This window comes from Quercus robur, chromosome 9 (assembly GCF_932294415.1).
Source record: "Quercus robur chromosome 9, dhQueRobu3.1, whole genome shotgun sequence".
In the NCBI taxonomy this organism is placed as follows: Eukaryota; Viridiplantae; Streptophyta; class Magnoliopsida; order Fagales; family Fagaceae; genus Quercus; species Quercus robur.
This window is the reverse complement of record NC_065542.1, coordinates 6,584,760-6,656,848: the sequence shown is the minus strand read 5'-3', so window position 1 is coordinate 6,656,848 and position 72,089 is coordinate 6,584,760. Positions and strand designations below refer to the sequence as shown.

The following is a 72,089-nucleotide window of genomic DNA, read 5'->3' as shown; positions in this document are numbered from 1 at the left end:
TCTCAAAAAGATGAGTGTGTGTGTTGTAGAAAACCTATCTAGGGTTTTTTCTCTCTAAATGGCCTCACTTACATTTGTGGGTAATGAGGGTATATACAGTATGGGTGAAGGGTAAGGAATTCACATATAAAAATCCTCCAAGCAAAATGTTTCGCGACTGTCTCGCGAGAAGGCCTTATTCGCGAGACACTCGCGAAAATGACAGCCTGGCACGACTCTTCAGCTTCCAGTCATGTGCTCCTCACATGCTCTTTCACGGCTTAGCTTCTCACGAGCTTCTCGCGGAATCCACTGATTCTTCATTTAAGCTTGAGTCTTCACCAACTTAATACTAAATCCAATACAATAAAATCCTACAAAATACAAGGAACAAAATTAGAGCAATTACAACACTTTTTGTCATGGAATAAAGCCAACATAAAACATAGTTGTAAATCACAACTTTACAATCTCCCCCTTTGGCTATTCCGTGACAAAACACCCTATAACAGACTCCAGACTTAAACGTGAGTTTGAGAACAACGGCAAAACTCACTCACACCTAAATCTAGAAGCTGTGTAGTACTTGGAACATATATACTTGTAACCTGAAACACTTGCACAAAACACATTAGACCCTCAAGGTAAATCAAGTGATAAAAGGACAAGTATAATGTAACAAGTAAAATGCGATTAAGTAAACATGTTGTGAAACATATGAACAACTTGATCAAACACACGACAGTCATATGGAAATGACCACAATGATCATATAGCAAAGCAAATGATCATCCGAACATGCAATCAATAAAGCACAATAGCATAAGGATAAATGCATGTCCAACACTCGACCAATGCAAAATACATGAAGTATATGCATCCAGGAACAAGATCCTACTAGAGCACAAGAGTAATATAAACCAAAACAAAACAAGGAAAATGTCTTCTCCCCCTTCTCCCCTATAGCTTTCTCCCCCTACAAATGTGCACGAGGTAGAATTACTCCCCCTAAGAGTGTGCACATGAGTCAGATAGAAATGACGACACAAACCTGTATACTCTTCAATATACTCTCCCCCTTTTTGTCACGAATAGATAAAACAATCAAGAGGAATGAGGGAAAGAAAAGAAGATATGAGCAAGAGCATGATGCATGAGAGGTGCAAGATGAATGAGAAAATGAAACTCAAACATAAGACAAAAACATAAAAAAAAAAATGCTACAAAGCATAAAGAACATAATATGCTAAGGATAATGGAACATGATGTAAATCTAGGCATGACAAAGGCACAAGAACTTGTTAAGTGCTAAAAGGTCTAAAAAGACTTGACTAGCATGAGAGAAGTGCAAAACATGTCAAGTGTTAGAGAGTGTGCAGTAAAGGTGCATTTAGTGTGCATGTGAGATGCATGACCAATGCATGAATAAGCACTCATGGGACAAAGTGCATAAAACACACCACCAATTATCAAAACATGATAAACATGAATAAGTATGGTGATCCCTAAAGTTTGGTACTCATCGGAGTCCAAAACAACAACAAAATGCCATTTGGGCATTTTATCAAACACATAGAGTGCACACACTACACATGTATGTTAAACAATGCATAAACATATGAAAATCTTGTCTAAATACATGTTATTTTTGCCACAAAGGGCCAACATCCAAAGCAAATCATCCTTTAAAACAAAGCCCAATAAAAAAGATTGACAAAAATTAAGTTTTTCAACTCCCATTTGAGAAAATCTCAACTATGAACATAAAACCCCAAAAAGCATAATTTAAGGATCAAAATTAAAGCAATTACAACACTTTTTATCATGGAATAAAGCTAACATAAAACATAGTTGTAAATCACAACTTTACATACTACAGACACAAAAGGTTTTATAAGCTGTTATTGTGATAAATTTTTACTGTTTTTTATTTGGACCTACCATTAATATTATTTTTTACTTACTAATAACTATTTATCATATCAACAATTTGTAAAATTGCTTGTGACTCAAGCATTTTCTGTGTGTATATATATATATATATATATATATGAAATAGAGTTCTGCTGTCTTAAAGCACCCTCGTTCTTCTCTTGTCACAAGCCCTCTTCAATTTCTGCAATTGTTGACCTTAATTACAGATCATTACATGAAGGCAATCATATTTTTTTTCCCATACAAATACTGCCAGTAGGCACAGGTTTGAAGGCGCGCATGAGTAAAAACTTTCTAGCTTGGATTACACACTCTCCAAATTTTATGGTTTATCCCTTGTGATCTGGTGGTGCAGAATATCCTAATCACATGACATGATGACAATCATGCCAGTATCTATCACGTAGCAGTTTAAACTTGATGAAAAGTTCGATACCTTTTTTTGGGTAAAATATATTTGCAGTAATGCATAAGATATAATACATGCGTATTTGCTATATTTTCATTCAGTCAATTGCATTTTTAGCTTCTCACACAGTCACGCTCAGCTCAGAACGTGCACATTGCCTATCTTCATTCAGTCATCGCACTGGGTATCTCACACTCTAGCATTCAAGTCACAACAGTCATTTGTAAGCCAGTTTTGAGGACTTTAAAAGGGTCTGACCTTAATTAACAAATACCAAAAAACTAATAAAAATTTGAATTTAAAGTTGAAATTAACTACTTGTACTCCTTATAAAAACTAGGGCAGTGCTTATTACACCGTGTGTGCAAATACACACTGCCCAAATACACTAAAAATGTGACTTAAAGTTATGTTTTTAGTGTATTATTGCACTTTTATGGTGCAATAAATTTTTCCCTAAACACTAATCTACTACAATATAAAATTCAAACTTTACCAACTCTTGGTAAATTGGGCTCACAAGCTAGAGACAATAAACTTGGATTTCTTATCAGTAACTTGCTGGTCCTTCAACAAACAATCCAACTGCTTTACGAATCTTTCCATGGCTTGGACTGGCAGGGAAATTGGCACCATTATTCCATTCTCTCCTTTACTATTCTTACCAGGTATTTGAAAGCATGACACTCCGGGGATGGCCCCCACCTCACCCTTGGCTGGCCCACCATAAATCGATTTACCCCACCCATAGTCCACCTCTCCAAATCTGGCACGTGCCACACTCGACACAACGTATGACCCCACCCCATAGAAGTGGGGCCGACCCTTAATCACCATAAGATCAGAAACCGATTGCATGTACTCCTCTGTTACGTTGTCCTTCGCCTTCTTCACCAATTCCACAGCGTAACCCAATGGATTCTCACAAAGCTTCCCTGCAGTTGTGAGTGCCACAGAGAACGCAAAAACGTTGCCATAATAACCAGAGGGTAAAGGAGGGTTGAATTTATCACGTGCGTTGACAATACACAACACACGAACCACTTCATGGGGTTTTGTATGGAGAGCTATGGTTCGACAACGCCAGATGCATGCGGTGAGCAACTCGAAGGTGGAGCATTGTTTCAAGTGATGTGGCATGAATCTCCTGAGTGTGGACACCTCAGTAGGGCCAAAGAAAATGGCACGGTGGGCCATGTTGTCAATAACTGGGATTGAAACAATGGTGTCCGCAACCATTTCGTCGTACTCTCGGTGTGTGCATGTCACATGAGGTGGATCCCTTGCTTGAAGGAGATGTCTCTGCCACACGGGTAAGATAGAGGGAGCACTTGCACCACGTGCCATCTCGCCCACTGCCATCATGAATTGCACCACTCCAGGGGCATCACTCATCGTGTGGTTGAGGCGAAGGGCGAAGATGAAACCATCACACTTGAGACGTGTCACCTGTCAATCATCACCGGGCAACATGATAATTGGTTTATGTAATTAATAAAGAATGATGCTAGAGATATATTATAATTGTACTACATAACCTTTAAATGCTTGTGCCACCAATTATAAAAAATGTAACTTTATCTTTCATTTGTCATGTTGTTTGGTATCCATCAATCATATCTATTACTTGTGAAGGTTAACATTTTCCATCTATATATATATATATATGGACCTGAATGAGTAATAACGGGCAATGAATGATGCACCTAGAGCCAGGAACATCGGCATTGGGAATGGATGGTGAAGTTTGTGACCAAACTGTTCAAGAGTAATATCAGCATTGACCTCAATAAACATGACACCCTCACCAATACATTCTTTTCTACTACAAGCTTCCGGCCAAGCCCTTCCCTAATCCTATCAGCAAATGGATACTAAAAAACTGGTGTTTGTGCAAGTGTCTAATGACTCTCACAGGGTGATCAATATCAGAAAGTTGTTTGAATTCATGAGGTGTGGGCTTAGCTGGGACAACTAGTTTTGGTTTGCACCTTCTTATTGTGAACACTAGAGAGGTGGCTGGTGGTGCCATGCCGAGAAGAAGGGGGTTTGATGAGAGTATTAAAAATAATGAGGAAGCTTTCTGTGGTTGTTGTAGTGTGTGTTATGATGTTTTTTGAAGTAGAATTTATAATTTACCTAACCTGGATGAATAATTTGGCGTGTTTACAATGCCAACCACGTTTGTTCGTTTGTTTTTTCTTCTTTTGGTTCAGCTTCTACTTTCTCACAAATTTACTACTATAATTTATCATTAACGAATCAGTTAAAAGTATCACAATTGCTTTTTGGCGTGTGGAGGAATGTGACAAACAGCATTGTCTTACATGAGGACAGTGAATACAAAAGCAAAACTTTGTCTTGATGGAATGCAAAGTCAGACCTAGCAGCAAAAAAAAAAACTAGTAATTTTCATGATAAAAATAAAAATTGTTCATACCATAACGGACCCTTGTTAAAAGTCTCATTTTTGCTACTAAACATAATACTCTATATCTCTCTTTGTCTTGCACCAATATTTCACCTCTGCTTGAAACCAATGAAGCTTCATAATTCCAAGTTTCGTGTGATATGGCTTACATACCTTCTTGCTATTCTTCTCTTTCCTATTAGCCTACTACACTTGCAAACGACCAATATTTCTTCTTCTTTTCCTTCAAGAGTTCAAATATTTGAAGGATGTGGAGCTCATTTTATCAAACAATTTTCTTTTTCTTTTTTTTTTTTTTTTTTTTTCATAAGGGAGACATTTAGGTTCAAATTCCTCCTCCCATTGTACCTATTGAATTTTACGGGGTTGGGTTCAAGTTATATATGGTGTAACTTTAAGTAATATTACACTACTTAATATTTTTTAGTCGGATACAAATTTTGACAAATCCAACATTGGATTACATTATTTTTGTATATTCTGCATGCTTGCAAATTCAAGATAATTAAAGATCAATAACCATGTCATCCATCAATTATTTAAATTTAAGTTTTTGTAGTTTAAAATAATACATAAAATATGAGTTTATGGATCAAGCGGTAAATAACATCCGATTGATATGAAAATTGACATACATGTTATGAACATATAAAACATGTAATTCAACGGTAATGTTTTCAAAATATGAATTCAAAAATAATTTATTGATTAATGTAACATTGTTTAGAGTTAAACTAGTTGAAACTTAAACCCATATATATAATGGTCTTAATAAAAATTAGGAATAGGGGAAAAAAAATATAGGAAGACTAAGGTCAAGTTCTTGTATAGTCATATTAATATATTATTAGTTTCATTACTGGGGCTGATTCTTAGGCTGCATTTGTTTCGATGGTAAAGGAAATCAGGAAAATGTTTTACACCCTTAAGGGTGTTTGGGTGCGCATGAAAATTCGGTCAAACTGAAAATGAATTTCAGTTGACTGTAAAATACACAGCCTCACGCATGAAAACCAATTACACTTGTATTTTACCTTCAAATGATTTCCGGACTCAAACACCCGTAGAGAGAGAGAGAGAGAGAGAGAGAGAAGAGAAGAGAAGAGAGTACAGAGAAAGAAGACATGGGTCCCGACCAAGCAAGAAGACCCATCCTCACCGGACTCACACCCAAAGAAAGAAGACCCATCCCTCAAGCCAAGCAAGGAGAGGGTACTCTGCCGACCCATCCCTCATCCTCACCGACCCATCCCACTCCGCCAACCCATTCCTCATCGTCACCAACCCAATGAACGACCCACCCCTGAGCCAATCGAACCGCCATGAGTAACCCATCCTTAAGCCGATTTGTCCACCGTGTGAGCAACCCACTCCTAGATCAGACCACCCAATGAGTGACCCACTCCTAGATCGAGCCGCCACCTTTAGGTCAACCCATCGTGTCCATGTCGCCACTGCCGTCGCCACCACCAAGTCACCCACGAATCAATCTCTCTCTCTCTCTCACTTAAGTCCCTCTCTCACGATTGGTCTTTGGATTTTGATTTTTTTTGTTTTGATTTTTGTTTCTTTGATTGTTTATATATTTTGATTCTCTATAATAATATTTGTTTGGATCCTAAGAAAATGTGAGATACTTGATAAAAATAGGTTTTCTAGAGCATTTTCAGGAACACAACCAAATACTAGAAAATATTTTCTAAAACATTTTTTGGAATGCAACCAAACACTTGAAAATATTTTCCTCTCTCGAAAATATTTTCCCCTGTATTCATTTTACACTCGGAATTCAATTTACATTGAACCAAATGCAGCCTTAGGCTAGGCCAATTAGGCATCACCTAAGGCCCCCTATGAGAGAATGGCCCCAAAATTTTAGTTTGTTAATTACTAATTTTTGTAAACATTTCTCTCCCCGAAGTATCTTGTCAATTTTAGTCATCTAATCACCTATTTGGCCATACAACAAACAATCTCTCTCTCTCTGGGAAATTAGATTTTAACCCTCTTCGCCTTACATAGAACTAGACATGGCAAAATGGGTCAGAATTTTCTGACCTGACCCGATTAACCAGTTTAAAAATGACCCATTTTGACCCGTGACCCGATTGACCTAATCTAAACCCAACTCGCCCTTTTGCCATGTCTACCAACGTTGAGTAGATTGAGATTAAGGTGTTATTCTTATAAAATATTTACTTATTCTTCTTTACTTAATATGTTATGTACATCATTATAGTTTGTCATTCTTTACTTGCCACATTCATTTTCTCTTCCTACTTTAAACAGATCGAAGATTATACCAAAATTATCTTCTAGAAAACTGGAACAAGAGTTGCACAAAATTTGGGTATCAAGTGTTTAGTAGTAATTGGTAAGTGGTAACAGTATCACCAGTGAGAATTTAATCACAGTTAAGGAACTCATAAACAATTTATAGATTGCATCTATTTCAAAAAAAAAAAAAAAAAAAATTGTTTGAAAAATATGGGTCAACTTGACCTAACCCGACCAGTGACCCGACTCGACCCGATTGACCCGTTTAAAAATGATCCATTTTGACCCGCGACCTGATTGACCTAACCTGAAACCGACCTGACCCACCTCGCCCCGCCCCGCCCCGCCCCGCCCGTTTTGCCACGTCTACAAAATAAATTTAATATTTTTTATAATTTAACAGCTAAATCATGATATTTAATTCTCTATGTAAAATCAATCTTGGTTTTATTAGGATTAATTTCTTGAATTACGTTCTAGAGTCTTTTTTGTACGTTAAGAGCATTGTAGCTCAGTTAACATTTTTTTAATGTTTCTAACAAAAATAGATAATGTTCAAATCTCATCTCTCTGTTTGGATAAAAAAGAGTTATATGTTTAAGTCTTTATTTGGATATATGTATTGTGTAATTTTATTATTTAATGAAGTCATATTATTGATTTTAATAAACTAGATTCTATTGTTCTATACTTTTAAGTTGAAGAGCCGTATTATCAATTCAAAAATAAATATTAGTAAAACTCAAATACATAAACTTAATTAGTAATCTTTCTTCTTGAACAGTAAAAAATAAATAGATTTTTATTTTTTAAAAACACTACTTAAATTATATGTTGTTTTGATCCTAAACAAACAAAATTATTCATCCAGGTAAGGTAAATTACGACCCTATGTACAATGATATATATATATATATATATATATATATATATATGACCAGAATGAACAGTATATGTACCTGAATAAGCAATAATGGGCAATTAAGGATCCCTCCAGAGCCAGGAACATCAAAGAGGAGTTCCTCCCAACACGGAAATGGGGGTTGAAGTAAATCACCAAACTGTTCAAGTGTAACATCAGCATCAGCCTCAATAAAGATGATACCCTTTCCAGTACATTCTACTATAAGCTTTCGGCCAGGTCCTTCCTTAAGCCTACCAGCAAATGGGTAGTAAAACACTAGTGTTTTTGCAAGTGCCTCTCTAATGACTCTCACAGGGTCTCTACCTTTCATTGAGGGATCATATTTATAGAATTGTATGAGTGGGATTTGAAATCGAAGACTCTCTTGGTCATCAATATCAGAAAGTTGTTTGAATTCATGGGGTGTGGGCTGTCGGGGACGTTTTTTTTTGTGTGCAACAAGGGCCGAGATTGCAGAGATGAGCCCAAAACTCCCCTTGGGTTCGTCAAATTCGTTAGTTATTTGGAGAGCCAAGCCCAAAATTCACAATGTGGGGTATACAAAGGCTAATGGTGCTTTATGGAAAAAGAAACCAACACAAAAATGAAAACATAAGAAAACGCAGAAACTGTATATTCATGAGTCAGAAATTTCAGCCCGCAGTCACACAGAGGAAGAAATTGAAGGAGGTCCCGAGCAAGAGAAGGAGAGTTCCTCTATCTCAATATTTTCACCCCCAACCCTTCAAAATCGTCCATACACTAGGTAGCTGACTGGGCTTTTTGTGTCAAAGTTTTTGGGTTTTTTGTGTGAAAAACCTCTCTCCTTCTTGTGGGCTGGTGATGGATATTTATACCAAGCTTTAGGGGATGCTTGTGACCAGTTCTTAGGTGGGAGGAAGGCCTTGGACCTTTCAGATGCTATCTTTATGACTTGGTGTGTTATGTTTTATGCTTAGGGAAAGGTTTGGTTGCTTTTTGCATGATTTTGGAAAACAAAGTTGTTTCATCTTTATAGCTGCTGCCTCTGGTCTTTGTAGGCCTTGGGAGACTACATTTAGGTGGCTGAGTGGGCTAGGCTGCTCAGTCTTTTTCTTAGAGTCAGCTGCCTTGGTGTGGGAAAATGGAGCTGGGCTGAAAATCAGGGGCACAGTCACACAGAGCATGGAGTCAAATTTGGGGTGGAAATTTCTGACATTGGACCTCCTTGATGGGCCCTAGATGCCCCCAGTGTCCCTAGCCCATTTCGTGGCACACACAGGCTGGGCCTATGTAAAATATCCAATGGGAACTAACCCACACCCACCAAAACCATTCCTATTCAATTCTCCAACTATTCGCATGGGCTTGGGCCACGCAACAGAGCAGAATACACTGATAAAATACATTAGTTGGACCCGCTAAGCAATTGGGCTTAGTAATTCCGTCGAACCATAAAATTTGTCGCGAAAATGACCATTAACATGGGCTTAGCAGGAGCAACCAGTTCTGGTTTACACTTTCGTACTCTGAACACTAGAGAGAGGTTGGTGTTGGTGCCATGTCAAATAGAGAGGTTGTTCTGTGTGTATTGATTGATATTTCAAAGTAGAATTTATAGCAAGAGATGAAAAGAATTGCGATTTTCTTTCTCATAGTCCTACCAAATTGTTGACCGTGCATAATGTGTCAGTTTGGTAATGTTATTTGTTTTTATTTTTTAAAAATATGTGGAGTAAAAAAATTATGTAAAAATATGTATTTAAATATATATACCAAACTAGTTTTTAAAGGCAGTTTAGTATAAGATTTTGAGTAACAATTTTTATTTTTTAAACAATATTTATATTTTTATATATTTTTCATTCACATATATTTTTAAAATATACAAGTAACATTAGCGTTACCAAACGGAACGTAATGCACGGTCAACAATGTGATTGACTTTCCAAAATATCTGCCTTCACTTTCATTTCTTTTTATTTTGGGCTATTGGTCTGTGTGCCACTGACAACTCACGTGAAATTACTGTATTATAAAAGTAAAAAGTTTTGAATTTCAAACTCCAACTACTCCTTTTTTTTTGATAAACTTCAAATTTCAAGTACACCGCTTTACTTTTAGAATCTTATGCGTGCCTTTGTTGACAAAAAGATTTTGTGTATTATTATTATTATTATTACTATTATTATTGATAAGGGTATTTTTAGACCTACAAAGCTGATGACATGGTAAGACTGACGAATACATTTCGGTGGGCAGATGGATCCAGAGGAAGCGAATCTCAGTTAGGCGAACCTCAATATGGACGGACCCAACAGAGGGGACGGACCCCCGACGAACGAACCCAATAGAGGGGGACGCATGGTATTGGAAGTGTTCATCAAGAATCCTGATATGGAAAAGCCTTGCACCCTACGCCTAACCATAATTGAGGGTTGTAGAGTACAAAATTTAGGCTGACGGATCCATTTGAATGGACCTAACGGTACGATACTAGTAGACGGATATTCTCTCTACATGGACGGATCCGAGTTACAAGGAAAAGAGGTGGACGGGCCTCAAGGCCATGTGGCACCTACATGGCTTAAGTGGTCTCCAAGAAATCCTAAAAGGAAATAACTTGGGCTCCACGGCTAACCCTAACCAAGGAGAGACCTACAAGGAAAGGATTTCCGTAAGATACGCGCGTTAATGAAGATCTTCTCTACATGGAAATGTCTTGCCCATCACGTTTGGGACTATTCAAGAGGATTCCTATAAGGAAAAGACTTCTACACCAAGGAAGAGAGGCCAACCTTCTACTACTATAAAAGCCCCAATACCCTCACAAATCAAGGTACGCATAATTTACTCCTCTCTAGCACTCTAGAGTTATGAGAATAGTTCTAACTTGACCTTCGGAGGGTATTTGGCCGGCACCACACCGGTGTTCTCTGTTAGGTCTTCTCTCTTTTCTTTGCAGATATCATTACAAGCATGCAAGGATCGTGTAGCTCACTGGTGATATTTACGGCATCATCAATTATTATTGTTATCAAATAGATCATATTCTTAGCTTTATTAATTGGATTTTACTAATATGTGTCTTTAGGGTGCATATTAATTTTTATTTTTGGAAAAAATTTTCTTGAGAATTAAAAAAGTAATGACAACTTTTTCAATTCCTAAGAAAATATTTCCAAAAATAGAAAACTTAATATATGTCCTACGGACACACATTAACCGGACCCGTATTAATGCATGATATCTGAGCAATAGAAAGGACTATTAGAGCATTCCCATCGACCATTGCAAAATGAAAAATGTAGAGGAAAAATACCATTAAGGCACAAAAAGGCGCTGGTAATCAGATTTGTAAAATGTTAGAATTGTAAATTTTTTTACAATTGTGCTACAGTGTCATCTTACATTAGGATGGTACTGTAACACAATTGTAAAAAATATAATATATTTTAATTGATAAAGTGGAAGAGAGAAGGAGGAGAAGAGAGAGAGAGAGTTGTATGGGAATATATTATATTATTTTAGTGTGTAATATATATTATTTTAATGAGTGAAATAGGAAAATAAAAATTGAGATGTTAGGTGTTTAAAATGGTATGATATAATTGATAAAGTAACTTTTTAAGATGATAAAATAGGATATGATACAATTTTCCATTGTGAATGCTCTTATGTGTGCTTATAACTTAAAAGGACTTTCATATTAATTTTGACTAATATGTATGTATAAATAAATATAAAATAGTGATAATTCAGAAATAGTACACCAATATTAATTAGTATCGAAATATTTCGTTTTTCAGACTAAACTTAAACGGCTTCCAATACAAAATTGACTGCCTTGGTAAAAACCCAATTAATCCAAATCCAATTTTCCATACCGTTAACAACGGTCATTTGCAATTCGCAATTTGCGACATGCATGTCAAAGTTTGTTTGCTCCATGGACCATGATCCATCTCAAATCCAAATTCCAATGTCCTATCCTTTTCACTTTGTGACTTTTCCAAGTTCAGATTTTGATTATTGACCCTTCCTTAACGTATCTTCATTTTCTCTTTCGTTCTCCAGAAAACAAAAGTCTCTCTCATTGAAGTGAGGGTTAAATGTAAATCTGACCATTTTCATTACCGAGTTTTTTGAGAATCCATTACTGAGTTTAATTGTGTTATGAGAGATTGTGTACAATTTGAAATGATGATGGAAATAACTACCGCGCACTACAAATATAAGTGTTTGTGAGGCGTGAGGAACAATAATCAAAGTTCAAGTCTCTAAAAATGAACTTCACACATATATAAATTAAGCTAGAGTAGTATTCTATTTAAGATAAAATTTAAAAAAAAAATTGATGGAAATTAATGTAGTTCTAGTAAATCTCATCAGAGATTGGTTCAATTTTCCCATACATATTAAATTAGAATCTTTGTGTTTTAGTCGCGTAAACATTTAAAAACCTATATTTTTCTTATACATACAGATTCTAATGTATATGTTAGTTTAAATTAATTAAAATAATATTTCCTAACCTTTTATAAAAAAAAAAAAATAATAAATCAACCCTACACAAAATAAATTTTAATTAAATTAAATCTTCTTTATTTTAAAAATAAATTCTAATTATCAAATATAATAATTTCATTGGACATTCTCATGAATTGAATATATTAAATTATAGTAATAATATAAACTAAAAATGGAGAGGACCATGTTTCAGGTTTGATAAGAGAAACAACATCTAGATCATTGTTTCACCATATATGTATTAGACTAAGGGCCTGTTTGGATTGAGAGAGGAGGGAGGGGGAGTGGAGGGGAATAGAGTAGAGTTGACTAAAAAAAGCTAATTTTAGGCCAATTCTACTCTAATCCTATTTCCCTCTCAATTCAAACAAACCATAAATAAGGTTTTTTGATAGTGTATTGTATACCATAACTCCCAACCACTACAAGTGACGCATTTTATATAAGAGAGCCCCCTGCTGGTCCTAATGTAACATTTCATAGATTTGTTTCTGCTGCCATTTATCTTGGATATTTTATATTGGTTTAACAATAAATTTAGTCCTCAACCTTTGTTACATGTTTCAAAATGATCTTCATCATTTGAAATGTTTCATTTTAGTCTTTATAATTTTAAACATATTTTTTGTCACACTGATTCGGCAGGATTAATAGATTTCTTGTACCTTCGATCCACAAATTATGCTTGCCAACGAGAATTTGGACATTACCACCTTACATGGACACCTAATTTATTTTGGCAAAGACTAAAAGACAAGTTATTTCGTATCTTTTGCCAACAATATGGAATTTCAAATTTTCATGCAATAGAAAAAGGTTATCACATTTTTCATAGCGATGATATGTTTTATTGTAATTGGTATATGATAATAATAGTGTTAATGATAGATTCAAATAAAGACCCAACAATTTTTCAAAAAAGACCATATAAGAAGTTGGGAAAAAAAATCATGAAAAATGTGATGTTCCTAAAGGGCTGTTTGGATTTGTAGTTTTCCATCACCCATAACTCTGTTTCCATCACTTATAACTTAAAATTGGTGGGTTTCATGGCTGAGTAGTTTGTTTAGATGTGTTTTCAATTTTTGTTTCCATCACTCAATTCTCTGATTTTTGAGTGATAAGTTATGGAAACTGAAAACACATTTTAGGTGTTTTCAAGTTATCAAAATTGAGTTTCCATGGTATTTTTGGTAATTAAACACACATACATGGGAACCACGGTCAGAGCAACATCATACCAAGCGCTACTTTTGATGGCTCTCTTCAACGGCTCTCTTCACTTTGGTAAAGCAAATCACTCTCCATCTTCATACCAGTACCACCACAAGTCCTTAGAAAATCTACCCTGCCCTCACCTCCTCATGCACTATTTCACCGATTGGAGCTCAGCCAACCTGCACCACTGGGTCACGATCACGCAATTGGGGATGCGCCATTGCACTGATCTTCCCTTGACCTATTTCTCAGTTTGAATAACCAATCTAAAAGGTATTTTATACATTTGAAGGAAGTTCAGCCCAGCCATGTCTAGCAAGCCATCTGACCTGATACAACCCGTGGTGGCCGTAGCTTAGATCGGTGAAGGACGATGGCGAGATAACCTGAAAACCTAAGAGCATTTCTTCAAAGTTTCAAAAACCCTAAGCTAGATCCACCACTCTCTTTTCCTTGAACAAACATGAATGGGTGTTGGGTTTACTTGTTTAGATTTTATTTATATTTTTCTTTTAGTTGTCCTGCTTCTGTATTTATAACACTGTGGTGTTGTGTGTTAAGTTTTCTTTTTTCTCTTGTTTGGGATTTTTGAAACTTCGGTGGGAGGGTTTGGAAAATTTATCACGAAATCTGTTAGGTTTTAAAGACTTAGGATTTTATGTAGTTAGAACTCTAATGTATATTGTTGGCAAACCATGATCAAAACAATATGTTTAGTCATGTTTAGACTTGCTCAAAGTTGGTTTATTTATGTAAAATTGGAATAAGCTGATGCAAGAATCATTTATGCTTCTCGGCCTGGTTCGATCGATCGAAGCTTAGGCTCAATCAATCGAAAATCGGGTCAGATGCGTTTTCTGTAAAATTCCAACTCAGCCCTAGTTTTGTTTTAAAACGTTTAGGGTTTTCTAATTTGCCTTAGGTATAAAAAGCAAACCCTAACCACATTTTAGTGTTGCTCATATTGCTGTTTGTGTAAATCTCTTGTGAGATTTGTAAGGAGCTTTCCTTTACACTAGTTTAGGATTATCAAGAAGGAGACTTTTTCAAGAGCTTGATGATCATTCAGTTGCTGCCATAAGAACGTAAAGAAATACAAGCGGGTGTGCTTGTACTTGCTGGAGAATCCAAGAAAGAAGGAGTCCGTGGTTTCGGAGCTTGCACGTGGTCGTGTCAGTAAGTTTCTACTGGTAGGTAGCAATAGGATGTTAGTGGTCTAAGTCCTGTTGAGTAACTTCGATTCTTTCATAATGGATTCAGGTTTACCTTGAGGATATCTAGGTTAAATCCTCCCCAGGTTTTTACCGGTTTAGTTTCCTAGGTGATCATATCATTGAGTTATTTATCTTTCCGCTGCTTTGCATGATATGATTGTTTGATTGTGATAACCTAGATTTGGAATTTGGACTAAATAACAACTTGGCTAATTACCTAGGTTAATCCAATTGTGTTTTTAAGGGGTCTAAAAACTATCAAGTGGTATCAGAGCAGGTTGCTCTCTTGTTGTTGATCTTTTGATCACTGAGCTGCTCCTTGACCCCTGTTGTCATGGAATATGGACATTCTCTTGTTATTCCTCCTCACTTTGATGAGAATAACCATCCGTATTGGAAAGTAAGGATGAAAGCATTCCTGAAATCAATTGATGAGATAGTTTGGAACTCCGTTGAATACGGATAGGAGAAGCCCACTACTTCTGTTAATGAGTGGCAAACTTCTCAAAAAGAAGCAGCCGCGTTCAATAGCAAAACTATAAATGCTATCTTTAACACTGTTTCTATGGAGGAATTTAAGAGAATATCTAATGTTGAGGTTGCTCATACTGCTTGGAATATCCTCCAGACTGTGCATGAAGGCACAAAGGCTGTCAAAATCAACAAATTGCAGCAGTTAACTTCTAAATTTGAAAGCATTAGGATGTTTGATGATGAATCTTTTGATGAATTATATGCTAAACTTAATGATATTGTTAATTCTGCTTATAACTTGGGTAAAATCTATGATCAACCTAAAATTGTTAGGAAGATTCTTAGATCTTTGACTGAAAATTTTAGACTCAAGGTGACTGCCATCACTGAAAGCAAGGATGTGGACACCATCCCTGTTGATGAACTTGTAGGATCTCTTCAATCCTATGAGTTGAACCTACCTAAGACTAGCAAATCCAAATCAATAACTCTTAAGTCAGTTGATGATGTTGATGTTGGTGAATTTAATGATGAGCTCTCTACTACAGAGATTACTTACCTTGCCAAGAACTTTAGGAATTTCCTTAGAAACAACAACAAGGGCAAGAGATAACAACACTGCTGAACCTAGAAACTTTAGAAAGAATGATCCCACTAAGGTTAATAGCATTGATAAACCTATAGATAAAATAGGTCAATCTTCAAATAATTCTATGGGTCCCTAGTGTTTTATTCTTTATTTTACATTTTATGGGTTCAAGTTTGGTTTTGGGAGAGTAACAGGGCTGAAGGGGTGAAGGGGAAATAAGAAGTGAAGAAAATGGTGGGGAATGAGGGTGAGGCGGGTAGGCTAATAGAAGTCTCTGACCAAGTGCTCAGGTATGGGTCCCACAAAAAGTACAAATATTTGAGTGATGAGAAGTTGAAAACAGTGTGCCAAACGTGCAGGGTTTAGGAAATTGGGGTATTTTAAGTGATAAGTGACGAAAATTGAGTGAGGAATGATGAGTGATGGTTTTTTTAAAACCAAACAGCCCTTAATATTTCTCAATTTACTTGTTTGTATGTTTAAATCAATGCTTAAGAAATAGAGAATTCATTAAAATCATCAAATTAAAAAAGAACATGCAGTCTACCCTCCTTTATTAGGGAAACTAGGGTTTAAATTCCTACTCCTATATTATTGTATTATCAAAAAAGATTTACAATATTATGCATTAATAATGGAGAAAATGCACTTCTAAATGGCGTGATAGTCATTGCACAAATATAAGTGTTTGTGAGGTGTGAGGGGCAATTGTTGGTTAAGATAGCTTAACCCCAGTTAATTAAATCAATTACCTAAGTTAATTAATTAGATTCAATTGCATGCAAATCGTGGAGGCACCAACAAATCACTAAAAATACTAAATGCAGTGGAAAATAAATTTGACATAGTGATATGTTGACAAATAAGAAAAACCTCACAATGTAAAAACCTCACCGGGTGATTTTAAGGTTACCACTCCTAAGAATCCACTAATCAATAATCAAGAGGTTACAAATATAAGGAATCTTACCAACTACCCTTAGCCTATCCCGAAATACCAACCTACAATTGAACTTTTGCTCCAATATTCAATTGAACTTGATCTTGTAGTAGTCTTCTTTCTCTTGATGCACAAACTTCCAATTTGTGACTAACCCTTTGCACGGATCCCAAGTACGTAACTAACTCAAGCAACTTGAATAGATGTTGTTGACTGCAAAGTTCTTCACTTCATCAACAATAAAGATTTGGAAGCACTCGATCACAAAACCCTATGGCATACAAATTAAATGCAATAGCTTCACAGAAAAAATATAAGTCTCTTGGTCTCTATATCCATGTTTGACGGCTTTTAAAATAAGCCTTATATATGTCTAGGGTTGTGAGAAAAAAAACTCCAAACAAATACACAAGACTGGGCTGAATTTCAGATCTGGAAATTCTGAAATCGTATTTCTCGATAGATCGAACTGCTGTTAAGCTATCTATCGAGCTTTACATTAAGTTTCGATAGCAAGCATCGATTTGATTTGTCGAGACTTAATGAACACATTTTCTTCACTTATTTCTTGAGCCAATCTTCATGTCTTTAATACTTAATTTGAACACCATGTTTCTTGAAGTACTAAACTCATCTTAGATCTATCCAGTTACAAGTAAAGTGCATTTTGTCAAAAGATTAGCCAATTACACAAAATATGACCCTAATAGCAATGATCAATCATCAAAGTTCAAGTCTCTAAGAATGAGTTTCCCATATACGTAGGTTAAACTAGAGTAGTATTCTACCTAAGATAAAATTTAAAAAATGATGGAATCAATGTAGTTTTAGTAAGTCTCATGAGAGATTGGTTCAATTTTCCCATATACTATAATATTAAATTAGCATCTTTGAGTTAGTCGTGTAAACATTTGAAAACCTATATTTTCTTGTACATAAAGATTCTAATGTATATTTTAAAATTTGGTGTTTAAAATTACAAACAACGTAAATATATGTTAGTTTAAATTAATTAAAATAATATTCCTAACCTTTTATAATAAAAAAAATTAAAATTAATAAATCAACCCTACACAAAATAAATTTTAATTAAATTAACTCTTCTTTATTTTAAAAATAAATTCTAATTATCAAATATAATAATTTCATTGGACATTCTCATGAATTGAATATAATAAATTAAGGTAATAATATAAACTAAAAATGGAGAGGACCATGTTTCAGGTTTGATAAGGGAAACAACATCTAGATTATCGTTTCACCATATATGTATTAGACTAAGGGCCTGTTTGGATTGAGAAAGGAGGGAGGGAGAGTGGAGGGAAATAGAGTAAAGTTGGCTGAAAATAGACTAAATTCTACTCTATTCTACCTTACCCCTCTTTTTTTCCCTTAATCCAAATGGACCATAAATAAGGTGTTTTGGTAGGGTATTGTATACCTGAACTCCCAACCACTACAAGTGACACATTTTATATAATAGAGCCACCTGCTGGTCCTAATGTAACATTTCATAGATTTGTTTCTATTGCCATTTATCTTGAATATTTTATATTATAAATTATTTGTTTAACAATAAATTTAGTCCTTAACCTTTATTACATGTTTCAAAATGATTTTCATCATTTGGAATGTTTTTTAGTCTTTTTATTTTTAAACATGTCATTTTATCACACTGATTTGGCAGGATTAACAGATTGCCTATCTTCATTCAGTCATTGCACTGGGTATCTCACACCCTAGCATTCTAGTCACAACAGTCACTTGTAAACCAGTTTTGAAGACTTTAAAAGGGTCTAACCTTTATTAACAAATACCAAAAAACTAATAAAAATTGGAATTTAAAGTTGAAATTAACTACTCTGTACTCCCTATAAAAACTAGGGCACACAGTGTGTGCAAATACACACTACCCAAATACGCTAAAAACGTGACTTAAAGTTATGTTTTTAGGGTATTTTTGCACTTTTATACACATTGTGTGCAATAGATTTTTCCTTAAACACTAATCTACTACAATACAAAATTCAAACTTTACCAACTCTTGGTAAATTGGGCTCACAATCTAGAGACAATTAACTTGGGTTTCTTATCAGTAACTTGCTGGTCCTTCAACAAGCAATCCAACTGCTTTACAAATCTTTCCATGGCTTGGACTGGCAGGGAAATTGGCACCATTATCCCATTCTCTCCTTTACTATTCTTACTCGGTATTTGAAAGCATGACACTCCGGGGATGGCCCCCACCTCACCCTTGGCTGGCCCACCATAAATCGATTTACCCCACCCATAGTCCACCTCTCCAAATCTGGCACGTGCCACACTCGACACAACGTATGACCCCACCCCATAGAAGTGGGGCCGACCCTTAATCACCATAAGATCAGAAACCGATTGCATGTACTCCTCTGTTACGTTGTCCTTCGCCTTCTTCACCAATTCCACAGCGTAACCCAATGGATTCTCACAAAGCTTCCCTGCAGTTGTGAGTGCCACAGAGAACGCAAAAACGTTGCCATAATAACCAGAGGGTAAAGGAGGGTTGAATTTATCACGTGCGTTGACAATACACAACACACGAACCACTTCATGGGGTTTTGTATGGAGAGCTATGGTTCGACAACGCCAGATGCATGCGGTGAGCAACTCGAAGGTGGAGCATTGTTTCAAGTGATGTGGCATGAATCTCCTGAGTGTGGACACCTCAGTAGGGCCAAAGAAAATGGCACGGTGGGCCATGTTGTCAATAACTGGGATTGAAACAATGGTGTCCGCAACCATTTCGTCGTACTCTCGGTGTGTGCATGTCACATGAGGTGGATCCCTTGCTTGAAGGAGATGTCTCTGCCACACGGGTAAGATAGAGGGAGCACTTGCACCACGTGCCATCTCGCCCACTGCCATCATGAATTGCACCACTCCAGGGGCATCACTCATCGTGTGGTTGAGGCGAAGGGCGAAGATGAAACCATCACACTTGAGACGTGTCACCTGCCAATCATCACCGGGCAACATGATAATTGGTTTATGTAATTAATAAAGAATGATGCTAGAGATATATTATAATTGTACTACGTAACCTTTAAACGCATGTGCCACCAATTATAAAAGGGTAACTTTTTATATATCTTTCATTTGTCATGTTGTTTGACATCCATCAATCATATCTATTACTTGTAAAGGTTAACATTTTCCATCTTCAAGAGAACAACGTACCAAACTACCAATAATTTTCCATCTATACGTATATATATGGACCTGAATGAGTAATAACGGGCAATGAATGATGCCCCTAGAGCCAGGAACATCGGCATTGGGAATGGAGGGTGAAGTGCATGACCAAACTGTTCGAGTGTAATATCAGCATTGGCCTCAATAAACATGACAGCCTCACCAATTTCTTTTCTACTACAAGCTTCCGGCCAAGCCCTTCCCTAAGCCTACCAGCAAATGGGTAGTAAAAAACTAGTGTTTGTGCAAGTGTCTAATGACTATCACAGGGTGATTAATATTAGAAAGTTGTTTGAATTCATGAGGTGTGGGCTTAGCTGGGACAACTAGTTTTGGTTTGCACCTTCTTATTGTGAACACTAGAGAGGTGGCTGGTGGTGCCATGCCGAGAAGAAAGGGGTTTAATGAGAGTATTAAAAATAATGAGGAAGTTTATGACGTTTTTCGAAGTAGAATTTATAATTTACCTAACCTGGATGAATAATTTCGCGTGTTTAGGATCAAAACAACATACGATGCCAACGACGTTTGTTTGTTTGTTTTTTTTGTTCAGCTTCTACTTTCTCACAAATTTAGTACTATAATGTATCATTAACGAATCAGTTAAAGTATAATAATTGCTTTTTGGTGTATGGAGGAATGTGACAAACGGCATTGTTTTACATGAGGACAGTGAATACAAAAGCAAAACTTTGTCTTGATGGAATGCAAAGTCAGACCTAGCAGCAAAAAAAAACTTATAATAAAAAAAAAAATTGTTCATACCCTAACGGACCCCTGTTTAAAGTCTCATTTTTGCTACTAAACATAATACTCTATATCTCTCTTTGCCTTGCACCAATATTTCACCTCTGCAGGGACGGACCTACAGTAGGGCAGGGGGGCCATTGCTCCTCCCCCCCCCCCAACAAAAAAAAAAAAAAAGTTAGTATATTCACCGTTGGATTATATTATTTTCGTATATTCTCCATACTTACAAATTAAAGATAATAAAAGATCAATAATCATGTCATGGTCAATCAATTGTTTAAATTCAAGTTTTTGTAATTTAAAATAATACATAAAATATGAGTTTATGGATCGAATGGTAAATAACATCCGATTGACATGAAAATTGACATGCATATTATGAACATATAAAACATGTAGTCCAATGGTGATTTTTTCAAAATATAAATTCAATAACAATTTATTTATTAGTGTAACATTGTTTAGAGTTAAACTAGATGTAATTTAAACTCATATATATATATATATATATATAATAAGGTCTTAATAAAAATTAGGAATAGGTAAAAAAATAGGAAGACTAAGGTCAAGTTCTTGTATAGTCATATTATTAGTTTCATTACCGAGGCTGATTCTTAGGCTACGGCAATTGGGCATCACCTAAGGCCCCCTACGAGAGAATGGCTCCAAAATTTTAGTTCGGCTGTACAACAAAATAAATTTAATCTTTTTTATAATTCACAGTTGAATCATGATATTTAATTCTCTAGGTAAAATATGTAAAATTAATCTTAATTTTGTTAGTATTAATTTATTGAATTACATGTTAAAGTCCTTTTTGTATGATAAGAGCATTGTAGCTCAATTAACAAAAAAGAGATATGTTTAAGTCTTTGTTTAGATATATTGACTGTATTGTGTAATTTTATTATTTATTGAAGTCATTATTGATTTTAACAAACTAGATTCTATTGTTCTACGCTTTAAGTTGAAGAGTCGTACTATCAATTTAAAAATAGATTTTAATAAAATTCAAATACATAAACTTAATTAGTAATCTTTCTTCTCAAACAGTAAGAAGAATAAATTTTAAATGTTAAATATATATAATATTTTTATTTTTAAAAAACACTACTTAAACTTTAAATTATATGTTGTTTTGATCCTAAACACGCAAAATTAATCATCCAGGTAAGGTAAATTATGACCCTACAATGATATATATGACTAGAATGAGCAGTATATGTACCTGAATAAGCAATAATGGGCAATTAAGGATCCCTCCAGAGCCAGGAACATCAAAGAGGAGCTCCTCCCAACATGGAAATGGGGGTTGAAGTGAATCACCAAACTGTTCAAGTGTAACATCAGCATCAGCCTCAATAAAGATGATACCCTCACCAGTGCATTCTACTACAAGCTTTCGGCCAGTTCCTTCCCTAAGTCTACCAGCATATGGGTAGTAAAACACAAGTGTTTTTGCAAGTGCCTCTCTAATGACTCTCACAGGGTCTCTACCTTTCATTAAGGGATCATATTTATAGAATTGTATGAGTGGGATTTGAAACCGAAGACCCTCTTGATCATCAATATCAGAAAGTTGTTTGAATTCGTGGGGTGTGGGCTTAGCAGGAGCAACCAGTTCTGGTTTACACCTTCGTACTTTGAACACTAGAGAGGTTGGTGTTGGTGCCATGCCAACTAAGAAAGTTGTGGGGCTTAGACTTAGAGGTTGTACTGTGTATTGATTGATATTTCAAAGTAGAATTTATAGCAAGAGATGAAGAGAATTGCGATTTTCTTGCTCGTAGTGCTACCAATTACGTGCTCTTGAAATACCTATTATCTACTTTTTCAAAGAATAATGCACGGTCAACAGTTTTTTTTTTTTTTTTTTTTTTTTTTTTTTTTTTTTTTTTTTTATGGGACACGGTCAACGATTTAGTCAGGACTTTGTCAAACTATTTGGTAAAGACCCAACTAATCCAAATCCACACCGTTAACAACGGTTGTTTGCAATTGGCAATTTGCTACATTCAAGTCAAATTTTGTTCGCTCAATGATCCATCTCTGATTAATCCAAATTTCAATGTCGTCTCTTTTGACTATGTGACTTTTCCAAGTTCAGATGTTAGATTATTCCTTGACATATCTTCATTTTCTCTTTCGTTTTCCAAAAAATAAAAGTCTCTCATTTTCTCCAATTACAATGGGATTTTCAATTTTGAAGTGAGGGTTAAACATAAATCTGACCATTTTCATTACCGAGTTTTTTGAGAATCCCATTACTGAGTTTAATGGTGTTATGAGTAGTGGAGTCAATACCGTACTGTACCGGCCGGTATGGCTGCAATTTTTCATACCGGCAACTTGGCCGGTACAGAACTACAGCTATTTCGTACTGCTTTTTGTACCATAGTTTACCGGCAAAACTGGGAAAAAAATCGGATACCAATTGGTGATAGAAAAACAAGAAAAATGGAAATTAAGTGATTAACGGTAAAAGAAAATACCATGTAACCCATAATACCGTTGTCGCTAGCATTGTTCCAAAAGTGACCAGCCATTCTTCTTCTTCTTCACGTCCATCCCTCCATCCATCTGCCTCTCTAAGAGCATCTCTAACAGGAGAGCTAAACACAAAATGATTTCTACTTTAGAGAGTAAACCCACAAAATAGGCTACTGTTCATTCTTCAATGGACTCTTTATATCTTGAATTTCTTTTGGCTCATGAACAGTAGCTCATCAAGTTTGATGGGCTACTGTTCATTCTTCAAATATTTTTTTTTTCTATTACAATAATAAGGTATTGAATAAAAAAATGTTGGAAGATGTGTAGTTGTTAAAAAAAGAATAAATAATAAATGTAAAAAAAATATTAAAATGAAATAGAAAATCTGTTGGAAAGTGTATTTGAAAAAGTAGATAGTTAAAAGGTAAAAATCATTATTCATTCTTCAAACAGTACAAAAATTTACCTCATCTATTGGAGATGCTATGAGGGCTTTAGTTGTTTGTTTTGTTGTGACTTTTAATAGTAAAAAACTAGAAGTCAAGGAGGTTTGCTTTTTGTAACTTGTGGTAGTGTGCCCTCTTGACACACCCACATGAATTGTTATAAAATTTTGAGAATTTAAATTTGATTTTTTTTTCCTGATGCAAAGAAGCTTCAAACGGCATTTTAACTTTTAATAAGTGAAAAAAGTTTTTGTACTTATCTGTCAAACTTTACTGACTATGATATTATTATTTTCATTATTATTATTATTATTATTATTAAAGAAGTAGGAACATAAATTCCCTATTATTATTAATATTACCCGGTTGAAATTTTAACTAGAGATTAACATATTAAATGAGATAAAGATTTATAAATTTAAACTTTTTAATAAATTATATGAATTTTGGTTATGTATATATATATATGTGTTAAGTTTTAAAAGTTTAAAACAATTGGCAAATCATGAATACAAACTTGTTTAAATATAGATCTTAGAGTCTATAGATATTATTAGTTAATGCTCAAGGTAATTCAAGTCAAGATTCAGGAACATACAAGTTGTAGAAAGAAGAATTCAGAATCTGCCTAGTTCGATCAATCAAGAGACAGGCCTGATCGATTGAGAGTCGTATCTGCAGAATTTTAATTAAGCCCAAACAACAGTTCAAGCTAAAAAAGGATTAGGGTTTCAGAACTATTTCTTCTAATATATAAAGGAAACCCTAAGCCTGTTTTTAATAAGGCTTTTAAGAGAGAGAAGAGTGTACCTCCTTTCTATCTAAGGTTTTGTACTTAAAAAACTCTCTTATATCTTCTACCGATGTTATTCCTTGAAGAATCTTAAAATTCGGTGTTGTAGAAGTTGCTACCTTATCTAGTCATCAAAGATGCTGATGATCTAAACTTTCAAGGGTGGTCTTTAAGTCACAAAAATAAGAGTTTGTGTTGATAAACCTTTGAATGAGATCTCAAAGTCACAAGTGTGGGTGCTTGTGTTGCAAAGGCTAAGAAAAGAAGTAGTCCGTGGACTCAGAGCTATCATGGGTTCGTGGTAATAAGTTCTACGTGTAATAACAATAGGATGTTAGTGGTCTAAGTATTATTGTAAACTTCAATTCTTTCTTGTAGATTTGCTTTTTACCTTGAGAATAGTTAGGTTAAATCCTCCCCAAGTTTTTTACTGGTTTGGTTTTCCTAGGTGATCATATCATTGTGTTCTTTATATTTTTCGCTATTTTACATGATATGACTTTATTGTTTTAACCTAGATTTGAATAATAAACTTAAGTATTTACTTGGTTAATTAATTAGGTTAAACAATCTAGTTTACAGGAATATAAAACCTAATAAGTGGTATCAGAGTGGATTAACCGTTTGGGTTATTGTACCTAGAGTTGATCCTTGATCCATGTTATCATGGATAATTTTAAATGTCTTACTATTTTTTATTGTGATGCTTTGAATAAAAAGGACACTATTGTTTCAATTGATCTTTTTGAAGCTTGTGAAAGGAATTTGCAAGATTTCAGTCTTTCTTAGAAGATTGGTCTAATCCCTCAAATACACTGCTTCTCATGGATTTTCACCTACAAAGCCGAAGACTCGTACTATATGGGTGAGAAAAGATTCTCTAAGGTGAGTGTTGTTGACTTGTCCCTGATTTAATTCTTTCAATTATTTGTGGACATGTTTATTTCTAATTTTTGGTTGTTTTATTTTCTTAGGTTATTTTGATTATTCAAAAATCAAAAAACATTGAAAATTTTCAAAAAAACAAAAGTATTTTATTTTGTGTCTTGTTTTATTTATTTTGAGGATTATATGAGTTATAATATCTCTCTCTTGATTTAGAACATGCTTAATATTGTGGAGAAACTTGAATAGTATGTGTTATATAAGTGCTAAGCTAATTTTGATTTTGTGTGAGTATGTACTAGTTTGTACATGTACTCAAGGGTTAATAAAGAAATTGATATTCTTTGTTTGTGTACCCTCTATAGCTTAGTTAAGAATTGTCATGTATTACATTTGCATTTTTAATCATTTAGCATAATGTGTGCCTTTAGTTTTGGTCATATATTTTTTTTTTTTTTTGAAATCAAAAAGATTTTTATTTCTTTTGTATTACACATCATAAATGTGTAGTTGAGGTTGGCTTATAAAATTTACATTTCATGCCTGTGTATCTTATTTAGCTTTGATAAGCTTATTTTTCTGCACTTTGCTAGTTTTAGCTATGTAGTGCATGTTTGTGTGAGTGTTTATAGTTTTTTATCACATGTTCTTGATTTTATAGTCACATGCTTTTGATTTTAAAGAATAAAAAATCGTAAGAGAAAGACATAAATAACCATCTCACCACTGTTTACTAGCAAATCATGAACACTTTAGTGCATATCATAAGATTTTGTACTCGAGAAAGTGTAACACATGCATAAAAAGAAAATAAGATGTAACCTTAAATTTATATATATATATATATATATTTATATATATATGCATTCGATAAGGCAAATATATATATATATATGCATGATTGTAAGTTTGTTTTCTAAGAGATGTTGGAGTTATATGATGTAATTCTTTAGGTGATAGTCACTCTCAAATTTATGTGATGAATAATGTAGAAATTGTGCTTGATTACTATCTACAAATAACCCCACATGTATCTCATGCTTTTACTAGTTGCACACACTTCACAAGTTATTCTTTACTAAGCATTGTAAATGAAATTGTGTGTGAATCTAGTTTGGCCATTCAAGATTATATATTTTATGATTTTGATATAAAATATGTTCAAGGGTTGAAAATTTTGGGGTAAGAGTTTGAAAATCTTTGTTTTGAAGTTCTAGGTTGAAAACTCATGTTTTTGAAAAACATTTAAACTCATTCTCATGCATTTCATTCATGAAATTCCTTGGTTTGAGTAGTTTCTGCATAATCTTTTGCAATTTTTCAAAAATTCAAATTTCTAGAATTTCGATCAATCGAATGTGATTTTTGACCGATCGAAAATCCCTTGATTTTTAATCATTGCTCTCGGCCTGGCTTGATTGCTATTCGATTAGTATCTGATTAATCGAATCTATTTTTTTAAGTTTTGGATCGATCGAATATGTTTTTTGATCAATCGAAAATTTCCACGTTTTTGAAGCTTGCTTTTGCTTGACTCGATTGGTATTCGATCGTTGCTCGACCGATCGAAACTGAAAAATTTTCAATTTCTAAGTTTTTGACCAAATTGTTTTTCATGCATCAATTATGTTTAGGATTCACATGCATTGCATTGTTTTCTGTATCCATCTTACAGTTTTGCAGTTATATCTCTCATTGTTTTCACACATAACATGCAAATACTTTGCTAAATTAGGTACTCAACTTGATTTAAAAATTGATTGATTAATTTTTGAGTTATGTACTTTTTAGTATATGCTATTTTTATGTGTGAACTATAGAAAATATTTTTCTTAAAAGATATGATGTACAATCAATGTGCAAATATTTTCTCTCAAACACATTGCATGCATATATTTATGAGTCACATAGTATCAAGTTTGCATTTATTGAAAGAGACAATATTTTTTTTTAAGTGTATCCTCAACTTATGTTTCTTTTAGTTTTTCCCCCTTTCTAAATTTTCCCCTAAACTATTTTTCCCAAAACATGTTTTTTTTTTCTTATTTTTATAGGGAGAGAAATTTTTTTTTTTTAACCTTTGTTGTTCTTAGAAGGAGTTGTTACTCTTCATAGGGGGAGTTGCCTCTATTCTTTGTAGAGCTGGATTCATTTGTTTCCTTGATTCTCTATTTTTCCTTGGCTTTTGTTGCATATGTTTTCTGTTTACTCTTTGTTTGAGTTGTCTTCATCAATACGTGATAGAAAGGGAGAGAAATAGATGAAATGTGGGAATCCTGTTTAAAAAGGTTTTTAAAATGTTTTGTTTAGGGGGAAATAAAATTTTTTTTGAAAGGAGGAGAATATACAAACTTTTTGATGTATCTAACTTAGGAGGAGAGTTAGAATTTACTTTTTTTTTTTTTTTTTTTTTTTTTTTTTTTTTTTTTTATATTGTGTTTCATATTATTGTTTATATGTCTTTCTTTTCACACATGTAGTGATGTGTTCTTTTGAGTGTTTTAGGAAAGACAGGTACTATCTAATCAAGACCTTTTACCTCTTCTTGCAACTTCTAGGTTAGGAGTCTTAGATTGGGATTTGTGATGTATTTGAGCATTTTATTATATTGGGTTGTTCTTGTATTTGAGCATTTCATTTTGTATTTAAGTTTTGTCACGAATTGTCAAATGGGGAGATTGTTAGGTTCTAAAAGTTTAGAATAATTGGCAAATCGTAAACACAAATTTGTTTAAATATAGATCCTAGAGTCTATAGGTATTATTAGACAGTACTCATCCTACTGCTGTGCATATATGAGTAATTAATACTATATACACAAAATGTTTTATAAACTGTTGTTGTGATAAATTTTTACTATTTTTCATTTGGACCAACCACTAATATTATTTTTTTACTTACTAATAACTATTTAGCACATCAACAATTTGTAAAATTGTTTGTAAGTCTAGCATTTTCTGTGTGTGTATATATATATATAATAGTGTTCTGCTGTATTAAAGCAACCTCATATTGTTCTCTTGTCACAAGCCCTCGTCAATTTCTGCAATTGTTGACCTTAGTTACAGATCATTACATGAAGGCAATCATATTTTTTTTCCCATACAAATACTGCCAGTAGGCACAGGTTTGGAGGCGCGCATGAGTAAAACCTTTCTAGCTTGGATTACACCCTCCAAATTTTATGGTTTATCCCTTGTGATCTGGTGGTGCAGAATATCCTAATCACATGACATGATGACAATCATGCCAGTATCTATCACGAAGCAGTTTAAACTTGATGAAAAGTTCGATACCTTTTTTTTGGGTAAAATATATTTGCAGTAATGCATAAGATATAACACATGCGTATTAACTATATTTTCATTCAGTCAATTGCATTTTTAGCTTCTCACACAGTCACCCTCAGCTCAAAACGTCCATATTGCCTATCTTCATTCAGTCATTGCACTGGGTATCTCACACCCTAGCATTCTAGTCACAACAGTCACTTGTAAACCAGTTTTGAAGACTTTAAAAGGGTCCAACCTTTATTAACAAATACCAAAAAACTAATAAAAATTGGAATTTAAAGTTGAAATTAACTACTCTGTACTCCCTATAAAAACTAGGGCAGTGCTTATTACACAGTGTGTGCAAATACACACTACCCAAATACGCTAAAAACGTGACTTAAAGTTATGTTTTTAGGGTATTTTTGCACTTTTATACACATTGTGTGCAATAGATTTTTCCTTAAACACTAATCTACTACAATATAAAATTCAAACTTTACCAACTCTTGGTAAATTGGGCTCACAAGCTAGAGACAATAAACTTGGATTTCTTATCAGTAACTTGCTGGTCCTTCAACAAACAATCCAACTGCTTTACGAATCTTTCCATGGCTTGGACTGGCAGGGAAATTGGCACCATTATTCCATTCTCTCCTTTACTATTCTTACCAGGTATTTGAAAGCATGACACTCCGGGGATGGCCCCCACCTCACCCTTGGCTGGCCCACCATAAATCGATTTACCCCACCCATAGTCCACCTCTCCAAATCTGGCACGTGCCACACTCGACACAACGTATGACCCCACCCCATAGAAGTGGGGCCGACCCTTAATCACCATAAGATCAGAAACCGATTGCATGTACTCCTCTGTTACGTTGTCCTTCGCCTTCTTCACCAATTCCACAGCGTAACCCAATGGATTCTCACAAAGCTTCCCTGCAGTTGTGAGTGCCACAGAGAACGCAAAAACGTTGCCATAATAACCAGAGGGTAAAGGAGGGTTGAATTTATCACGTGCGTTGACAATACACAACACACGAACCACTTCATGGGGTTTTGTATGGAGAGCTATGGTTCGACAACGCCAGATGCATGCGGTGAGCAACTCGAAGGTGGAGCATTGTTTCAAGTGATGTGGCATGAATCTCCTGAGTGTGGACACCTCAGTAGGGCCAAAGAAAATGGCACGGTGGGCCATGTTGTCAATAACTGGGATTGAAACAATGGTGTCCGCAACCATTTCGTCGTACTCTCGGTGTGTGCATGTCACATGAGGTGGATCCCTTGCTTGAAGGAGATGTCTCTGCCACACGGGTAAGATAGAGGGAGCACTTGCACCACGTGCCATCTCGCCCACTGCCATCATGAATTGCACCACTCCAGGGGCATCACTCATCGTGTGGTTGAGGCGAAGGGCGAAGATGAAACCATCACACTTGAGACGTGTCACCTGCCAATCATCACCGGGCAACATGATAATTGGTTTATGTAATTAATAAAGAATGATGCTAGAGATATATTATAATTGTACTACGTAACCTTTAAACGCATGTGCCACCAATTATAAAAGGGTAACTTTTTATATATCTTTCATTTGTCATGTTGTTTGACATCCATCAATCATATCTATTACTTGTAAAGGTTAACATTTTCCATCTTCAAGAGAACAACGTACCAAACTACCAATAATTTTCCATCTATATATATATATATATATGGACCTGAATGAGTAATAACGGGCAGTGAATGATGCCCCTAGAGCCAGGAAGGTCGGCATTGGGAATGGAGGCTGAGGTGCATGACCAAACTGTTCAAGAGTAAGATCAGCATTGGCCTCAATAAACATGACAGCCTCACAAATACATTCCTTTCTACTACAAGCTTCCGGCCAAGCCCTTCCCTAAGCCTAGCAGCAAATGGGTAGGAAAAAACTAGTGTTTGTGCAAGTGTCTAATGGCTCTCACAGGGTGATTAATATTAGAAAGTTGTTTGAATTCATAAGGTGTGGGCTTAGCTGGGACAACAAGTTTTGGTTTGCACCTTCTTATTGTGAACACTAGAGAGGTGGCTGGTGGTGCCATGCCGAGAAGAAAGGGGTTTAATGAGAGTATTGAAAATAATGAGGAAGTTTATGATTTTTTTTTGAAGTAGAATTTATAATTTACCTAACCTGGATGAATAATTTCGCGTGTCTAGGATCAAAACAACATACGATGCCAACGACGTTTGTTTGTTTGTTTGTTTGTGTGGTTCAGCTTCTACTTTCTCACAAATTTACTACTATAATTTATCATTAACGAATCAGTTAAAGTATAATAATTGCTTTTTGGTGTGTGGAGGAATGTGACAAACGCATTGTTTTACATGAGGACAGTGAATACAAAAGCAAAACTTTGTCTTTGATGGAATGCAAAGTCAGACCTAGCAGCAAAAAAAAAAACTTATAATTTTCATTAAAAAAAAAAATTGTTCATACCATAACAGACCCCTGTTTAAAAAGTCTCATATTTTTGTTCTTTTGTCTTTGCTATATTGCTCTAAATGCTCTGCCAGCCGGTTAGCCTTCTGCCCACTGCGTTTTTTTATGGCCTGTGTTGACTGTTATTTGTGAGTTGTGGCTTTTTAATTTTATTTTATGGATTGGTGTGTTGTGTCATGTGTGGATAGTGGACCGTATACTAGTTTGTGTTTGTAACTTTATATTGACTATTGTGTAATTGTTTGTGACTTTTTGTGATTGTGGGGACAAGTTTCAAACTTTCAGCGTTTGTTACTTTTTTTTTTTTTTTTTTTGGTTTTATCTATAAAGAAATAAAGTGGGACCAGGACAGTAGGATGTGAGTAGTGAAGTGTGATAGTGAATTTGTGAAAGTAGTCTTTGGTCGTTATTGTTTTGTCATTTATGAATGCTGTTAACTGTGAAGACTAATCTTTGGCAAATGGCAAGTCATAAGTGACTTTGTTGTGAGACCAATTGACCAAGTTTTTGGTCCGATTGTTTTGGTTTTATCAAAAATTTTGAAAGTGATGTGGCTAATATTAGTAATATATATATATATATATATATGAGTGTGTGAACTTTGTCTTTGTCTTTGTCATTTTGTGCAAGGTGACCTCTGCTTGAAACCAATGAAGCTTCATAATTCCAAGTTTCGTGTGATATGGCTTACATACCTTCTTGCTATTCTTCTCTTTCCTATTAGCCTACTACGCTTGCAAACGACCAATATTTCTTCTTCTTTTCGTACAATAGTTCAAATATTTGAAGGATGTGGAGCTCATTTTATCAAACAAAGTTTTGTTTTTTTGTTTTTTTTTTTTCATAAGGGAGACATTTAAGTTCAAATTCCTTCTCCCATTGTAACTATCGAATTTTATGGGGTTAGGTTCCGGTTATATATAGTGTAACTTTAAGTAATGTTACACTACTTAATATTTTTTAGTCGGATGCGAATTTTAACAAATCCACCGTTGGATTACATTATTTTCGTATATTCTCCATACTTACAAATTCAAGATAATCAAAGATCAATAACCATGTCATGATCAATCAATTGTTTAAATTCAAGTTTTTATAATTTAAAATAATATACAAAAAAATGAGTTTATGGATCGAATGGTAAATAACATCCGATTGACATGAAAATTGACATGCATGTTATAAACATATAAAACATATAGTCCAACGGTGATTTTTTCAAAATATAAATTCAATAACAATTTATTTATTAGTGTAACATTGTTTAGAGTTAAACTAGATATAATTTAAACTCATATATATAATATGATCTTAATAAAAATTAGGAATAGGTAAAAAAATAGGAAGAATAAGGTCAAGTTCTTGTATAGTCATATTATTAATTAGTTTCATTACCGGGGTTGATTCTTAGGTTACGGTAATTAGGCATCACCTAAGGACCCCTATGAGAGAATGACCCCAAAATTTTAGTTCGGCTGTACAACAAACAATCTATCTATCTCTCTCTCTCTCTCTCTCTCTCTCTCAAAATTGGAAATTAGATTTTGGCCCTCTTCACCTTACATAGAACTCCTTTATAAAAATAAAATAAATTTAATCTTTTTTATAATTCAACGGTTGAATCATGATATTTAATTCTCTATGTAAAATATGTAAAATTAATCTTAGTTTTGTTAGTATTAATTTATTGAATTACATGCTAAAGTCCTTTTTGTATGTTAAGAGCATTGTAACTCTGTTAACAAAAAAGAGTTATATGTTTAAGTCTTTGTTTGGATATATTGACTGTATTGTGTAATTTATTATTTATTGAAGTTATTATTGATTTTAATAAACTAGATTCTATTGTTCTACGCTTTAAGTTGAAGAGACGTATTATCAATTTAAAAATAGATGTTAGTAAAACTCAAATACATAAACTTAATTAGTAATCTTTCTTCTCAAGAAGAATAAATTTTAAATGTTAAATATATATATATATATATATATATATAATATTTTTATTTTTAAAAAACACTACTTAAACTTTAAATTATACGTTGTTTTGATCCTAAACACGCAAAATTAATCATCCAAGTAAGGTAAATTATGACCATACAATGATATATATGACTAGAATGAGCAGTATATGTACCTGAATAAGCAATAATGGGCAATTAAGGATCCCTCCAGAGCCAGGAACATCAAAGAGGAGCTCCTCCCAACATGGAAATGGGGGTTGAAGTGAATCACCAAACTGTTCAAGTGTAACATCAGCATCAGCCTCAATAAAGATGATACCCTCACCAGTGCATTCTACTACAAGCTTTTGGCCAGTTCCTTCCCTAAGCCTACCAGCAAATGGGTAGTAAAACACAAGTGTTTTTGCAAGTGCCTCTCTAATGACTCTCACAGGGTCTCTACCTTTCATTATGGGATCATATTTATAGAATTGTATGAGTGGTATTTGAAATCGAAGACCCTCTTGATCATCAATATCAGAAAGTTGTTTGAATTCGTGGGGTGTGGGCTTAGCAGGAGCAACTAGTTCTGGTTTACACCTTCGTACTTTGAATACTAGAGAGGTTGGTGTTGGTGTTGGTGTTTGTGTTGGTGCCATGCCAACTAAGAAAGTTGGGGATCTTAGAATTAGATGTTGTACTGTGTGAATTGATTGATATTTCAAAGTAGAATTTATAGCAAGAGATGAAGAAAATTGCGATTTTCTTGCTCGTAGTGCTACCAATTACGTGCTCTGGAAGTACCTAGCTATTATATACTTTTTCGAAGAATACAAACTAAGAAAGTTTGAATTTTTTTTTTTTGATGGGACACGGTCAACAATTTAGTCCGGACTTTGTCAAACTATTTAGCAAAGACCCAACTAATCCAAATCCAATTTTGCACACCGTTAACAACTGTTGTTTGCAATTGGCAATTTGCTACATTCAATTCAAAGTTTGTTCGCTCCGTGATCCATCTCTGATTAATCCAAATTTCAATGTCGTCTCTTTTTGACTATGTGACTTATCCAAGTTCAGATGTTGATTATTCCTTAACATATCTTCATTTTCTCTTTCGTTTTCCAAAAAATAAAAATCCCTCTCATTTTCTCTGTTAAAGATATATATTAAACATATATGAGCCAATGTAATAGGCCCAAACCTAGTTCTACTTGTACTAGTAGTTTAGGGTTTAGTCGTCTATATATACTCATGTTAGAGTTCATTATAACACAGGAAGTTATTGTACTACACTCTTATACAATAAAGATGTACCCCTTAAGAGCTTCTTCTATGGATGTAGGCCGGCAAGGCTGAACCACGTAACCCTCGTGTTCTCAGTGTCCACGTAACCCTCATGTTCTCAGTGTCCCTGTGTTCTCGATGTTCCTATTCTACGCTTCCCCTTCTGCATCCACTCTAGCATACACAACATGGTATAACACATCGCGTTGCTAATAATAATAAGAAATTTAACATGGTATCAGAGCCAAACTTCGTTCTTGGCATCAAACAAACATCTCTACACAGCAAAGAAAATTCTCACGTGCATACCACCATCTGAAGTCACACATGTTTATTTGCAGGATCTAGACTCCACGGCATCTCGCAGCCACCATGGCTCTATGCTGTGTCAAAATCACCAACCAAGCAAACTGTGACCTAACTTTTCAGATCTATGCACATCAAGCCTTCGCCTGTCGAAACCGACCACACAGACGTGCTCCTCGGCCTCCCGTGAGGAAAACCCAGAAATCCGATCAACTGAAAACTAGTCACGAGCCTCCACGCGCCGCAGTTAGCTCCGGAATATCACCCACACGCCACATCGGAATCCTCACTCGCAGATCATCTTTAGTGATACGCGCTGCCATGTTGGCCTCCACGTCCATCGATCTATAGAACCCGAGATTTAGGATTCCATCCGAGCTCACATGCGCCACCACGCGCCTCCCTAGTTTCGAGACTCTCCTCCAATCGCCGGAGACTACTCGCATGCGCCACACGCGTCGAAAACTGCTGCTAATGTCATTTGACGTCACCGAATGACGTCATCACTCCACGTCAGCAGCCATGCAAGCACCTCCACATTAGCCCTAGTCCACGTCAGCGACACGTCATAGGATGACGTTAGCGGCTCTGCTGCCCAACCAGTGACCCGACCAGAAAACTCGGAACCGACCCGGACCAATATCCATTGACATTGACCCTGGACCAGTTGACTTTGACTTTTTGCGTTGACCTTTGACCAAAAGTCAAAATTTCCAACAGGGTCTATCTTGCTCAATTTTTCATGTAGATTCCAATTTCAACCTCTGTTTCTTCATTTGAAGCTCTAAAATTGGTCAATTGGCACATTCTTCATTGTGGTTTCTTCAAAGGCATTCTTCACGGTATCTCTAAGTGATCTTCTCATGCTTATCCAACCTCAAGCTTTCATCGAGTTTCCGCCTTGAGTTTGAGGGAGGGTGTTAGAGATATATATTAGACATATATTAGCCCAATGTAATAGGTTCAAGCCTAGTCTTACTTGTACTAGTAGTCTAGGGTTTAGTCGCTTATATATACTCATGTTAGAGTTCATTGTAACACAGGAGGTTATTGTACTACACTCTTATACAATAAAGATGTTGCCCTTAAGGGATTCCTACGTGGATGTAAGCCGACAAGGCTGAACCACGTAACCCTCGTGTTCTCGGTGTCCATGTAACCCTCGTGTTCTCAGTGTCCTCATGTTCTCGATGTTCCTATTCTATGCTTCCCCTTCCGCATCCACTCTAGCATACACAATATGGTATAACACATCACATTACTAATAATAATAAGAAATTTAACATTCTCCAATTACAATGGGATTTTCAATTTCGAAGTGAGGGTTAAACGTAAATCTGACCAATTTCATTACCAAGTTTTTTGAGAATCCATTACTGAGTTTAATGGTGTTATGAGCAGTGGAATCAATACCGTACTGGCAACTTGGTCGGTACAGAAACACAGCTATTTCGTACCGCTTTTTGTATCGGAGTTTACTGGGTTGTACCGGCAAAATTGGGGAAAAAATCGAATACCAACCGATGAAAGAAAAACAAGAAAACTAGAAATTAAGTGATTAATAGTAAAAGAAAATACCATGTAACCCATAATACCGTTGTCGCCAGCATTGTTCCAAAAGTGACCAGCCATTCTTCTTCTTCTTATTCACGTCCATCCCTCCATCCATTTGCCTCTCTAAGTTTTTATTTCTAAGAGCATTTGCAGCAGTGGAGCTAAATAGCTATAATGCTATTTTAGCTCCAACAAAATACCAAAAACAACCATGCAACAGTGGAGGCATTCTTATAAATTTTAGCTGAATTGCTACAGTGCACATCTATCTATAGATGTGCACTGTAGCAGACATCTAAAAAAAAAAAAAAAAAATTATTCACCCCGGATTAAAATAACACCACTTGATTCATTTATTTTATTCTCATCTCACTGTGCTCTCTGTCACTCTCAAGCTCCCATCCTCACTGCCTCTCCATCTCTTCTTTCTTCCTCCACAGACCCACAGACCCTGCTTTCTTCCTCAGAGACCCATCGTAGATCTACACGAGCCCAGCCGCCACAGACCCGTCGCCATCGACCCACATTCGGCCGACGATCTGATCCATTTCGACCTCTCTTCTCTATTTTTGGCATTTTGGATTTGTGTTTCAGGTTGTGCTTGTGTTTTGGCTTTGTGTTTCGGGTTGTGCTTGTGTTTCGGCTTTGTATTTCGAGCTTGCTTGTGTTTCGGATTTGTGTTTCGGGCTGGGTTTTTGTTTCGAGCATAGCTTTCGGTTTTTATTTCAGGCTAGGTTTGTGTTTCGGGCTGTGATTTTTCTGCTTTTTTTTTTCTTCTTCATTGGTTTTGATGGGCACGGCGGGGTTGTGGTTGTGCAATGATTTTTATGGAGGTTTGCTTTTTGTAGAGGAGGTTTGCTTTCTGTAACTTGTGGCAGTGTGCCCTCCTGACACACCCACGTGAATTGTTATAAAATTTTGAGAATTTAAATTTTATTTTTTTATTTTTTTTGATGATGCAAAGAAGCTTCAAACGGCATTTTAACTTTTAATAAGTGAAAAAAGTTTTTGTACTTATTTGTCAAACTTTACTGATTGTGATATTATTATTATTATTATTAAAGAAGTAGGAACATAAATTCCTTATTATTATTAATAATATTATCCATTTGAAATTTTAAGAGCATTCGCATCCAGAATGCTAAATGCTATATGTAAAGTTTATTTAGCATTTTTTTTTTTTTTTAAATCTCCCACATTCGGAATTGCAAATGCTCAGAATTGTAAGTTTTTTTACAATCTTGCTACAGTGCTATTCTACATGTAGAATGGCACTATAGACTATTGGATATGTTTTTTTTTTTTTAATTTGATTTATTCTTTCTCTCTCTTTTCAGACTTTTCAACTCTCTCTCTTTCCTCACATTTCTTCTCCCTCTCTCTCTCTGTGAATTGCTCTCAACTCTCACTCTCTCTTTATGCCAGTGGTTTGGCCTCCACGCTGGTGGAGCAACGGTTTTTTTTTTTTTTTTTTGGCTGTGACTGGTACTTAAAGGAAGAGGTGAGTATGGCTGAAGTGGGTTATGGATCACGGTTGTCTTAAGTCCGGTGTTACTGGGTTTTGTTGGTTGTTGGAGATCGCCAGTGTTTGGGTCCGATGTTGCTGGGTTTTTGGGTTGCTCAGATTGGTGATGGGTTTGGTGGAGATCGGCGTGGGTCACGGCGAGGTCATGGTGAGGCCATGCGTGGTGGAGATGGGGGTGGATTTTGATGGGTTTTCCTATGGATTTCTGATGGGGATTTTGGATTTCGCATGGTTGGACTTTGGTTCTTCTGGGTTCTACGTTTTTTTTTTTTTTTTTTTTAATATGGGTTTTTGTTTCGGTGGGATTTTGGTGGGCAGTGGTGGCATGGTGGGCATGGTGGAGGCGGGGTGGTGGTGACTGGGTAGTGGAGGTGCAGTGATAGAGTTTAAGGGAAGGTGGAGGAAAAAATTAGGAAAAACCAAAAAAGGAAAAAATATATTTTATTGTGTAGATATATTATTTTAATGAGGGAATAAGAAAATAAAAGTTGGGATACTAGGAGTATTATAAAATGGTATAGTATAGTTGATAAAGTAGTTTTTTGGGATGGTAAAATAGGATGGGATAGAATTCCCAGATGCGAATGCTCTAACTAGAGATTAACATATTAAATGAGATCAAGATTTATAAATTTAAACTTTTTAATAAATTATAAGAATTTGGTTATGAATATATATATATATATGTTAGGTTCTAAAAATTTAAAACAATTGGCAAATCGTGAATATAAACTTGTCTAGATATAGATCCTAGAGTCTATAGATATTATTAGATAATGCTCAAGGTGATTCAAGTCAAGATTTAGAAACATACAAGCTATAAAAAAAAGAATTCAGAATTTGCCTAGTTCGACCGATCAAGAGAAAGTCTCGATCAATCGAGAGTCGTATCTGCAGAATTTTAATTAAGCTTGAATAGCAATTCAAGATTAGGGTTTCAAATCTACTACTTCTAGTATATAAAGGAAACCCTAAACACGTTTTTAATAAGGGTTTTCAGAGAGAGAAGAATGTGCCTCTTTTATATCTAGGGTTTTGTATCCAAAAAGCTCTCTTATATCTTCTACCGATGTTATTCCTTGAAAAATCTTAAGATCCAGTATTGTAGAAGTTGTTGCCTTCTCTAGTTATCAAATGTGCTGATGATCTAAAACTTTAAGGGTGGTCTTAGAGTCACAAACAAGAGAGTTTGTGTTGATAAATCTTTAAGTGGGATCTCAAAGTCACAAGTGTGAGTGCATGTGTTTCAAAGGCCAAGGAAAGAAGTAGTCCGTAGACTCGGAGTTATCATGGGGTCATCGTAGTAAGTTCTGATAGTTCTTTGGATATCAGTAGGTTGACGAGTCTCGAACGATGATGATCTTTGGGCTATTTCCTGTAAAACAAGAACACTGGATCAGAGGAGACCGGTGGGGACCGGCCAAAAGTCCTCCGATGATGAAATTAGTTACTTTTTTCTCTCTATAAGGAAGGAGTATTTTCTTTAAATAAAATTGACTGAATGCCTTACCCTTCATCGGAGAATTCTTATATAGTGTGCGGAGAACGGTTATCTGTTTAATAACCGTTCCCAATGTCGAGGAGTCCGGAGAATTGGGGGTAACTTCCATGACCGCTATGGAAGTTACCTAGGTGGGACGGGTCGTTCCATGATGAACTTGTCCATCTTTTATTGGAGATGGACGAGATCATCTTGGACGGCTTGCCCTTTTCCCGAATGATGTGGGTAAGATTCCCATGGGATCTCGTCCGTCTGAAGACGGACGAGGTTAGCTAGGAAACTTGGAATGATCACTTCGCCTGTGGCTTGTCATAGCTTGTCTTTCCTTGGACAAGACATATGGACGAGTTATGGAGTTTGATGTTTTTTGTGACATCATCAATTGCCCCCTCGTCCATGTGGGTCGTCCAATGACTTGGGTGAACTGCTGACACGTCCTTGGACGTATATAATTGGTTAATAAATCAATGCACCACGTGTTGTTTTTTTATTGGTGATTGATCCCGTCGATTAGCTTTCCGAGGTAGATGACACATGTCATTTTTGTATTGGTAGAGTCGTTTCAAATGCCCAGGTCAACATCCTATAAATAGTGGAATGCCTCCCTTAACCCTTCTCATTACAGAGATTTTCTTCCTTGACATCTGTTGTCTAAAGCCTCGTCTAGGAGTTCCTCCGCATTTAGAGCCTTCTTCCGTCTAGAGCCAGGCATTCTTCCTCTCTCCGTCTTTAGGTTTTTAAGTTTCTTGTCAATGTCTGCTGCTTCTTCGTCCACTGATAGCCTCAATAGTGCTATAGACGAGTATTATGAGGACAGTAGTGATAGATCTAGTTCTAGCAGTGCTAGTGGCAGTAGTGGAGGAAGTACGGATGAGAATTACTCTTCTGGGGCTCCTGGGTTCCCTATTGAAGTCGTCCAGGAACAACTCAGAAGAGCTTCTGGCTCTCAAGCTAGCGCTCTGTCCAGAGCACCTCCTTCCAATCCTACGGATGAGGAAGAGACCGTCTTTAGTTGTGTAGTAGGCGTTCATTCTAAGACGGATGAACAAAGATTAAATAGTCTTAAATCTTGGTATCAAATTCCGAACGAGTTTAACCCTACGCTACCCATCCGTGGAGAGTGGTGCTGTGACCCACGTTTTGGAATAGGCGTCTATGAGTCTTACTTCCTGGGTGGTCTTAGATTTCCTTTAAATGCCTTTGCTAGGGAACTGCTAGGTAGGTTAGGCTTAGGTGTTTGTCAATTTAATCCTAACGCGTGGAGATTAGTTATCTCCATGCAAATTTTGTGGAAGGAGGTTTTTGGTGGGGATCGTCCTCTTACTGTGGACGAGTTCCTTTATTGTTATCAACCTTCTGGAATTAGTCAATTTGAGGGTTTTTACCAGTTCACTGCTAGGGGGAATGATTGTAGGTTGATCAAGTCCCTAGCTTCGTCTGATAGAAAGTGGAAGACGGAATTTATCTTTATTTCAGGCTTCTGGGCAGGGAACCCTGTGGACGTTGGCAGGGATCCCTTTCCTCCTTACACCGGGGACTTAGGGAACCTTCATCCAGAAGGTACGTCCCTTCCCCTTGTTTATTTTTATCCTTCTATTTGATCCGTTTACAATTTCTAACCTTTATTTACTCATTGTGTTGTAGCTGCTAAACGTCCGTCTTTGAGCAAATTCCATCATGACCGCGTCCACGAGGCTTGTCTTCATACAGACAGGAGCTTTCGTTCTCTTGTCACTCTTAGACGTTTAGCCAAGTGGGGTTTCGGTCTAGAGCCGTCAGACGAAGCTATTGCACACGAGGTTACTGTGCGTAAAAGTAAGTTTTCAGCTAAGGTTTTTTTTTTTTTTTTTTTTTAAGTATACATTCCTGATCTGTTTGTTATCTTGTTTTAGGAATGTCCACAATGAAAGAAAATAAAGGGAAAGAAGTCTTAGGTGAGGGGAAACATCCTGAGGCTCAGGCCCAGGATCGTCCTAAGGTTCAGGTACATCCAACGGCTAGGGACAAAAGGAAGTTCTTGCCAAAGAACATTGATTTGGAAGGGTTCCCCAGTCATCGAGACAAAAGAGTTAAGCAGGGCTCGTCCAAGGTGGTTAAGTCCAAACCTTCAGAGTCTCAGCCTTCCATTCAGGTAGTTGATGTAGACTCGTCCACTTCGGTTGAGTCCACTCTGTCCAAGACTCCTCCGCCCAAAACTCCTTTGTCCAAGCCAACTGGGCCTGGCTCGTCCCAGCCTTCTACGAACATCATTGAAAATGAGGATCTGGCTTGGGAGCTCTTTCAGTTGGCAGTCTTGGACGAGGACATAAACATGTGTTATAACATGGGCTTGAAGGAGTTTGAGCATTTTGGCGTCCATGACCTCTTTAAGGTATGTTAACATTTCTCGTCCTTGTTCAGTTAACAACCTTTCTTCATTTAACCATCCTATGTTGTTTTATCTATTCGTAGGCCATGTCAAAGTTTATAGCGGCGTCCAGATAGGCAATAGAACTGGACAAGACGAGGATCTTGTTGGAGACAAGGATTCAACAAGTGAATACTGACTGCAAGAAATGGGCTGGGGCTACTGCAAAAGCTAAGGAGGAGGTCAATGAGCATAACAAGCTGATCGAGGAGCTAAGGACTGATGCATTGGAGAAGGATACCCGCATTGATCATTTGCAAAAGATGAACGACGAGTTGAATGCTCGTCTCTCCCAGGCAAAAGAGGACGCTGTGGCTGAATTCAAGTCGTCCAAAGTGTATACGGACACTCTGGATCACAATTATGCAGCTGGTTTTGAAGATTTCATAATGGATGCTATTGAGAACTTCCCTGAAGTTGACTTTAGTTCAATCAAACTTAACCTTGCTGCTACCCCAAGCTCTCTTCTTTAAACCGGCTCTGATGACGTCAATGTGGAAGACGACACCAGCACTCAGCCTCCCCAGGACGAGCTCGATGTCAATGCTCCCCGTGCTTAAGGACGAGACCTTTACACTTAAAGCAGCCTTTGTTTTCTTTTTTGTTTGGTTTCTATTTGGTCCTCTGTTTTAGGACCTGCTTTATGTAACAAGAATACACTAGCCTTGTCCATGGTTTTAGGACGGGGTTTTTAAACAATCATTTCAGTTTTTTGAACTAATCAAGGGTTTTTGGACGTAGGACGTCCACCCTTTGAATGAATGAAGTTTTATTTTCTTTGCATGGACGAGTGATCTCATTTTCTTTGCATGGACGAATGCTGCTATGCTATTTTAAGTCAACCCCAGCTTTAGCTCGTCCATGGCGAGAATACATATTCTTCATATTATGTTAGTCTAACTCGTCTTTGCAGGTAGTATTTTTATCCAGCTTGATTCGTCTTAAGACTTACAAGCTGATTTTACATACCATCCTACTTATTTTGCCGAATTTTTTTCTCGTCCAGAGTTTGGATTGTTTCAGTTGGCTTTGCCTCGTCCATGAGTTGGACGAGTATATTTATGGTTTTTTCCTTGCTTTATTCAAGAAAATTTAGACGTTACATCTCTGCGTCCAGAGATTTTATTCGTCTTGGATCTTTCAATCCTCTTGAGAATTGGCTTGGACGAAAATATCATGGAGATGTAAAATTCACACAACATTTTGTACATAACATAGATATTGTTTACAGATAAGGCACATGCACACTGATGCCTTTTTATTTAATAAGTACATACTTCATAACTTCGTTCATAACCATGACACAACCATAATAAGTAATAAGGTAGTAGTTTCAAACTTCAAACACAAATGGCATCAAACATAAGTAGTATCAAACACAAACAACATCAAGCATAAGTAGAACGTAAATAGACAAACAAGATCCAGTCTCGTCACTAGGTTCACTTTTACTGATAGTACTTCCTCAAGTGCTCCATATTCCAAGGATGTTCCAACTTTCTCCCGTCTAGGGCCTCCAGGTAGTAGGATTCTTGCCTTTTACAGTTGATAACTCTATAGGGTCCTTCCCAATTTGGGCCCAACTTCCCATGTACTGGGTTTTTGGTTGACAAAGAGACCTTTCTCAGGACGAGATCTCCTATGTCGAAACGCCTTGGCTTCACCATCACATCATACTGCCTAGCCATGAGGTTCTTGTACTTGCTGCCCTGTGTTCTGCGTTTGCTCTTACCTCGTCTATTAGATCGAGGTTTAGACGGAGTTGCTCCTCATTATCCTTGTCTTGATACATCATCACCCTGTGATTAGCCATATGTACTTCTGCAGGTATGACTGCGTCGCTTCCATAGGCTAGCTTGAAAGGAGTTTGCCCTGTAGGGGTTCTCATTGTGGTCTTGTATGCCCATAAAACTCCTGGTAATTCATCTGGCCATACTCCCTTTACCCCCTCAAGCCGAGTCTTGATGATTTTCAACAAGGATCGGTTTGCAACTTCAGCTTGGCCGTTGGCTTGGGAATGTGCAGGCGAGGAATAATGGTTCTGAATTCCAAAGTGTAAGCAAAAGTCCCTGAAGAGTGCATTGTCAAATTGTCATCCGTTGTTAGACACTAATACCTTTGGCACTCCAAATCTGCATACAACGTTCTTCCACACGAAATTTTTCACATTCTGTTGCGTGATATTTGCCAATGGTTCAGCTTCCACCCATTTGATGAAATAATCGATGCCCACCACTAGAAATTTTATTTACCTTGTGCCTAGAGGGAAGGGACCTAGGATATCTAGTCCCCATTGTGCAAATGGCCACGGTGCCACCATCGGGGTGAGGTATTCCGACGGTTGTCTGGGGACGTTACTAAACCTTTGGCACTGGTCGCAGATCTTAACGTATGCTTTAGCATCAGCTTGCATGTTTGGCTAGTAATACCCTGCACAGACGACCTTGTGGACAAGTGATCTGGCTCCTGAGTGATTGCCACATGCCCCTTCATGAACTTCTCTTAGTACATAGTTTGCTTTGTCCGGAGCTAAGCACCTAAGGTAAGGTTGAGAAAAGCCTCTCTTGTATAGCACTTCATTCATAAGGACATATCTAGCCGATCTCATTCTCAACTTCCTGGCTTCGTCCTTCTCGTCTGGTAGTCGTCCATCTTTCAAGTATGATATAATCGGGGTCATCCAATTTCCTCTGCTATCCACCTGTTGTACTTCTAGGACATTTATACTTGGCATATACTGAACTTCATCTGTTTCGTCCATTGATTCATTTGCTGCGGCTTCTTTTGCTATAGTATCAGTTTCCACGTTTTTCTCCCTTGGGATTTGAACGAAGTTAGCTTTTTCAAATCTTTTCACAAGGCGCATCACCCTACTAAGGTATTTCTTCATCCGTTCTTCCTTTGCTTCATACATCCCATTTACTTGCCCCATGATCAGTTGAGAATCCCCCAGGACACGTATGGACTTGGCTTCCACAGACTTAGCCAATTCTAGCCCTTTGAGAAGGGCTTCATATTCGACTTCATTGTTAGTCGCTTGGTACTGTAGACGGACTTTATGCTTCAGTTTATCTCCTTCTGGGGATTGTAGGACCACGCCAATTCCTCCTGCATGCCGTGTAGACGAACCATCCACGTGGACGACCCATCTTTTACTATCTTCTGTCTCATTATGACTTGAGGTAAACTTCGCAATGAAATCTGCTAGTGCTTGAGCTTTTCTGGCATGCCTTGGTTGATACCTAATGTCAAACTCACTGAGCTCTACAGCCCACTGGATTAACCGTCCGGCAGCTTCCAGTCTATTCATTGCCTTCTTGGGCGGGTGATCTGTCATAACATTAATGACATGTGCTTGGAAATAATGCCTTAGCTTCCTAGAAACGGTGATCAGTGCGAAGGCTAATTTCTCCATTTGTGGATACTGTCCTTTTGCTCCCCTCAATGCCTTGCTTGTATAGTGCACAGGTCTTTGCACTTTTCCTTCTTCTCTTATCAATGCTCCGCTAGGTATAAATATAACTCCTCTCCCTCCACTGATAGACTCAGCAGCGGTGCCATGGTAAGGTATGCCTTCAAATCTTTGAAAGCTCTCTGACATTCGTCGGTCCATTCAAATGCTTTTTTGAGAACCTTAAAAAATGGCAAATATTTGTCAGTGGCTTTAGAGACAAACTTATTAAGTGCGACAACTCGTCCAGTAAGGGATTGGATTTCCTTGGTATTTTGTGGTGGCTTCATGTCCAATATTGCTTGAATTTTATCTGGATTTACTTCAATTCCCCGGTGGGAGATCATAAAGCCAAGGAATTTCCCTGATGATACTCCAAAAGTACATTTGCTAGGATTCAGCTTCATGTGATACTGTCTCAGTGTGTCAAATGTCTCCTGCAGGTCGTCTAGATGCCTTCCTTCGTCCTGACTCTTCACCAGCATGTCATCTACATAGACTTCCACATTCCGCCCAATCTGTGGACAGAACATATGGTTGACCAACCTCTGATATGTTGCCCCTGTGTTCTTCAAACCAAATGGCATCACCTTATAACAGAATAAGCCTTGACTGGTGACAAAGGATGTCTTTTCTTGGTCAACCTCGTCCATCCTTATCTGATTGTACTCCGAAAAGGCATCCATGAAGCTAAGCAACTTGTGGCTCGCAGTTGAGTCTACCAACTGGTCAATGCGTGGTAGGATAACTATCCTTGGGGCAAGCCTTATTCAGATTAGTGAAATCTATGCACACTCTCCACTTGCCATTTGCCTTTTTGACCATTACTACATTGGCCAACCAATTCGGGTAGTACACTTCACGAATAAACTTCGCCACCATCAACTTTTGAACCTCGTCTTTGATTGCACCATCTCTTTCAGGGGCAAACACCCTCTTCTTTTGCCGCACAGGCTTGGAGGAAGGACATACATTCAAACGGTGGGTAATGACACCAAGGTCTATACCCGGCATATCCTCGTGACTCCACGCAAACACATCAGTGTTTTTCTTCAGAAACTGGACGAGGCCCTTTTTAATCCTCTCCTCTAAATCTGCTCCAACCCTAGTACACCTCTCAAGGTTATCTTCATCCAAGGAAATATTTTCCAATGCTTCAGTAGGCTCTGCTACATCCTTCTTTTCTTCAATATTCATGGCTTGAACTTGTTCATCCATGGCCAACATGGCCAAGTAACATTCTCTTGCTGCTAGTTGGTCCCCTTGTACCTACCCTACTCCGTGTTCTGTTGGAAACTTGATTGATAAGTGGTAAGTAGAGGTAACAGCTTTCCAACTATTCAAAGTTGGTCTTCCTATTATAGCGTTGTAGGAGGATGGACAATCTACCACAAGGAAGTTCACATCCTTGGCGATTTGTCGTGGGTATGCCCCCACTACCACAGATAAGGAAATAGTACCCATTGGTTGCACCTTCATCCTACCAAAACCTACTAGGGGGGAGTTTACTGGACGGAGCTGGTCTTATCCTAATCTCATCTGCTGAAAAGCTGGATAATACAAAATGTCTGCCGAGCTTCCGTTGTCCACAAGCACTCTTCTAGTTGTGTAGTCCGCAATTCATAAGGAGATGACGAGAGCATCATCATAAGGGTGATGAATTCTCTCAGGGACTTCGTTTGTGAATGTGATGGCTTGCTCGTTCGTGGACCTTGCTCTCGGTGATCGTCCAGAAAGTTAGACGTTTTGTACTACCTTCAGGTATGCTTTTTTGGACTTGAACGACTGGCCAGTTGAACTTCCCCCTATAATGACTCTTATTTCTATGAGTGGTGGTTGTGATGATTCTTCCATCTTCCTTTTCTGTTTCTCGTCCCTGTGGTCTCGTCCAAGGAAACCCCTCAATTTCCCTTGCCTTATAAGATTTTCAATTTGTTGTTTTAAATCGAAACACTCGTCTGTATCATGATCATGATCCTTATGGAAGCGACAATACCCGTTCCTATTGCGCTTGTTGGGATCCCCATTCATTTTCTCTGGCCATTTCAAGGAAGGATCATCCTTGATTTGCATAAAGACTTGCTCAAGTGGGGCATTCAAAAGGGTATATTACTGGTTCCGTGCTGATGGGTCTGGCTTCTTACTATCTCGGTCTCTCCTTTCTTCCGTCCGTCCCTTCTTTGGACGAGTACCTTACTCGGGATGGCGACTGGATTTGCGTCCATTCTTTCAGACCTCTTCCTCTTCTTAGCAATGATCGCGTCTTCTGCATTCATAAAATTTTGAGCCGAATGGACGACTTCGGCCATGGACTGGGGCTCCTTTTCATAGAGTTTATGTATAAACAGATCCGAATTCACCCCATTATGGAAGGCCGCCAATAGGGGCTTATTATCTGCTTCGTCCACACTCAAGGCTTCTCTGTTGAAACGGGTGATGAATGACCGAAGGCTCTCGTTCTCCCCCTGCTCTATTGTCAACAAACTGGACGAGGAATGCTTGTGCCTTTGCCCCCTAATGAAATTGTTAACAGACAACTTGCTCAATTCTTCAAAAGAACTTACTGAATATGGGGGTATTTTGCTGAACCAAACTCACGCCGGACCCTTAAGGGTGGTAGGGAAGGCTTTGCACATTATCTCGTCAGGCACCCCTTGAAGATGCATGGTGGTCTTGAAAGTGGCTATGTGATCAAATGGGTCACGTGTTCCATCGTACGAATCCAGAGAAGGCAACTTGAACTTTGATGGTAGAGGGTGACCGTTGATGAAAGCCGTAAAGGGGGAATCAGTTTTGTGAACCAAATCTTCTATCGGATTCGCCCTCCTCATATTCTCTTTCATTTCCTCCATAACTCTCTTCATTTGGTCCATTTCTTCCTTCAAATATGGTACCATTCGTGAAGTGGTGCCTCTGAACTGACTTCCAATTTCGGTACTCTCTCTACCTCCATGACTCTGTGTCTGTCCTCCTTCTTCACGTTCTTCACGTGTCTACCTCCTTATATTAATCTCCATTCTTAACTCTTGGTTTTGGCGAGTCAACTCCGCCATAGCGTCTGCCATAGATTGTGCATGTTGGACAGATGATGTCTGCATGACCGGTGCAGATTGGCGATCGCGATGAGGGTTGTTGCTTCCCTGATGGCCTGGGCCAGTAACCCTCGATCTAGTCTGAACCATCAACCCTTTGTCATGGAGAAGTAAACTGTAAAACAATCTCTTCCCACAGACAGCGCCAACTGATAGTTCCTTGGATATCAGTAGGTTGACAAGTCTCGAACGATGATGATCTTTGGGCTATTTCCTGTAAAACAAGAATGCTGGATCAGAGGAGACCGGTGGGGACCAGCCAAAAGTCCTCCGATGATGAAATTAGTTACTTTTTTCTCTTTGTAAGGAAGGAGTATTTTCTTTAAATAAAATTGACTAAATGTCTTACCCTTCATCGGAGAATTCTTATATAGTGTGTGGAGAACGGTTATCTGTTTAATAACTGTTCCCAATGTCAAGGAGTCCAGAGAATTGGGGGTAACTTCCATAACCGCTATGGAAGTTACCTAGGTGGGACGGGCCGTTCCATGATGAACTCGTCCATCTTTTATTGGAGACGGACAAGATCATCTTGGACGGCTTGCCCTTTGCCCGAATGATGATGGGTAAGATTCCCATGGGATCTCGTCCATCCGAAGACGGACGAGGTTAGCTAGGACGCTTGGAACGATCACTTCGCCTGTGGCTTGTCATAGCTTGTCTTTCCTTGGACGAGACATATGGACGAGTTATGAAGTTGGATGTTTTTTGTGACACCATCAAGTTCTACGTGTAGTAGCAATAAGATGTTAGTGGTCTAAGTCTTATTGTAAACTTCAATTCTTTCTAGTGGATTTGCTTTTTACCTTAAGGATAGTTAGGTTAAATCCTCCTTAGGTTTTTTACCAGTCTGGTTTTCCTTGGTGATTATATCATTATGTTCTTTATATTTTCCGCTGCTTTACATTATATGACTTTATTGTTTTAACCTAAATCTGAATAATAAACCTAAGTATTCACTTGGTTAATTAATTAGGTTAAACAATCTAGTTTACAGGGATCTAAAACCTAACAAGTGGTATCATAACAAGTTAGCCCTTGATTTAGGTTATTATACCTATAGTTGATCTTTGATCCCTGTGATCATGGATAATTTTAAGTGTCTTACTATTTTTTATTGTGATAATTTGAATAAAAACGACACTATTGTTTCAATTGATCTTTTTGAGGCTTGTGAAAGGAATTTGCATTATTTCAATCTTTCTCAGAAGATTGGTGTAATCCCTTAAATACACTCTGCTTCTTATAGATTTTCACCTACAAAGCCGAAGACTCGTGCCATATGGGTGAGAAAAAATTCTCTAAGGTGAGTGTTGCTGACTTGTCCCTGATTTAATTCTTTCAATTATTTGTGGACATGTTTACTTTTAGTCGCGCTATATGGGTGAGAAAAAATTCTCTAAGGTGAGTGTTGCTGACTTGTCCTTGATTTAATTCTTTCAATTATTTGTGGACATGTTTACTTATAGTTTTTGGCTGTTTTATTTTCTTAGGTTGTTTTGATGATTCAAAAATCCAAAAACATTGAAAATTTTCAAAAAGACAAAAATATTTTATTTTGTGTCTTGTTTTACTTGTTTTGAGGATTACATGAGTTATAATATCTCTCTCTTGATTTAGAACATGCTTGACATTGTGGAGAAACTTGAATAGTATGTGTTATATAAGTGCTAAGCTAATTCTAATTTTGTGTGAGTATGTACTAGTTTGTACATGTACTCAAGGGTTAATAAAGAAATTGATATTTCTTGTTTGTGTACCCTCTATAGCTTAGTTAAGCATTATCATGCATTGCATTTGCATTTTTATCATTTAGCATAATGTGTGCTTTTAGTTTTTTTCACGTCCCAAACCTAATACCCAAATTTGTGACCATGACGGCATGTTAATATCAAGCCTAAACTTGGTAGTAACAAGAACCAACTAAACTTTTACAAAACTTTTCCTCTTTCTTTTCATTCTTGTTTCTTTACTTCTTGATATAACTTTTCACTTGATATTTAAAGCAACTACATTGTACTTCAAAGAATAACATAATCCACTAGTTGCTCACTAAATTTCACATAATACATCTTTTAATACTTTAAGGTACACAACTTTCATTAGATCCTAAAATGCACAATACTACAAAGCTAAACATCAAATACTAATTTGGGATCTATACATTTAAACTAAAACCAACTCTTTCCAAAACTCGACTAAGGCTCCCTGTGCACCAAACTAAAATCTGTTGACTAAAAAATTGGAAGGGGTGAGTTACACAGCTCAGTAAAAGTACGATACATAAGAATTTAATAAGAATGCATGTAAATCAAATCATTTCATTTTATAAATGTTCAGATAGGAGAACATCTTTTTATGCATAGTATTTTATACTATTTATAATAATAATTTATACGCTCTTCGTAGGAAAATAATTGTTCTCCCTTTTCTTATCAAAATAATATTAACAAAACCTTTATGATATTTTTTTTTATTTCTTACGAAGTCACCAAATATAATATTGATTGTTTAGAATCATACACACACACACACACACACACACACATATACATACATACATATATATATATATATATATATATATATTCTCGTTACAAAATAATAATTTTAACTTAAATCAGATAATTGGTAACTTTGTCTTAAACTAAAAACATCTTGACTAATAAGAAAACATTTCTTTATAAACTCCTTCTTGTAAAATATTATAACTTTCATAGTTATAAAACTTAACGTTTCATAAAGAACGGATATCTGATAACTTTTTAACATAAATTTGTACTTTCATCAGAAACTTTATCTTTATAGAATACTAAAATATTTTCATTAGATTCTTTATCTTTAAGGCTGTGTTTGTTTTGGCTTCAAATCACTTCCGGAAATGCTTTTCCATAAATGCGGGTGTTTGGTTGTGCCTGGAAAATAAATTTTCTATAAAATATTTTCAGTTGACCGTGTGTTTTAATGGCTTTGACTCGGAAATTGGTTTCAGTCAAAATTTTCACTTCAAACCATTTCTAAACTCATATGCAGAGAGAGAGAGAGAGAGAGAGAGCCTAGATCACGCCTTCGACTTCATCGACGAACCCAGAGCCCAAATCATGCCACGAACCATTTCCACTCCTCACACAACAAGGTCTGAGCTCTCTCACAGCAACGCACTCCTCAGACCAAGCTCCAGTCCGATGACCCACACTCCACTGGTCTTGTCGATCGCAGCACCGTGCCAATTGTACCAAATTGCACCGGTCTCGTCAATCGCAGCACCACGCTGATCGCACCAGTCTCGTCGATCGCAACACCGCGCTGATCGCACAGCGCCGATCAAGCAAAGATCGACTCCAACGCCGCTCAATCTCGCCTTCGCCGTGCAATCTCGCCTTCACCTCTGCCGCGCAATCTCGCCTCTAAATCGAACCCAGTCGCCTCTCTCTCTTCCTTCTTCTCTCAATTTGACCGGATTTGATGAATTTTTTTTCTGGGTTTTGTTTCTTTTGTGGGTCTGTTTGGTTGGTGGGAATATGTGAGTGTGGAATTGGGTTGAATTGGATTACTCTTACTTTCCCATTTGATGCAGTGGACTGGTTAATCAAATTTTCTCTTCTCTTGTTTTTTCTATTTTGGTTGCAAAGCTTGATTTTTCATAAAACGGAAAGCATTTTCCATAAAATGTTTGAACGAACCAAACACCAGAATTGATTTTCCGTAAAACGAATTCCGAGGCAGCCAAACAACCTGAATACATTTTCCTTTCTCGAAAATAGCATTTCTGGAAAATATTTATTTTCCGAAAAATATTTTACATGAACCAAACACAGCCTAAAGCACAACAGAACTTTAGAAACTTTTATCTTTAAAGAATAGCTTTTCTTTTTATCATAAACTTCTTCTTTTCATGAGAGTTTTCAACTTTTCATAATGCATTTAAGCAAAATCATTATCTCATGATCAATAACATAATATAGCTGTTCATAACATATTAGTTAGTCCATATCTGATAAGTCTGTACTTATTTGGGAGGCTTCTAGCATCACTATGCTAGGCATCTAGCATTCCTCACAATACCAGGTATTCCCAGGATCACATTATAATACATATCTTCAATCATAAGGATAGGTTGAAATCCTCCACAAGTTGGCCGTTACCAATAAGGGCGGGTACAGCAAAGCCAATCCCACTTTTAATAGCTAATCAAATAACATTTTCCATGAAAAGCCAATAATTTAACCTCTATTGGCCGAGTTCAAATCACTAGAGGACATAACCCAAAAATATTTCATACTTATATATCATACTGACATTTATAGTTTGCATAACATTTCATAATAAAAACATTTCCATTGTTTTATTTAAACATCATGTTCATGGAATTAGTAATATTATCAATATGCTTAAATCATATACATAAGGTTTCGAGAACTCACAAACATACCTTTGTCTAAAACATGATTATATGTCATATCTCTAATAAAAAATCTTTTAATGCATAATATACTTTAAAATAACCTCATGATTTACCAAATGTTCATATAACTTATCCCTTACTTGAAAGTAGAGGAACTGAAAGCCTATAGTCGAAGGAGCTTAGAATTGGGAACTGGTAACACCTAAACCAAATATCAAAACTTATTACTATCAATTATTCCTTATCATAAACTTACACATTCATCTCAAAACCTATATCTTAAAACCAAGAAAATCCTAATCCCACCTCAACAAGATTCCCACAAACATATTGTGCACACATCAACAAATGATGTACCAAACTAAAGAAAAACTTCATTTTCATATTTATATCATATCTCTAGAGGAGCCAACTTCATTTCAAAATGTGCTTGAGATTAGGGCAATAATGCATGCATAAATATAAAATCCTTTAAGCATGGTCATGTAACCATATACATTCATGTGGTAACATACAACACGTTGAACAAGACAGCAACATGAAAAAGTAGTAGAATGGTTTAGAATCTCTCCTTTGAGTACTAAATCTTAAACCAAGTTATACAAAATTCATCTAAGATCCATACATACCAAATGATAAGTATATTAATTTATATCTCAAAAAATTCACTCTAACTTTAAAAATTAAATTCTCGTCAGAGTTATCATTTACTGTTTACTGCTTATTTCAGCAGCATATGCCTCATTTGTAAAATACAAATGAGCTATCTAAACACATCCAATCTTAATGCAATTGTACAGAGACACTCCTCTGGATGTCTAGTAAATAAAATATCAATTTTAGAGTCAAAACACAAAGTTATGATTTATTAAAAATCATAAAAGACAACATGCTCAAATCTGTCCTGACGGAATTTCATGCAACTTATAAATTAAACCATTATTTTTATATTAATTCAAATGCTATGAACCACTTCTATTACAACCATATGTATCTTAGATTTCATATGAAATATCCCTAACATCCAAATTCATTGAATACAATTTAATACATAATTTATCATGCGTAAATACAGAATTTGTCACAGTGACAGTTTTGCAACATTTTCTTATAAATTCACAAACAATTATCAAACAATGGTATTTTCATATGATCTCCAAAAAACCTTTTACCCATAGCTGTCCTAGAAAAATACATGATTTATGATGACTAAACAGGTTAAACAATGAGTGCAACTCTTAACAAGCTTTAATTACTGAATCAACTATACATTCAGCACCTCAATTAGCAATTCTATAAAGTTAATCTAACTATTTTACTCATTTTAACACTTACCCATAACAGATTTTATCCTAGTCTATCATCTAGGAGCACATGTAAGCATAAACAATGACTCACTTCATATTCAGGCAAATAAAAAATCTCTAGAATCCAACACACCCATATACAAAATCATATAACCATCACTTAAGTTTAAATAGACAATAGATAAAAGAATTATATTTTCTCCTTACCCTAGGCATGGTTCATGGAGTGATAGAGCTAGAATCACTCTAGTTTTAAAGTGAGAACAAAAATTTGAGAAGAATTGAAAGAAACTTTTTTCCTTACTATTGGAGTTGAGAGCTTTTCTTTCTTTTGGTGTTGGATCGTAGGCATGAAAAAAGGAGAGAGTTTCTTGAGTCTTTTAGTTTCTTTGAAAAAGTTAAAGAAGAGATAAGGTGCTGCCAATAAGAACAAAGAAAGAAGAAAACAAAGGAGTAAAGAAAGAAGGACCAAGGAAGTTTTTGGTGCAGCCAAGAAGTTAAGGAAAATATCTTGGGTGGGGCATTGTATGCTAAGGGGAAAATGGGCTGATTACTCACCCTTACCACCCCTCCATAACCTTATGTTCTAGATAGGCCCAAATAATAAAATAACTTTGCACATAAACCCTTACCTTTATATACTTAATTAAACACCAACAACTATATATTTAATAACTTAATCACTTAATATAGTTTTGTACATACTTAGTATATATTTATAATACAATTAGTCATTCAATTATTTATAGTCTTTACAATTCTTATTTAATGGCATTATAAAATGATATGTTTATAAAATACTCTTATATTAATTTTAGAAAGTAAGTGACTCAAGATAATAATTAATCACTTGAACAAATAGGCTAACTATAAAATTGGGTTGGGGTGTTACAATTTTGGTCATAATTTTTTTTTTTTTTTGAAATCAAAAAGATTTTTATTTCTTTTGTATTACACATCATAAATGTGTAGTTAAGATTAGCTTATAAAAATTACATTTCATGCTTGTATGCTAAGGGGAAAATGGGCTGATTACTCACTCTTACCACTTTTCAAAATATACTTACCACCCCTCCATAACCTTATGTTCTAGATAGGCCCAAATAATAAAATAACTTTGCACATAAACCCTTACCTTTATATACTTAATTAAACACCAACAACTATATATTTAATAACTTAATCACTTAATATAGTTTTGTACATACTTAGTATATATTTATAATACAATTAGTCATTCAATTATTTATAATCTTTACAATTCTTATTTAATGGCATTATAAAATGATATTTTTATAAAATACTCTTATATTAATTTTAGAAAGTAAGTGACTCAAGATAATAATTAATCACTTGAACACATAGGCTAACTATAAAATTGGGTTGGGGTGTTACAATTTTGGTCATAATTTTTTTTTTTTTTTTTTGAAATCAAAAAGATTTTTATTTCTTTTGTATTACACATCATAAATGTGTAGTTAAGGTTAGCTTATAAAATCACATGCTTTTGATTTTGTAGTCATATGCTTTTGATTGTAAGGACTAAAAAATCCTAAGAGAAAGACATAAATAACCATCTCACCACTGTTTACTAGCCAATCATGAACACTTTAGTGCATATCATAAGATTTTATACTCAAGAAAGTGTAGCACATGCACAAAAAGAAAATAAGGTGTAACCTTTAAAAAAAAAAAATTTGCATTCAATAAGGCAAAAAAAAAAAATATATATATATATATATGCATGATTGCAAGCTTATTTTCTAGAAGATGTAAGAGTTATATGATGTAATTCTTTAGGTGATAGTCACTTTTAAATTTATGTGATGAATAATGTAGAAATTATGCCTGATTACTATCTACAAATCACCCCACATGTATCTCATGCTTTTACTAGTTGCACACACTTCACAGGTTATTCTTTGCTAAGATTTGTATATGAAATTGTGTGTGAATCTAGTTTGGCCATCCAAGATTATATATTTTATGATTTTGAAACAAAATATGTTCAAGGGTTGAAAATTTAGGGGTAAGAGTTTGAAAATCTTTGTTCTGAAGTTTTGGGTTGAAAACTCATGTTTTTGAAAAACATTTAAACACATTCTCATGCATTTCATTCATGAAATTCTTTGGTTTAAGTAGTTTCTGCATAATCTTCTGCAGTTTTTCAAAAATTCAAATTTCCAGAATTTCGATCGATTGAATGTGATTTTTGACCGATCGAAAATCCCTTGATTTTTAATCATTGCTCTCGACCTGGCTCGATTGCTATTCGATTGGTACCAGATTAATTGAATATGTTTTTTTAAGTTTTGGATTGATCGAATTTGTTTTTTGATCAATCGAAAATTTCCAGGTTTTTGAATCTTGCTTCTGCTTGACTCGATTGGTATTCGATTGATGCTCGACCGATCGAAACTGAAAAATTTTCAGTTTCTAAGTTTTTGACCAAAAATTTTTTTCATGCATCAATTATGTTTAGAATTCACATGCATTGCATTGTTTTCTGTATCCATTTTGCAGTTTTGCAATTATATCTCTCATTTTTTTCACAAATAACATGCATATACTTTGCTAAATTGGGTACTCAACTTGATTTAAAAATTAATTGATTAATTTTTGAGTTATGTACTTTTTAGTATATGCTATTTTTATGTGTGACCTGAAGAAAATATTTTTCTTAAGAGATATGATGAATAATCAATGTGCAAATATTTTCTCTTAAACACATTGCATGCATATATTTATGGGTCACATAGTGTCAAGCTTGCATTTATTGAAAGAGAGAATATTTTTTTTAAGTGTGTCCTCAACTTATGTTTCTTTTAGTTTTTCCACACTTCCTAAATTTTTCCCAAAACATGTTTTGTTTTTCTATTTTTATAGGGGGAGAAAAGTTTTTTTAACCTTTGTTGTTCTTAGAGGGAGTTGTTGCTCTTCATAGGGGGAGTTGTCTCTATTCTTTGTAGAGGTGGATTCATTTGTTTCCTTGATTCTTTATTTTCTCTTGACTTTTGTTGCATATGTTTTATGTTTACTATTTGTTTGAGTTGTCTTTGTCAATACGTGACAAAAAGGTAGAGAAATAGATAAAATGTGGGAATCTTGTTTAAAAAGGTTTTTAAAATGTTTTGTTTAAGGGGAGATAAAATTGTTTTTGAAAGGGGGAGAATATAAAAACTTTTTGATGTATCTAACTTAGGGGGAGAGTTAGAATTTACTTTTGTTTTTAATTATATTTTGTTTCATATTATTGTTTATATGTCTTTCTTTCCACACATGCAGTGATGTGTTCTTTTGAGTGTTTTAGGAAAGACAAGTACTATCTGATCAAGACCTTCTACCTCTTCTTGCAACTTCTAGGTTAGGAGTCTTAGATTGAGATTTGTGATGTATTTGGACATTTTATTGTATTGGGTTGTTCTTGTATTTGAGCATTTCATTTTGTTTGTAAGTTTTGTCACAAATTGCTAAAGGAAGAGATTGTTAGGTTCTAAAAGTTTATAACAATTGGCAAATCGTGAATACAAACTTGTCTAGATATAGATCCTAGAGTCTATAGGTATTATTAGACAATGTTTTAGCTGATTCAAGTCACAAACAGGAGAGTTTGTGTTAATAAACCTGTGAGTGAGATCTCAAAGTCACAAGTGTGGGTGCTTGTGTTGCAAAGGCCAAGGAAAGAAGTACCCGTGGATTCAAAGCTATCATGAGGTCATGGTAATAAGTTCTACGTGTAGTAGCAATAGGATATTAGTGGTCTAAGTCTTATTGTAAACTTCAATTTTTTCTAGTGAATTAGTTTTTTATCTTGAAGATAGTTAGGTTAAATTCTCCCCAAGTTTTTTACCTGTTTGGTTTTCCTAATTAATCATATCATTGTGTTCTTTATATTTTCACTGCTTTACATAATATGACTTTATTATTTTAACTTATATCTGAATAATAAACCTAAATATTCACTTAGTTAATTAATTAGGTTAAACAATTTAGTTTACAGGGATCTAAAACCTAACAATATATATAATAGCGGTAAATTCAAAATGGTACACCGGTATTAACCAGTATCGAAATATCTCGTTCTTTTGGCCAAACTAGTATGGCCTTCAGTACGAGATTGACTCCCTTGGTTATGAGAGATTGTGTATAATTTAAAACAATGATGGAAATAACTACTGCGCACCATTGGCGTGATAGTCATTTCACAAATATAAGTGTTTGTGAAATGTGAGGGGTAATTGTTGGTTAAGATAGTTTAACCCCAGTTAATTAAATCAGTTACCTAAGTTGATTAATTAGGTTCAATTACATGCAAATCGTGGAGGCACCAACAAATCACCAAAAATATTAAATGCAGCAGAAAATAAATTTGACACGGTGCTATGTTGACAAATGAAAAAAACCTCACAATGCAAAAACCTCACTAGGCGATTTTAAGGTCACACTCCTAAGAATCTACTAATCAATAATCAAGCGGTTACAAGGATAAGGAATCTTACCAACTACCTTTGGCCTATCCTGAAATAACAACCTACAATTGAATATTTCCTCCAATATTCAATTAGACTTGATCTTGTAGTAGCCTTCTTTCTCTTGATGCACAAACCTCCAATTTGTGATTAACCCTTTGCACAGATCCCAAGTACGTGACTAATTCCAGTAACTTGAACAAATATTATTGACTGCAAAGTTTTTCACTTCATCAACAATGAAGATTTGGAAGTACTCGGTTACAAAATCCTATGGCGTACAAATTAAATGTAGTAGCTTCACACAGAGAATATTAGTCTCTTGGTCTCTGTATCTGTGTTTGACGGCCTTTAAAATAAACTTTATATATTACTAGGGCTGCGAGAAAAAAAACCTCCAAACAAATACACAAGACTGGGCTGAATTTCAGATCTGGAAATTCTGAAATCATAATTCTCAATAGATCGAACTGCTGTTGAGCTATCTATCTAGCTTTACATTAAGTTTCGATAGCAGGCATTTGATTCATCGAGACTTAATGAACTCATTTTCTTCATTTGTTTCTTGGACCAATCTTCATGTCTTTAATACTTGACTTGAACAACATGTTTCTTGAAGTACTAAACTCATTTTAGATCTATCCAATAACAAGTAAAGTACATTTTGTCAAAGAATTAGCTAATTACACAAAATAAGACCCTAACAGCAATGATCAATCATCAAAGTTCAAGTCTTTAAAAATGAGTTTCACATACACATAGGTTATACTAGAGTAGTATTCTACCTAAGATAAAATTTAAAAAATGATGGAAATCAATGTAGTTTTAGTAAGCCTCATGAGAGATTGGTTCAATTTTCCCATATACAATAATATTAAATTAGAATCTTTGAGTTAGTCGTATAAACATTTGAAAATCTATATTTTCTTATACATAAAGATTCTAATGTATATTTTAAAATTTGGTGTTTAAAATTACAAACAACGTAAATATATGTTAGTTTAAATTAATTAAAATAATATTCCTAACCTTTTATAATAAAAAAAAAATTAAAATTAATAAATCAACCCTACACAAAATAAATTGTAATTAAATTAAATCTTCTTTATTTTAAAAATAAATTCTAATTATCAAATATAATAATTTCATTGGACATTCTCATGAATTGAATATAATAAATTATAGTAATAATATAAACTAAAAATGGAGAGGACCATGTTTCAGGTTTGATAAGGGAAACAACATCTAGATTATCGTTTCACCATATATATATTAAACTTAGGGTCCGTTTGGATTGAGAGAAGAGGGAAGGGGAGTGGAGGGGAATAGAGTAGAGTTGGCTGAAGTAGGCTAAATTCTACTACATTCTACTCTACCCCATCTTCCCCCCCCCCCCCCCCCCCAAATCTAAACGGACCATAAATAAGGTGTTTTGGTAGGGTATTGTATACTTGAACTCCCAACCACTACGAGTGACACATTTTATATAAGAGAGCCACCTGCTGGTCCTAATGTAACATTTCATAGATTTGTTTCTATTGCCATTTATCTTGAATATTTTATATTATAAATTATTGGTTTAACAATAAATTTAGTCCTTAACCTTTGTTACATGTTTCAAAATGATCTTCATCATTTGAAATGTTTCATTTTAGTCTTTTTATTTATAAACATGTCATTTTATCACACTGATTTGGCAGGATTAACAGATTTCTTGTACCTTCGATCCACAAATTATGCTTGCCAACGAGAATTTGGACATTACTATCGTACATGGACACCTAATTTATTTTGGCAAAGACTAAAAGACGAGTTATTTTGTATCTTTTGCCAACAATATGGAATTTCAAATTTTCATGCAATAAAAATAAGGTCATCACATTTTTCACAGTGATGATATGTTTTATTGTAATTGGTACATAATAAAAATAGTGTTAATGATAGATTCAAATAAAGACCCAACAATTTTTCACAAAAGACCATATAAGAAGTTGGGAAAAAAAATTCTCATGAAAAATGTGATTCCTAGTATCTGTTTGGATACAGGTTTCTCTGTTCACGTTTGCACATTTTACTCTCTTTTTTTTTTTTTTTTTTGGGCATGCGTTTCAGGAGCAAATAACACTATTACGGCTACTGTTCATGAACAATAGCCGTAATATTTGACTTTCAGCACATCAATGGGTACCGTGTACTATTCATAGGACCCATAAATCTCACTTTTCAGCAACTTTTTCATTAAAAATTGGTCATACAGGTACTATTCACACATATAAAAATTATTTTGCTACAGTATTTTCAGTTTTCAATTTTATCAAAATAAGTTATATCTAAACAGACCCCTAATATTTCTTAATTTACTTGTTTGTATGTTGAAATTGATGCTTAGGGGGTGTTTGGTTTAGGAATTTTATCACCCAGTTCTTACTTTTCATCACTCAATTCTCAAATTTCATGGGCCCCACTTTAAGGATGCTAGTTTGGTTCAATTTTTTATCTCAATTCTCATGACTCCTTACTCAAAAAAGTGAGTTAGAGTCATGAAAACTAAAAACAACTTTTAGAAGTTTTCAAAAACTGAAAATTGAGTTATGGAATTATTCCAAACAGGCCCTTAAGAAATAGAGAATTCATTAAAATCATCAAATTAAAAAAGAACACAGTCTACCCTCCTTTATTAGGGAAACTATGGTTTAAATTCCTACCCTATATTATTGTATTATCAAAAAAGATGTACAATATTATGCATTAATATTGGAGAAAACGTACTTCTAAATGGAGTGAGTTACTTCAAAGAAACAAACAAATTTGCGGATGGGGCTAAGGGGAAGTTGCCATCGCCAGCAAGAAGACTTTGTCTTCCACCTCTTGAATCTCGTTTATTTTTATCGTCTTTTGACTTTTCAAATATGTACCATATAGACTGAATCATATGCTTTAATTTCCACGTGCAAAAGAAGGAAGAACAAAAATCAAGTATGTTTTTCACATGGAAAACGAGGGACAAACAAACTTAAAAAAATCACACATTTTTTTTTCTTCCACAAGGAAACTATCAAACTCTGGCAGGAGTTAGTGTTATAGTTCCGCTGTAGAGTACTCTTACAAATATGCCGTCTTTAAACTTATGGGGGCGTCACAGACTCAAAGCCCATAGTTAAATATCAAGGGCAGGAAATCATAGGGGTTGAAATTACATTATTCCAATTAATGCAAAATCCATTGTTAACAAATTCCATTTCATTATTTTTTATTGTGCGCAGGTGTGTTACTCTTTTTGCAGGAACATGCATGGTCATTTCATTCTTTTTTATAGTCTTCGAAGATTTATTATAATAATATGAATCATGTACCAATGTATTATATTCAATATTCGAATTTTTTATGGAATTATTGTAATATATATATATGGGCAAATGGCTGTTTATTTATTAAAAAAAAGGACATAGAGAACGTGGTATTTGTTTTGGTCGTCTTTGTTTAGTATCTTTTTGTCCTACTATACAATATTGCCACCCAATTCTCTCTCTCTCTCTCTCTCTGCATGAATGAAAACGCTTATTTATTAATTGCACATGAATTTGTTGATGATAATGGATAGAAAGAGCAGAGTTCTTAAACTTATGTACTTCCAAAAAGAATTGCTAAAAATGATAAAATTTAAAGTGATGATGAATGCCATAGGAATAGGATACTGTTTTCTAGCTTTGGAATTGCCCAAAAAAGAGACTTGATTCAGTAATCTGTGGTAGTTGTTTTAATTTTAGGAAATAAAGTTTGCAGTAAGCATAAATGAATGCAATCACAAAGTGAGAAAGTGCAAATATTCTATCTTTGCCATCAATGGTTTTAACTGATTGCATAAGTCCTTTTGGAAGTCTTATTAGTGATGATAATCAATTAGTACTACATCGTCACACGTTGATTTTTAATGCGTGTGGGAGAAACTACGAATTAGTGGCATGGTGAACACTTTAAATGGGTAATTGAAATTTTCCAAGTTAAGTCTCTTTCATATATTTCATATGGATCGATTCATGAGATTGAATTTAAATAATTTGATATATAGACCATCTCGATTTGTATTTCACTTTGAAATATTATATTGTTGTCACCTTATTTGTCCACAATAACTTTAGTGCCAAATTTGCAATAAAAGAAAAAAAAATCACAATTTGCAATAAAAGAAAAGAAATTGTTTTTCTCCATTTAAACCGGAAACCACAATCACTTTTATTAATTTATTAATTTTTACAAAGGAGCCCAACACACACATTGAGTCTCTCTCTCTCTCTCTCTCTCTCACATGCACAACAAGCAATGATAAATTGGATTTACATTTTACAGGCTAGAGACAATAAACTTGGAATTGTCAATCTCTGGCTGGCCCTTCAATAATCCATCCAACTCCTTTACGAATATTTCCATAGCTGGAGCTGGCAAGCAAATTGGGACAACAATCCCATCTTCTCCCATATTGTTCTTGAATGGAATTAAAAAGCTAGCCACACCAGGAATAGCCCCAACCCCACCTTTGGCTGCCCCACCATAAACCGGTTTGCCCCACCCAAAATCCACATCTTTAAACCCGGCACGTGTCAAATCTGACACAAGGTAGGCCCTCACCACAGTGAAGTGGGGCCTACCCCTAATCACCATCGTATCAGCCACCGATCGCATGTACTCCTCATTTACCTCGTTCTTTGCTTTCTTTACCAATTCCAAAGCGTAACTCAATGGATTTTTACATAGTTTCTCAGTAGTTGTAACTGCCACTGGAAATGCAAAGCCATTACCGTAATAACCGGTTGGTAAAGGAGGGTTAAATTTCGAACGTGCGTCAACTATGCAAATAATGCGGACCTCCTCGTTCGGGTCGGGTTGGATAGCTATGGTGCGACAACGCCATAGACAAGCTGTGAGTAACTCAAATGTGGAGCATTTGCTTAGGTGGTGTGGCACAAATTTACGGAGTGCAGAAACTTCGGTGGGTCCAAAGAAGAAGGACTTGTGCGACATGTCGTCGAGAGGAATAAGTGTGCCCTTTGTGTCAGCAACTTCGTCGTATTCACGGTGCGCGAATGTTACACGCGGTGGGTCACGCGCGTCAAGGAGACGTCTTTGCCATACTGGTAAAATGGATGGGGAGCTTGCACCACGCGCTATCTCGCCCACAGCGCTCATGAATTGGACTAATCCGGCTGCATCGCTCATTGTGTGGTTGAGACGTAGGGCGAAGATGAAACCACCGCACTTAAGGCGCGTCACCTGTGAATTCAAAGCAGCACAACAACATTATTGAAAGAGACATGTAGGATGAAACCACGCACCTGAGGCGCGTCACGAATCGATTCAAATCAGTAGAGTAGCATTATTGAAAAAGACATGTAGGGTACATAATTCATTTTGAATGCTAATGATTTGTCTTTGGATGAAAAGTATGTCCATTCCACTTTTTTGAAGCGCTCTGCTCACAGCCATGGATCACGAATGATTTTTATTGACTTTGTGGAAAAATATTAAGTTAGTTTTGGACTTTTCCAATCATTAGACCAGGACTGAGAATAATGAGAAGGAATATATACATATATATATATATATATATATATATTTTTTTTTTTGAAAACAAAGGAATATATATTAAAATGTAAAATAAATGAACAAAACAAAAACATAAATTAAGAATATATAGATCAGATAGATTTTAACATTTGGCTTATCCATTTTTATCTTGCATGTTGAGTATTAAAATTTAATTAATATAGATTTCTTTTGACAGATATAAAACAAATTTATATAATATGAACATTATTTTAAGCATGTAATATATTGCAACAGGTGTGTGCAAAAGTCAGACAATGGTAGGTATGTATGAATATAATAATTTTCGGTATATATATATAAATAATTATAGTACCACACACTTTTACAAACGTTTTAACATAACTATTTTATGTGGTAAACTGTGAATGTTGGACAAAAAATAATAGCAAGTCCATATAATAGCAACGGATAGTCAATTATAGTTATCCATATAAAACAATTGTGACAAGATGTGTGATACTAGAATTATTAGAATGTATATTCCATTATATGAGATCCAAATGTTATGGAAAAAAAGTGCCTACACCAAATATCCAAATGCAAGATGCCTTCTTATGAAAGAGACATAAACCTATCGACTTAATAATATAATAATACCTTGATAAATATAAAAATAAAAAATAAAAATGCGTGCACACCAAAATATTCTATAACAAAGACTCATAAGCCAGACAAAGACCCATAAGCCAGTCACAGAGCCCAATTATTAGGTCTTTTTGGTAGAGCATTTTAAATATTAATTTTCAGTTTTTAAATAATATTACACATTTTTTTTACCTATACGTATTTCAAAAAACTACAAACAACACTACTCAAACTCTTCTACCAAATAAGCTATCACTTTGGTATCACTTTGGTAGTGCATCCACAAATTTAGAGTTGGATATATATATATATATATATATATATATATTTTTTGGGCTGAGTAGGATTTAGATGAAAATTGTCTTCTAAACACAACCTCAGACCATATGTTAGGTTGTGATAACAAGTTTATAAAATCAACTACGAATTGTGTTGTGTGGCTAATTATCTGATAGTGATTGGATTATTAATCGGAATCCTTTCCTAATTCTATTCCATCTCTGATTAATTTCCAAGACTATGACTGGGTCGAAACATACCACTTAATGGGCCACTACTCAGTCCAACTGCTTTCAAATTAGATTATGCAAAACAAATAAGATGAGACCTGTCGGATTTTTTATTTTATTTATTTATTTATTTATTTTTTAATACATTTGGTACATGATGTGAACATGTCAAAAAAAAAAAAAAAAAAATCTTATGCTTCTATCTTTATGAGTAACTGTTATATGTATATGTATCACATGAGGTGCGTTTTATGATTATTGTTTGTAGGATCCATCTTATGTGATAATTATGTTGTATACCATCTTTACACAAAATAATAAATCATGTTAAACCTGTTGAAAACAAATACTTCAAGCTTAATAATTAAATTTCTAGAAAGGAGTTTTTTTTTTTTTTTTTTAGTTTTTTGTTTAAATTAATTTTTTTGTCTGTTTTGTCTTTTAGAAAATAAGCTAATTTATTTTTTTTAAATCTATTTTTCTTTTAGACAAAACTATTCTTTAGGTAATCCTCTTAAAATTCAATTATGTGGCTACTTAATTAAATATACACTTCTATTCCATTAAAAAATGCCATACAGCTGAATTTTAAGATGAGAATATAAGGAATAACTCCTAATTATATCTCAGTTTTGTCATTTTTGTTTTACCGTTAACAAATAAAGAATCAGCAAAACCATGCTTCCCAAAATGGTACATGTGTTTAAAAATTGGAAATTATTATTTGAAAACATGTGTAGAAATACGTGTGGATGAAAAACTGTGTGAAAATACGTGTAATATTGATTAAAAACTAAAAATTATTATTTGAAAACACAAACCAAACACCCTCTAAATATTGCAACTTAATAAAAAAGTCATTTTAAAAATTTGTAACTAAGGAAATTCACTCAATAATTTATAGTAATTTTGTGCAATGCTACGGCTACATAAATGTATACCATTTTTACCGCAACTCATCACAAAAATTTTGTATATTGATGCCGTTTTAAAAATTTTTAAAATCTTACGAGTCTTTAACCAAATTTGTACCTGAATAAGCAATAATGGGCAATTAAGGACCTCTCCAGAGCCAGGAACATCAAAAAGGAGCTCCTCCCAGCATGGAAATGGTGGTTGAAGTGCATCACCAAACTGTTCAAGTGTAACATCAGCATCGGCCTCAATAAACACGATACCCTCACCAGTACATTCTACTACAAGCTTTCGGCCAGGTCCTTCCCTAAGCCTACCAGCAAGTGGGTAGTAAAACACGAGTGTTTTTGCAAGTGCTTCTCTAATGACTCTCACAGGGTCTCTGCCTTGCATTAAGGGATCATATTTATAGAACTGTATGACTGGGATTTGAAATCGAAGACCCTCTTGGTCATCAATATCAGAAAGTTGTTTGAATTCATGTGGTGTGGGCTTAGCAGGAGCAACCAGTTCTGGTTTGCACCTTCTTACTGTAAACACTAGAGAGGTGGCTGGTGGCGCCATGCCAAGAAGAAAGGGTGGGTTTGATGAGAGTACCAAGAATAATAGGGAGGTTTTAGTTTTAGTGATTGTTGCTGTTTGTAGTGTAATTTATAGCAAAAAGTGAAACAAAGGATGGCCTACACTGCATGCTTCACCTTTTTATTTATTATTTTTTTTTTTTTGGTTTCGATGTTGGTGCGGACTATTCTATCATGGTAGTTGAGTGAGAAAGTGCTTTGTAATTTAAAGTGAGAAAAAGGAAGTGCTGCGAATAATTGAGATTTTTTGTTTCTCGCTGCCCTGCTATGACCGAATTGACTCAATAATTGGACTTGACTAATGGGCGAACATAGCTTATGGCTCAAACACTGGTCACAAGGCTCACAACAACCAACTGCTTGGCCAACCACAATGTGAACTCCGAACAGATTAACCACTAGAAATTACTTGACGGAGACAGAGTTTGAAACGAAACATGTGGTTGTAAAGGAAGAAATTGGTTCACGGAATCACTGTTGACGGTGGGAAAAGACAAGCAAATTACGAAGTGTTCCATGAGAAAATACACCTGTGTGCAGTGGCGGAGCCAGAATTTTAGTTTAGAGGGGACAAGATTAAAAGATAGTATTAAAAAAAAAATACATTAATCGATTATAGTAACAAAATAAATAAACAATTGTAAACAAATTTAATAAAAAATAAATGTTGCATATTGTTAAAAAAAAAAAATTAAATGGCATTTCACTGTTTATTTATGGGACAAGTCATTTATGAGATATGAACAAGAAAGACAAATGCCATGAATAATGTAATAGGTAAAAAATAAGGGATATGCTATGTATACAACATTTTTTTAACGGTTTCTCAAAAAAAAAAAAAAAAAAAAAGCTAATTTTAGTGGTAAGTTCAAATTAAAACCAATTACATCTTACATATATAATTTGTTATAAAAATATTTTAAATATAGCACTTATTTATATTTTTATCAATTTCTTTTTTTACTTAATTAGCTTTTCGGGAAAACTTTTTTCCTTATAGTTTGCTTCTTTAAGGGTGGAGTGGACCAACTTTTTCTCTTTTTCATGTCAAAAGGGTGGGTCAAGGTGTCAAGCACCTTAAATAAGCAATGTAATGCCCCCCTACAAAACTAGTAGTTTGGGGAATTATTTTACAAAGTCAGGGGGGGCAATTGCCCCCCCTCACCCCATGCTGGCTCCGCCAGTGCCTGTGTGTATGTTTCTCTCCTCTCATAATTGGTGGGATCCACTAGCTGTGGGTTTCATAAACTTGTGAGAGGGAGAAAGCATGCACCTGTAATAGTATATATTTCCTCATGTTCTACACCAATATGGATTTGACTTGATGTGGATAAAATTTATTTTATGCCAACGAATATATATAATACTTATAAGGATTATTATTTTTATTTTTATTTTTTATGAATAAAAAAGGGCCTTATGCATGTGATTATTAACCTGGTCCATTTAAACCCGTTATTGATGGCGTGGGCACATTAGAGCTATTTGCATCATGGCACAGCATTTTGCGAAACATACGACTCGAAGCTAGCAATTCCTAGATTCACAGGTGTGACCAATTTCGAGACTCCTACCAATGTACCACACCCCTAGAGGGCACTTATAAATATTATTATATGGCAAATTATGAATGACTGCTTATCATTTTCGTATAAACTCACTGTTTTATTTCCATCGTTCTGTTAGCTGTATAAGATAGTTGGGTAAAAGTTTGTAGTCTTAGAATTTTTTATTCCAAACCGAACTATATGGTCCTAAAATAAGACAAAAACATAAAAAATTACATAAGTAGCATGCGAACTTTTGGGGGGATTTGGTGGTTGAAAATAAAATAAGGACATCACATTAATATGAGCTCTTCTTATGCAATTTCCTCTCTTTCTAAAGCTGGCATCTTCCATGTTGAGCACTTGAGCTTAAAAAATCCCCGGAAACTGTAAGGAAGCAGCCATACTTTCCAAGCAGCCAGTGATGCTGATCTGATCCACTCTCTCTAGTCAACGATTTTTAGTACACAACCACACTAAAATAATTGGAAAATGTGATATTTTATGTTATATAAAGTTATAAGGCTAAAATGGTCATATATCACTATTTGGCAAAATATTTAAAAATATACCCCTGTTCGGCAAAATATTTAGCAATCTATCACTTTTTTGAAACTCAAGTTTGCCATATAACTTGACTTCTAGAAATTTGAGTTCTTTGAAAAAATAGCCTTCAAATTTGTCATGATATTTTTCATGGAACTCAAGTTACATCAAAATTTTTCCATGGAACTTGAGTTTGTGAAACTCGAATTACATTGCAAACTCGAGTTTTACAAACTCGAATTTTAAAAAAATGATAAATTCCTAATTATTTTACAAACAATGATAGATCTATAGACATTTTGTCATACAGTAATACACTAATACTTCGCCATTTTGGCCAAAGTTATAAGCATACAAATAAAAAGGACTTAAAGAGACGACCTAAAGGGAAGTCATTCTTTTTTCTTGGTGACATTGGAAAATTAAATGAATGAAAGAGACGACCTAATGGGAAGTCATTCTTTTTTAGTGACACTTGAAAATTTAGTCCTATAAGAAATGATGTTTAGTTTTACGCATGAACAATCATTACGTAGCAAATACGAGTGTGTGCTTTCTTAGTATTTTCTTGGTAATTGCCCTGTGCCTGCACCCCAACTCCACCAATTAACGGGTCAATGATTTTATCCATTCTCTTTTTGACCATTAAAATATACATTCTATTTTGCATTACTGCAAACTTGATTCTCATATAATATATATTACAAATTTTATTATATAAATAAATAATAAAATTAATAAACTGATGGGTTGTGGATGAAGATACACCAATTACATTCGTTGTCATATCATGCTAATGAAAATTATAATACTTTTAACATTTTTTATTAAATAAATTTTTTTAAACCAAACCAATAAGTCTATTATTCAACTTGCATAAAATCAAATACAAAAAGACTATGAATATTTGGTGAAATAGACTCTATCCAAACTAATAACAGAGAAGAAAGTCCTACTCTTTTAACTAAAACATATATAACTACATTCATTATCTCGTACGTAAATATGAGAGAGAAAATTGATGAGGAGAACTGATTAAAAACAGAGTGTCTTTGATAAACGTGGCCAAGGTAAGGGTGAGACATATCACCAAGACGAATATTAATGACAACCTCAGAATTGCCTTAAAAAATAGAGCATTAAATAAACGAGGTTACTTCTAAATAAATAAATAAACGAGGTTAGGAGTCCAAAATCAATGTATTTTCTTTAAGCTATTTCAATGCTATTGTCCTAGTTTATAATTAATGCTTTCAGTCTTGTTTTGAAAAAGTTAGGTGCACTTAACTAATTAAGACTCAATTTATATCATTCTAAAAAAAAAGAAAAAAAAGTAATTAAGATCAATTCCAAATTTAAATATATAAATAATTAGATTTTTAAAATATATAGAGTTTTACATTAATCAAAAGAGATATTAATTATAAGAATTTTGATAATTATGTCATAAAAAGTTAATCTCATTCGTATTAGAATTTTGATCAACCACAAAATTAGGAGAGCTATTTAACATATAAATATCTATTTCACTATAATAATTTTTTAGTACTTATTTGCTATAGTCAATATATCCACCTACTAAAAACTTTTAAGAATTATAACAAATATCATCATCTTCCAACAATAAACAACTGAGTTTTGCTATGAAGATAAAAAATAAAAATAAAAAAGATAACAAAAGGCATGTGTTATCGAATTTTCCATTAGATAAATTTTAAGTTTTAAAAATTTAAACCTAGAAAATCAATGTTCTTTAGATGACAAATAAAAAACCTTATATCATCATTCTAACTTTCCAAGAATTATTACCATCTAAAACTCAAAATACTGGAAGAAAATTTTTGGGATGTTAAAATTTAGTGGGAGTATTTTAGACATTATACAATAAAATATTTTAAGAATTATAAGCTATCATTAGAGTTTAACTGAGAGAATAATAACATGACATATTTTCTCTTTTCCAAAATATTAAGGGAAAAATTGCTTGATTTTAAAGTTTAAGAAGGAGGAATTGTAAACTACTCCAAACATAAAGGATGAAAAGTGTTTTTTCCTAAGTTTTTGTCTTTTTGTGTGTGTGTGTGTGTGTGTGTGTGTGTGTGTGTAAAACTATGTAGTTTTACTTAAAATGGTGCGCAAAGAAAAAAAAAATACAAAAAGTCAACCTAAGAAAATTGTATGTGAAATAGTAAATTTTGGCTTAACAAATCTGACTAAACCCACAAAAAATTTCTAAAAATACAACAGAATGGCATAACATTTTCATAATACCTTTGTAATTTTGTTATAATTTATTTTGACTTGTAAAGAATTGACAGCTCAACATCTTTGAAAATATTATGATGACAATAAGATGTTTTAACTTTTAACCTTTAAAAAAAAAAAAAGCTATGTCCACAATATTTTCATAACAAATCATAAGTAGTAGGTTGTTACAGGTTGTTATTAGTGGACAAAAAAGTAATTTCATTAGTAAGTTTAAAAAGAACCAAAAACAAATTACTACCTATAATTTGTTATGAAAGTATTGTAAAAAATATTGTGAATGTAAACATCTTTTTTCACATTACCTTTATTTTTAGTTGTGGTTAGTTTTAGTATGATATTTTATTATTTTATTTCGAATTATAAGGAATTAACATCTCAAAAATTGTGAAAATATTGTGTCAATTTATTGTGTTAATATTTTATTATAATGTAAAACAGTGTGAATTGGACATACCAAAAATAATATAGCAAATTTATTGCAGTGTTACGCATTCACAAAAAAAAAAAAAAAAAAAAAAAAAAAAAAAAAAAGCCTCGCAAAACAGTGAAAATTGAACAAGTTAAAACTACTATAACGAAACTATGATAGTTTTTCCCATTTACTCTTTTTATATATAGATTACTAAATTTGACTAAACCAACCAAAAAAAAAAAAAGTCTATGAATACAACAAAATATTACAACGTTTTCACAATACCTCTATTTTCAACCGTGACGGATCCCAGTCCTATATTTTATTATCTTATTTTGACCTATAACTTACACCTCAATAGCTGTGAATATATTGTAATAACAACAAAATGTCACGATATTTTTAGTTGTGCTAGATCTCGGTATGATATTTTATTATTTTATTTTATTTTAACCCATAAAGAATTGACACACGCGTCACAAAATTTTCACAATATCTCTATGTATACATTGTACTTATAATGTAAATTTATATTGTAGGACACAAAAAAATTGGCAAATTTTGTATACATTTACAAAATTTGTACAATATTTACCATTTTTTGTGCAAATGTGTATAATATTAACCACTTTTGTGTATTTACA

At 35.0% G+C, this 72,089-nt stretch overlaps 3 protein-coding genes across 4 annotated transcripts; all 3 read right to left on the bottom strand.

Annotated features, from left to right (window-relative positions):
• Positions 1-2,614: 2,614 nt before the first annotated feature.
• Positions 2,615-22,635, bottom strand: LOC126699655 (benzyl alcohol O-benzoyltransferase-like). Of its 2 annotated transcripts, none has more exons than XM_050397605.1 (2): positions 22,089-22,635; positions 2,615-3,772 (listed from the first exon to the last, which is right to left on the bottom strand). In XM_050397605.1, the coding sequence occupies exons 1-2, from the start codon at positions 22,533-22,535 to the stop codon at positions 2,840-2,842; spliced, it is 1,380 nt and encodes a 459-aa protein (XP_050253562.1). In that variant the 5' UTR covers positions 22,536-22,635; the 3' UTR covers positions 2,615-2,839. The 2 variants fall into 2 exon arrangements, with proteins under 2 accessions (XP_050253562.1, XP_050253561.1); XM_050397604.1 differs by lacking the exon at positions 2,615-3,772 and adding an exon at positions 18,746-19,870.
• A 6,231-nt stretch (positions 22,636-28,866) lies between these two features.
• Positions 28,867-33,879, bottom strand: LOC126699654 (benzyl alcohol O-benzoyltransferase-like). The gene is made up of 2 exons (XM_050397603.1): positions 33,369-33,879; positions 28,867-30,205 (listed from the first exon to the last, which is right to left on the bottom strand). Exons 1-2 carry the CDS (start codon positions 33,831-33,833, stop codon positions 29,273-29,275), a joined length of 1,398 nt encoding a protein of 465 aa, XP_050253560.1. The 5' UTR covers positions 33,834-33,879; the 3' UTR covers positions 28,867-29,272.
• Positions 33,880-62,686: 28,807 nt separating this feature from the next.
• LOC126698489 (benzyl alcohol O-benzoyltransferase-like) lies at positions 62,687-66,742 on the bottom strand. Its single transcript, XM_050395756.1, has 2 exons — positions 66,209-66,742; positions 62,687-63,746 (listed from the first exon to the last, which is right to left on the bottom strand). The coding sequence occupies exons 1-2, from the start codon at positions 66,653-66,655 to the stop codon at positions 62,820-62,822; spliced, it is 1,374 nt and encodes a 457-aa protein (XP_050251713.1). The 5' UTR covers positions 66,656-66,742; the 3' UTR covers positions 62,687-62,819.
• Positions 66,743-72,089: the final 5,347 nt, after the last annotated feature.

Coding starts and splice junctions, on each gene's coding strand:
- LOC126699655 (XM_050397605.1), bottom strand. CDS start 22,535: ATGGCACCAACACCAACCTCTCTAGTGTTCAAAGTACGAAGGTGTAAA. Junction 3,773..22,088: donor GCCCATTATTGCTTATTCAG/GTACATATACTG, acceptor GATGATTGACAG/GTGACACGTCTCAAGTGTGA.
- LOC126699654 (XM_050397603.1), bottom strand. CDS start 33,833: ATGGCACCAACACAAACACCAACACCAACACCAACCTCTCTAGTATTC. Junction 30,206..33,368: donor GCCCATTATTGCTTATTCAG/GTACATATACTG, acceptor GATGATTGGCAG/GTGACACGTCTCAAGTGTGA.
- LOC126698489 (XM_050395756.1), bottom strand. CDS start 66,655: ATGGCGCCACCAGCCACCTCTCTAGTGTTTACAGTAAGAAGGTGCAAA. Junction 63,747..66,208: donor GCCCATTATTGCTTATTCAG/GTACAAATTTGG, acceptor TTGAATTCACAG/GTGACGCGCCTTAAGTGCGG.